At 41.2% G+C, this 51,892-nt stretch overlaps 2 protein-coding genes and 2 long non-coding RNA genes across 6 annotated transcripts in view; all 4 read left to right on the top strand.

Moving 5' to 3' along the window:
* LOC309481745 (vascular endothelial growth factor receptor 2-like) overlaps window positions 1–17,364 on the top strand; it is a 22,685-nt gene extending 5,321 nt beyond the window's left edge. For both annotated transcript variants that reach the window (XM_082146791.1, XM_082146790.1), the window contains 11 exons: window positions 1,307–1,499; window positions 1,708–1,825; window positions 6,676–6,848; window positions 6,972–7,128; window positions 8,886–9,000; window positions 9,585–9,693; window positions 9,801–10,145; window positions 10,349–10,495; window positions 11,327–11,458; window positions 13,197–13,303; window positions 16,176–17,364. In XM_082146791.1, coding sequence (XP_082002917.1) covers window positions 1,307–1,499; window positions 1,708–1,825; window positions 6,676–6,848; window positions 6,972–7,128; window positions 8,886–9,000; window positions 9,585–9,693; window positions 9,801–10,145; window positions 10,349–10,495; window positions 11,327–11,458; window positions 13,197–13,303; window positions 16,176–16,235 — 1,656 coding nt within the window. In that variant the 3' untranslated portion in view covers window positions 16,236–17,364. The remainder of the gene's footprint in view (window positions 1–1,306; window positions 1,500–1,707; window positions 1,826–6,675; window positions 6,849–6,971; window positions 7,129–8,885; window positions 9,001–9,584; window positions 9,694–9,800; window positions 10,146–10,348; window positions 10,496–11,326; window positions 11,459–13,196; window positions 13,304–16,175) is intronic.
* Window positions 17,365–22,498: 5,134 nt separating this feature from the next.
* On the top strand, window positions 22,499–24,037 carry LOC309481850. 2 transcript variants are annotated; one of them, XR_014200114.1, is made up of 3 exons: window positions 22,499–23,311; window positions 23,478–23,629; window positions 23,939–24,037. It is a non-coding gene; the product is annotated as an uncharacterized lncRNA (long non-coding RNA). The 2 variants fall into 2 exon arrangements; XR_014200115.1 differs by having other exon boundaries at window positions 22,499–23,107; window positions 23,223–23,311; window positions 23,478–24,031.
* A 1,231-nt stretch (window positions 24,038–25,268) lies between these two features.
* Window positions 25,269–26,428, top strand: LOC309481840. Its single transcript, XR_014200103.1, has 3 exons — window positions 25,269–25,610; window positions 25,696–25,755; window positions 25,935–26,428. It is a non-coding gene; the product is annotated as an uncharacterized lncRNA (long non-coding RNA).
* A 17,430-nt stretch (window positions 26,429–43,858) lies between these two features.
* Window positions 43,859–50,875, top strand: ppm1ab (protein phosphatase, Mg2+/Mn2+ dependent, 1Ab). Its single transcript, XM_082146896.1, has 3 exons — window positions 43,859–44,230; window positions 44,655–45,527; window positions 47,107–50,875. Exons 2-3 carry the CDS (start codon window positions 44,670–44,672, stop codon window positions 47,248–47,250), a joined length of 1,002 nt encoding a protein of 333 aa, XP_082003022.1. The 5' UTR covers window positions 43,859–44,230; window positions 44,655–44,669; the 3' UTR covers window positions 47,251–50,875.
* The last annotated feature ends 1,017 nt before the right edge of the window (window positions 50,876–51,892 follow it).

Raw genomic sequence — 51,892 nt, 5'->3', positions numbered from 1 at the left:
ACAGAGTTCTTTATTAAATTCATAAAAGACAAAAGAATTACAGGAATAATGGATTCTAAACCTCAAATAAATGCCAGAATCAAGACCTCGAAGCAGATATGAGGGAGAAACACTCAGAAACACCTCATACTGTATGTGCTGCTCACAAGTATAATAAGGGTCGTTCCTTACCATTAATGCTTTGAGAACACACATACATCTCCTTTGATTAATAATAATGGCTAGTGCAGTGGCTGGGAAACCTACCAACGTCCGTTGCAATGGTTTTTGGAATGATTTTACTTATCGCGAGAAGAAAAAATTAAGTTTTAGTTGCATTAACATCGGTTAATGGAAACGCTGTCATTTCGAAATAGTTTTTTGTCAAATCTGTAATGGAAACGCGCCTAATATCTGGCTACTTAGTAGGGGTTACACAGACTAGTCGACTTTAATGCTCTGCCATTACGCTTTAAGCTTGATGTCGTCTAGTTGCTGATCGTGGCCTATAGAGGGCGCATCAGGATAAGAAATATTTGAAGTCCACTTTAATGCTCCGTTTCCAACAGTTAAAATGATAAATAAATGCATACTCCGAGAGCGCTCCACAAGACATGTTTGATTATACACGTGGATGCTCAAAATTTATCAGGTGAATGCACGTTTTAAACAGCTTATTGTACACACAAGTTAATCACCATTCTAAACTAATGCACTGAAGCTTTGTAACACACATACAGACAGTAGCTTGCACGTCACTTTCAGAACGCGTGCACACGGAAACATTAAGTAGCGGAGAAATGTATTGTCAACACTGTGATTTATCAGTAAAATAGCATATACTGTATTTCTTAGTAACTAAAACCCACAGCTTCACTATAAGTAGAAACGCTGCCAGGTAGAATTAATTCAAATGCAATCGCTCTCTCACTAATGCTGTGATAAAAATAAGCTGTTATATAGGAGCAATAGTCTTGTGGGCGGCGCTGTGTCATATGCCATAGCTGTGCACAAGGCAACACGCGTTCGAGTCTCAGCTCGAGGTTCAGGCTTATTTGTTCATTAATGACGTCATCAGCGACTAGACGACGTTGACTCGATTTTCATCACATAAATGTTGACTTTAAAAAAATCTAAAGTCATTCAACCCTTACTACTTAGTTATGCTGACATTTATGTTTTACTGAAGACACTTGAAGCATAAACTCAATTCAATTCAAATCCATCCAGTCCAGACCAGTTCAGCTGATTTTGTTGAAATGCAGTTACATAAATAACATCATGCATTTCTCTGGTGGATTTAAGTCGTCTCTCTCACCTCCTGCAGAGAAGTGTCAACAGCTCAATGCCAAGGTCACGCTATGAGACCAGGTCCTACAAGAAGAAGCTGTGGAACTCCTTAGAACTGTCCAATACGCTCATTGTAGAGAATGTGACCATAAATGACACAGGAGAGTACATATGTACAGCCTCTAATGGTCAGATGCACAAGATTGCCCGAGCATCCCTCATCATCTATGGTATGTACTTTCAGGAATAATCACTTAGCAACAAAAAAAAGCATTATATAATTTCAAACATTAGTGTTGCTGGCACACCAGTTATAAGTTGCTGGCATATGGTAGCATAAAGACCATATTACAATGGTAATTACCGTTTTACAATACAAATAATACAAAATACAATGTTTTAATAGCATTTGCTCTAACATATCGATTGATATTTCAGAGAAACCATTTATAGCGCTCAATGATCAGTTGTTGCAGACTGTGGAGGCAAATGCTGGCCAGGAAGAGGCAAAAATCGTTGTAATGTATTATGCTTATCCAGAGCCTTCTGTCAAGTGGTAAGTGGAGTGTTACTTGTGTGTATGTATGTACAGTATGTGTGTGTGTGTGTGTGTGTGTGTGTGTGTGCGTATATACTATATCGTCCCCTTGGAATTATAAGGTTCTATCTGACATTTTTGTCAAAATTTAGTTATTCACATATTCTTATTCTGTGACCACTTCTTTACATTATGTGATGTTATTTTTTAAGTTGTGTACATTTTGGAACTTTTTATTTAGAAAATAAAAAGGTTCTTTCTACACAGTCGAATGGAATGCAAAAACGTACTCGGTTACTTACGTAACCTCGGTTCTCTCTAGAAGAGTATCTTACGCTCGGGGAAAATCCCTTTTCCGTGAGATATTGAAGCCAAAAAATTATCCTTAATTTTGTATTATTGTAAAACGCGTTGCGGCAGCATACAGACATAGGCAAGACGGCTCGTGTGCCTATTGGCTGTTCTGCGGCAACTGCAGCAGCCTATCGAGCGAGGCGTAGCGTGACGTCAGACCCAATGAGGGTGCTTCGCGCCCACTGCGTCACGTCCCGCCGAAACGGGCGTGGCTTAGGCCTATAAATCCAGCTCGCAGGCAGCTCTACTAGAGAGAACCGAGGTTACGTTAGTAACCGAGTACGTTCTCTTACGAGAGGTCTCTCGTACTGCGTAAGTATCTTACGCTAGGGGACCCAATGTAAAACGCCGTGCGTGCTGGGATCTGACACCAAAAACCCAAGGGCGAAAGCCCGGGGTTCATATAGTGCATAATCACCAGGGGAACTCACAGGGAGTCCGGGAAGAGGGAGGGGCGGAGCTGCGCTCTTCCACATATAGCAGCGTCCCTCAGACGCAAAATACATCATACAGACAGGGCGGAGTACGGCCTGAACTGATGGAAAATTGTGGGTCTTATTCAATTGCCCATAAGCATTTTGCGGTCGATCAGTGAGCAGTGCTCATCGAGCAGTGCTCAGCAGACACAGTATCCTGAACCGATAGCATCAGAACAGACAGTACTGGTATATTTAGACCGACAACAGCCTGGCCTGTAAGGCGGGAACCTCTAGGTTATAAAACCTTATAAATGTAGACGGGGAGGCCCAGCCTGCCGCCATACATATATCTTGCAAGGAAATCCCACTTGACCAGGCCCACGATGAAGCCATGCTTCTCGTGGAGTGCGCTCTGACACCCAACGGGCACTGCATACCCTTGGAAGTGTACGCCAGCACAATGGCGTCAACTATCCATCTGGATAGGCTCTGTTTCGACGCGGCTAGTCCCTTGGAACGTCCGCTGAATGAAACAAAGAGCTGCTCCGTCTGTCTGAAGACAGATGAGCGAGACACATAAGCTCTTAATGCCCTGACTGGACAAAGGAAGCTCGCGTCTCCTTCCTCGTCAGAGACCGGACGGTGTGTTGAGGGATTTTGGAACATAACCGTGCTTAGGTTGGAGTATAACTCTTGAGTCATTAGGCCCAAACTCCATGCACGTCGCGCTTACTGAGAGCGCGTGTAAGTCCCCTATGCGCTTCACTGAAGTGAGAGCCAGAAGAAACACTGTCTTGAAAGACAGGTGTTTAAGATCAATCGTCTGTAAAGACTCGAATGGGTCACCTTTCATGGCCTCCAGTACCGTAGAAAGGTTCCATACAGGGACTGAGGGAGGTCTGGGAGGATTCAGTCTCTTAGCTCCTCTAAGGAAGCGGATGACTAAATCGTTCCTTCCTATTGACCGACCAAGCGTTGTTTTTGAGAACGCTGCTATGGCCGCCACATAAACTTTGAGCGTGGAAGGGGACCTGCCCTTGTCCAACAGCTCTTGTAGGAAGGAGAGAACCTCCGTCACCCCACAGTCTGGGGGCGACACGCCACGAGCTGTGCACCAGCTGGAGAACACTGACCATTTCGAGGAATAGAGACGTCGCGTAGACGGAGGTCTAGCCTGCGTGATCGTGTTTAACACTCCGCTTGGGAGGTCAGCGGGTACCCGTTGATGGCCCAAACATGAAGGGACCACAGCTCTGGGCGCGGATGCCAATTCGAGCCCTTGGCCTGAGAGAGGAGGTCCCTCCTCACTGGCACGGGCCATGGGGCAGTGCTCGCTAGCTGCATCAGAACCGGGAACCAGGGTTGGTTTTTCCAGAACGGCGCTACGAGTAGCACTGAGCATCCTTCTTCCCTGATCCGTTCTATCACCTGAGGCAGGAGAGAGACGTGAGGAAAGGCATAGAGCGGGTGGCGGGGCCATACATGAGCCAGCGCGTCCCTGCTCTTGGAGAAAAATTCCAGACAGTGAGCGTTTTCTTGAGACGCGAACAGGTCTACTTCTGCTCTGCCGAATTTCTTCCACAGCAGCTGGACTGTCTGTGGGTGTAGAGACCACTCGCCTGTCGGAACATTGATCCTGGACAGTCCTTCCGGTCCTATGTTTAAGAGCCCTGGCACATGCGCTGCTCTCAGCGAGACCAGGACGTGGTGTCCTCGTATTTGGGGACAAAAACGCGTCAGCGCGTTGTCTACTGCCAGTATTTCGAGGCAGTTTATGTGTAGAAGCTTCTCCCGTTCTGACCATTGGCCGAAGAACGGTCTGCCCTCGAGCAGCGCTCCCCATCCCGAGGTGGATGCGTCCGTAGACACTACCTTCACACTCGAGGAAGTCCCTAGGCTTACACCTGATTGGTACCAGTCGTTTGCTTTCCAAGGTTTCAGAGCTGCGATGCATTTCTGATTGACCTTGAGACGAAGCAGACCGGAAGCCCACGCTCGGCGCGGCACTCGCGCTTTCAGCCAGAACTGTAGCGGGCGCATGCGAAGCAAGCCCAGCTGAAGTACTGATGATGCTGAGGCCATGAGACCTAGCATCCTCTGAAATTTCTTGAGCGGGACAGATGCGCCGCAGCGGAAAGAGCTAGGGCAAAGCAGACAGTCCATCGGGCGGCCAGGGCAAAGCAGACAGTCCATCGGCCGGCCACGGCGGTGAAGACCCCTTGGGCGGCCACGGCGGTGAAGACCAGGGCGAAGACGACCCCTCGGGCGGCCACGGCGGTGAAGACCAGGGCGGTGAAGACCCCTCGGGCGGCCACGGCGGTGAAGACCCCTCGGGCGGCCACGGCGGTGAAGACCCCTCGGGCGGCCACGGCGGTGAAGACCCCTCGGGCGGCCACGGCGGAGACGACCAGGGCGGAACGGGAACAGACCCCGACTCCAGAACCGGAACAGGCACCGACACCGACACCGATCCTGCTGGCTCAGGAACAGGAACAGACACCGGCTCAGGCACAGGAACAGGAACAGACACCGGCTCAGGCTCCGGCTCAGGCACAGACACCACCGGCTCAGACACCACCGGCTCAGGAACAGACACCACCGGTTCAGACACCACCGGTTCAGGAACAGATACCACCGGCCCAGGAACAGACACCACCGGCTCAGGAACAGATACCACCGGCTCAGACACCACCGGTTCAGGAACAGATACCACCGGCTCAGACACCACCGACTCAGGAACAGATACCACCGACTCAGGCACAGGAACTGGCACCACCGACTCAGGCACTGGAACTGGCACCACCGACTCAGGCACTGGAACTGGCGCCACCGACTCAGGCACTGGAACTGGCGCCACCGACTCAGGCACTGGAACTGGCGCCACCGGCTCAGGCTCAGGAACAGACGCCACCGGCTCAGGCTCAGGAACAGACGCCACCGGCTCAGGCTCAGAAACAGACGCCACCGGCTCAGGCTCAGGAACAGACACTGGAACAGACCCAGTCTCTGGATTGGCCGAAGCTACGTGAACAGTCTTTGGACCGGCAGACCTCCTAAACCTCCTCCAAGCATGTAACACCGTCAATGAGTAGAAAAGGAAGACTACCTTCTTGACCGTGGCAGGAGAGATGACGGGTAGTTCTGGGATGGTCTCTGGGATAACAGCGGACTGCACTGGGACGGCTTCTGAAACAATCGCATGCTGTACAGGGACGGCCTCCAAAACGACCGCACGCTGCACAGGGACGGCCTCTGAAATGACCGCATGCTGCACAGGGACGGCCTCCAAAATGACAGAATGACTCGCAATGATGGCAGCCGCCGTCAGCGAGCGCGAGAGCTGCATGATCCTCACCCAGGCAGGAAACGCAGATAACGTGGCGGTCCCCGTCGCTGAGTGTGGCTCTGCACGAGCCGCAGGAAGGCATCTTTAAAAAGACGCAAGCTCTTTTAGACAGTGTGTGTCGCGGCGGCGAACACACACACAGCAGGTGAAGGCGATTGAAGGCGGCGCGGCCAGCGACTTCAGTGACGACTCGTCCCGCTGCTTCCTCAGACGGCGCGGCTTCTCTCCGGATCCAGCGATGCGTGTGCTTCGCTGAAGAGATGAAAAATCAGATATCAGCTGCCTGCGAGCTGGATTTATAGGCCTAAGCCACGCCCGTTTCGGCGGGACGTGACGCAGTGGGCGCGAAGCACCCTCATTGGGTCTGACGTCACGCTAGGCCTCGCTCGATAGGCTGCTGCAGTTGCCGCAGAACAGCCAATGGGCACACGAGCCGTCTTGCCTATGTCTGTATGCTGCTGCAACGCGTTTTACAATAATACAAAATTAAGGATAATTTTTTGGCTTCAATATCTCGCGGAAAAGGGATTTTCCCCGAGCGTAAGATACTTACGCAGTACGAGAGACCTCTCGTAAGAGAACTTTAAAGCTCAATATCTCAAAACTGCTCAGAACCCAGATAGAACCTTATAATTCCAAGGGGACGATATACAGTATATATATATAGTGCCTATAAAGAATAGATAAGAACTGTCTGTGCTGGTCAGACTGAACTTGCATTAAGCTTTCTTTCGCTCTTGACCATCCAGGTATAAGAATGATCAGCTGATAGTGTGGAAGGATGAGTACAGGATGAAGCCTAACAGAGGATCTCTCACTATATATGGTGTTATAGAGAAGGATGCTGGGAATTATACTGTTGTCTTAACAAATAAGATTACCAAGGAGGAGCAGAAAAGAACATTTCAACTATTGGTTCATGGTAATGAATCTCTTCTCTTCTCTTCTCTTCTCTTCTCTTCTCTTCTCTTCTCTTCTCTTCTCTTCTCTTCTCTTCTGACTTGACTTGACTTGACTGTATTAACTTGTGGATTTATATGTTCAGTTCCCCCTAAGATCTTTGAGAAGGAAGTGCCGTTGGATCGTGATGTCCATATGTACGGCAGTAGTCCTACACTCAGATGCACTGTTAGCGGAGGATCCAGCCCTGTCACAATAAAATGGCAGTGGATGCCCAGAGAGGACTGCCCAATCAGATTTCTGTAAGTAATATGCCACATGATTTGATGCTGTTTTCTTGTTTTGATTCAAATGTAACCTTTATAATACAGCTAAGAATTTAGACTGTCAAAATAAGTTTTGTCAGATAATGTTAGATAAATCTGCTTCATGTGGTAACATCTAAATTAACTGGTCAAAATATTACTGAATATAACTCAATTAACATGACTAAATTAGGTTAGACAAATGAAAGTCATTTTAAGGTTATGAAGTACGTAAAAAATTATTCCTAAGATATCAGTTGCACATCATATCACATTTTACAGTGGATGTAATTTTTTAAAATAAGTTTTACCAACATTTTATTTTTTGCTTCAATGCAAAGTGCTTATTTAATCTTTAATCACATTGTATTATATTATAATATCTAATATAAAAAATATCTAACACACACAAAAAAAATACAGAGTGGCATCGTGTATTTACATAAGGCATAACATACCTAAACATATGTAGAGTATGTTTCTTGTTCTCTCGTTTCTTTACATTTCTGCATTTTCATATCTACTCTGCGTCTATAGTACTGTAAATATTGTGTTTCTTAAACGACAAATTGTTCGGGATATTCCTCATTTGTACTTTCCTTGATGAAATGCAATCCAAATGCTGAAACACATAGATCACAACAAAAACTGAATTTCCATGGCCCCAAAAACATTTACCTGTAGCAAAACCTGTCATTCAGAAAGAAAGCTAGAAAGAAAGCTATAAATTAAAAGTTTCTTCCTGTATTTGTATGGGAAAGTCATTTACCTTGTTTATGTTGATGACAATATCGTTAGTCATTGTTTTTGCTGACAAAATATGCATTGAATAAAAATGTTTGCATCTTTCATTGCAGCTTTTATGTGACCTATTTTTGTGTTTGTCTTTTTGGCAACACTTTCTTTTAAGGTGACATTGTTACATGTTACTACAACCCTAACCGTAATGCTGTAGTAAGTACATGAAGTTAATTCATATTTCTCAGTACTTATTTACTGTAAGTACTTATTTAGATCTGAGAACAGTAATGGGATGGTCTAAATTTAGACCGTTAATAATAGATGCATTGTTGTTTAGGATCCAGTTTAATGTTTTTCCGTTTTTCCTGTTCCTGCTGGAAATGTGTAGATAAATATATGTTTATTTTTCGTTTTCTCTTTTGAGATATGGATCCTCAATTGTAAAATGTTAATATAAAATGCTTGTTTTTCCATAATTTTAAGTTTTTTAATTGTAACATTTATTTATTTTATTACATATTTTTTGTGGAAGTGGTCATACATTTTTTTTCAGGATCCTTTAATGAATAAAAAGTTAACAGAAAGAACAGCTTTAATTTTTTTATATATATATTTTTTTTTATATTATACACGCCTTTATTGTCACTTTTGATACATTTAATGCATCCTTGCTGAATAAAAGTTAATTTCTTTAAAAAAAAATCTTAGTGACCCCAAAACTTTTGAACGGTAATATTTACATTTGTGCATTTAAGAGATCATTTTATCCAAAGTGACTTACATTAGAAGACCATTAAGCAATTCTTCACAGAGCCAACAATATTGATACTACACTATTCAATAGTGTGCAATATTTTAAATGTGTTTTGCAGACCTGGAAAACATGAACATTTACAAAGTATTTCAAAGTAATTTATACATTTTTAAATAATAATAATTGTATATTATTATTGTTGTGACAAAAAAAAATCTAAATAATAAATAACTTTGAATGTTTTATCTTTTACTCTCAGACCAAAGTCAGACCAGAGTGTGGTGAACTGTGACAAGTGGAGGGAGATATCAAACAACAACACAGGGAAGAATCCCATCATCAGCCCCACATCTGTCATTGAACGCTCTCTGAAGGTAAACCAGAACTGTGCTGTGTTTAGCTCAGCCTTCGAACGTGCAAAGAAAATAAATAAAATAAATAAATTGTAAGCATAATATATACAGTTGGTTCGTAATGTCTGAGACTGGGATTCAAAATCTAATTTAAACCTGGTAATAAACCTGAAAAAAAGATGTAAAGGAAACAAAAAATATTTAAGATCCATGCACTATTTCTAGGTCACTAATTAAATAAGCAAATGTTTTCTGCTTTGTACATACAGTCAGTTGTATTTGCTTCTATTGAACCTCAATATGCTCTTTGGAAATACTCAAATCATGCTGGAGAACATGATCATCAGGTTTTATTCAAACTTGTTGAGTTCACGCAGCGCGAGTACAGCTGTCATTAAAGCAAAAAGACAAACCAAATACGAAGACATTTCAAAATGATGTATGAAATTATTGTTTTAAATAATTTTTCTGATTTTTAATGAAAATGCAAAAGGGGTCCGAGACTTTTGGACCCCACTGGTGGTTAATCTTGGTGAATCTGGTTATAATTATATTTTTTTAAATCATCCACTGCCTGTTTTGGTGTACTGTGTGTTCTCACATAGACCATCAGCTCATTGAAGATCCAGAAAGCAGTTGATCATGCCCTCTACAGGTGCCTTGCCACCAATAAGATGGGAGAAGAAGAGCGAGTCATTGTATTTCAAGTAACTCGTGAGTGCTTCCAAACCAGAGACATTCTCCACTGTACATCCCAAATGAACCTATTGCAATTGAAGTGATCAAATCTGAACTTTTCGTTATTTTTGTCATCTTCACAGGTTTCCTCAATCTAAGCGTGCTTCCCTCCAGCAGCCCTATTGAGGGAGAGGACGTGGTAATGCGCTGTGTAGCCGACCGACTGCTGTACTCTAACTTACGTTGGTATCGGGTAACAAACGTAGCCAACCCTGATGCCCTTCCAGCGGCCATGCCTTGTGAGATCCTCACCCTGTCACCTTTCCACCAGCCCAATGTCACCATATCAGGCCTGCAGGGCACCAATGCAACACTGGACCTGCCCATACCCAATGCCACTTTGATGGACCAAGGCCTGTACGCTTGCCAAGTGGAAAACGTGGGCACCAGTGAGAGAAACTGCTTGCTTCACAACCTCAAGCTCAGAGGTTAGTCGATAGCTTTACATAGTGTTCAGGAAACGTGTTTAAAAACAGTCATTATTTGTGTCGTTTAATTAGTTTGGTGATAAAATTACACACTTAATCGACTAAATTTAATTCCTGCTTGCTTCAGTTTGGTTGTTCAGATGGGATATATTGCAGAAATCATGTGCAAGCTTGAATGTACATCAGTTTATATCTTTCCGCAGCTCTTGAGATGTCAAGAATTGTGACCAATCTGACTAACCAGAGAGTGAATGTGAGTGACTCTACCACTCTAGAGTGTGAGGTGACCGGCACACCAACCCCTACTGTAGTTTGGACTAAAGACAACCAGACCGTCATGGAGGGATCAGGTGCGCAAAATAAAACGTCTGTAAATGTACAAAAAAATTATAGGTGTAAGAATAAACTACCCTCTCTATATCCACAGTATTGTCCTGAAGAGTAGGACAATTCTCTTAAGGCTGGAATACACTACACAGAATTTTGGCCCCGATTTGCTGTGCTATTATAATGCTATATAAATAAAACTAAAATAACACTGTGGATGAGTCGACACTAGTTGCCAAAGGCCAGAGCCAGTCTGCAGATTTTGAACAGGCGGAGTTGACTGATTTCACAGAAAATCACGTATTTTATGATGGGTAGACACTATTTTTAATCTCCAGTCTATGAATCCATACAGTTGGAGGATATAAGACATGTTTGATCTTTTGTTAGGATTTTAAACACAGTTTTCATTTGTCATGCATCTCCTTACACTCAGGCGTATGTTTCTGCGTGAGTTCGCTGTGTTAGGGACGACTTTAAAGTCTGATAGTGTGTGATCTTCTGCCTTTTTTTAGTGTATGATGCCCAGTTTTTCTCTGTAACCATTTACAAAATCGATAAGTGTACGATCCTTAGAGTTTTAAAATCAGTTCATACATGTAGTGTATTCCATCCTTTAGTTTGCTTCTCAGATCTGTTTCACATGTTGAAGGCAAATCTGATTTAAAATACAATTTTAGTTTGACCGCTATTCTAAGGCTTGAGTCATTTATTCGTTTATTGTTAAGTTACACTGAATCTCATCATAAAATCAGTTTGGTGTTAATGTGTGCTTTACAGAAAATAAATTATCGTCTGAAACTGTCTCTGAGGGGTGACTAGTTTAGTGACTTTTCATGCTTTTCTGTTGTCAGGTGTGATTCTGAAGAGGTCAAATCGTGTCTTGACCATCCAACGGGTGAAAAAAGAGGACAGTGGTCTTTACATATGTACAGCCTGTAACCAGCTGGGCTGTGACTATGACGAGGCTCATATCACTGTGGATGGTGAGTCTGTAGACAATGCTCACTGCTTGATTTATTTAATTTTTTATTGTTGAAGATAGGGCAGTTAGGACATATACATTTTTTCTGTAAAGTTGTGCAGAATTTTATTATAATTTATTTTTGGAATATTACAATTTCCCCCTTATGTCTAACACTAATAGATCTTGATATTATGATTTAGTCTTTATCTTTACGAATATATAAATGGTAGTAATTTTTGCCACATATACACTACTGTTCAAAAGTTGGGGGTCATAACATTTTTTAAATGTTTTTGCAGGAAGTCTCTCATGCTCACTAAACATCCATTCACACAGAACGTTTTGCATTCCACTGCGCTGCTTTTCCATTGTTTTTCTATGTAAACATGTAGACACGTTTGACCATTGCGCCCGTGTCTTGCATCTCACGCATGAAACGCCATTCTAAAAAACGGTGTTAAAAGAACGTTTTTTTAAATGTCTCAAGAGTGCATTTTTTTTCCCATTCCACTGACCTGCGACTCGCGTTTTTACCCACAAAAACGTGTTCTATGTAAATGGTCCATGGCTGCATTTATTTGCTAAAAAAAACAACAACAGTAAAACAGTTATATTAAATAGTATGTTAAAATAACGTTTTTCTATTTTAACATATTTTAAAATGTAATTTATTTCTGAGATGGCAAAGCAGAATTTTCAGCATCATTAGTCCAGTCTTCAATGTCACATGATCCTTCAGAAATCATTGTAATATGCTGATTTGCTGCTCAATAAACATTCATTATTATCATCATTGTTGAAAACAGTTGTGCTGCTTAATATTTTTATGGAAACAGTGCTACATTTTCCCCCCTCTGGATTCTTTGATGAATTGAAAGGTAAAAAAAAAAACATTTATTTGAAATTGAAATCTTTTGTAACGTTATAAGTGTTACTTTTGATCAATTTTAATTAAAAAAGTATTAATTTCTTAAAAATATATATATATTATTGACCCCCAAACATTTAAATGGTAGTGCAAATGTTTCTTATACCAAAACATGGCAGGTAGAAATTCATAGTTTGTCAGTTTTGAAGGGAGGTGTGTTAACTATTATCCCATTTTAAGAGCAGACGTTCAGAGACGTGTCATGGGTGTGAGGCAAGCTCAGTCTCCCACTGACTTTTATCCTCATTGAGATTTTGTTTTAATCAAGACCCTGTGGCAAAAATAGCTCTCTTTTTAGTCATCATTTAATCATCAACGAACACCACTAACCACTCGGTGAGTTGCACAGTTTTGAAAACGAACGTTAAGGGTTGTTTTAAGGACATGTTCGTGCATGTCCATAGACAGCCGTCAAAATTTCTGTGTCCACCACTCTAGTTCATCCATAACAAACTACAAAATAGACTCAAGGTGTTAAATACCGTAATTATCCTTTAATATAAAACTAAGAAGCATTTTTCCAGTTTCTCTCCAAAATAAAAAATTTATCTGGTTAAATCATCTGGTTAAATAAAAATGTTCTAATATTTTTTTTGCCCAAGTATCAAACCGGCACACAAATATGCAAATTCATGTCATATATTCACTATTAATATTTATTAAAATATCTGTCTGTCTGTCGATGGGTCAGTCTAGTCCGTGCGTCTAAAGTTCTATCTATCGGTGTCGTTCGTTCTATTTATCATTCTATTTAGGTTGTTTTGGTTAAATCTTTTTTTAAATGTCTTTGTGTGTCATCTTTGTTTGTGATTTCTTATTGATCCCACAGGTGCAGAAGATAATATGAACTTGGCATTGATCATGCCTATTGGTGCCGTTGTCATCGCCATGTTCCTCTGGCTCCTCATCGTCTTTGTCATCTGCAACAGGAAGCGGGTAACATTCCATCAATTTCCCTTTTCCTTGTTTTCTCCCACTCTCTCATTTACACGCACAGGCGCTCTCTCCGCTCTCCTCTGACTGATCAGATCTGACTACCCTGACTTGGCTTAAGCCATCTCTATTGTATGCTCTGCCCACATTCTGCAAAGAGCATTTCTTTATTGTGGAAATAAAAGTGACGGACAAATAAATCTGCAAAAACAACCCCTTTCTGCTATTATCATTATTATGGCTATTATGACAAAACAGCTCTGTCAACGTCTGTAACAGAGCCATAATAATATTTTAATGTAAGAATAAGTTATTGTGTAATGTAGGAATAATAATGTAGCTGTAGCATACCCTTATCCAAGTGCTCATAGTAATTATCCATTGTTGGCTCAGAGGCTATTTTCACACAGGGGGCGGAGCTTCAACAGCTTTTGTCCTTTTACCTCACACAGACTTAAAATTTCAAACACTTTTAGCCTTTTATGTCCAAACCAGAGTCAGACAATGATGGAGAGACTTGACAACATGTAGAATGCAACAGGACTTTTCTGAATGGTTAGTTGGTGAATTTATGTAGCTTATGTGTAGTTATCTTCTAGTCATTGATTAGCATATTCTGTCATGATAATCTATAAATCGCGTTCCCGGGGGCGGGGTTTATGTAAATTTTAGGGTTGGTGATGTCACTAACCCAGGAGGAATGTCGTGTAGTGCCTACCAGCCGTTTGTTGTAGTCCTTAAAAAGCAATTTCTTTAAAAGAAAATATCCCCCTTTGCGTTGAACTTTGAGCATTGTAACTTTGCAGGTGTTGTTTATGCTCAAACAGCAACATTACACACTAAAGTTAGAAAAGTGAAATCATAATCAACCACCCCTTTAAAGTCCCCGTGAACCGGAAGTTGCAAACGACTTTTTCTCCAGTGTTGTGATGTATTTCTAAGTGAAATGGAATATTGAACAGAGGGCAGGGTTTTACTTTAGCGCTCCTCTTCTCCATCCATTCACAGTGGTACTCGGGGAGATGCAGAACAAGAATCTGGTGAAGTTTTTAGAAAACAATTTTATTTTATTTATTTTATTATAATTTTTTTAAAATATGTCTACCGACACCAAGCGCACACCTTTAGCCTACCACGCAACCTCGTGTAGACGTGCAATATATTTTTAAGCGTAGATGATGTGACCGGGAGGGGACATGTTCGGTTCTCTTAGTTTTGTCGTGGCCACAACATATAAACTCATGGGAACGTGATAATATGTTGTTGCAACGATATATTTATTCATGGGAACGTCATATTAAATCGTGGGAACGTGATAATAAATCATGGCCACGAGATCATATTGTTGAGGTAACGACATCATTATGTAGTGGCCACGCAATGTAAAGTCGTGTCCTCGAGATCATATGTTGAGGGAACGATATATTTTTCTCATGGCCATGACTTCATATTTTGAGAGAACGACATCTATTTCTCGTAGCCACAAGTTATGTTGAAGGTACCACACCGGTCAATACTGTAACCATAAACAGCAGTCGGAGATGGAGATGACTGATGAAATAACATTTTACTTTGAAATAGGAATGTCATATAAAGATATAGTGCAGTCTCTGGCATTAAGTACGTAAGTAAAGACACCTGTAGCGCATTCTTAAGTTGAATGGGCTTTTTCGTCTGAGATTTGCTGGCTTGGATGAAATACTCGGGTCACGAATAAAGTCCCGTTTAAGGCAGTAAACCAAAACAAATTATGAGAAACTTAAATTAACAAATAACAAAGTAGTTAAGTCCAGAGTCAACACAGCCGTCTACCAGGACATTTTAGAGCACTTCATGCTTCCTTCAGCAGACAAGCTTTATGGAGATGCTGACTTCATTTTCCACCAGGACTTGGTATCTGCCCACACTGCCAAAAGAACCAAAACCTGGTTCAATGACCATGGGATTACTGTGCTTGATTGGCCAGCAAACTCGGACCTTAACCCCATAGAGAATCTATGGGGCATTGCCAAGAGAAAAATGAGAGACATGAGACAGAACAATGCAGAAGAGCTGAAGGGCGCTATTGAAGCATCCTGGTCTTCCATAACACCTCAGCAGTGCCACAGGGCGATAGCATCCATGCCACTCCGCATTGAGGCAGTAATTCATGCAAAGGGCCCAAACCAAGTACTGAGTACATATGCATGATTATATTTTTCAGAGGGCTGACATTTCTGTATTTAAAATCCTTTTTTTTAAATTGATTTTATGTAATATTCAAATTTTCTGAGATTTTGAATTTGGAGTTTTCATAAGCTGTAAGCCATAATCATCAAACTTATAACAAATAAAGGCTTGAAATTTCTCACTTTGCATGAAATGAGTCTATATAATATATTAGTTTCACATTTTAACCTTTTCACACGTAAGTTTAAAATATTCTTGCTGACCCCTGTTGTGACGAATTCCGACTCCCTGCCAGAATCTGACTGCCCTCGCGTGCACATGACGTCAATTCGTGCCGCCAGCTGCGAAAACAGACAGGCATCAGATAGCATAAGAAATTACATGATAGCAATTTGTGTGTTGATCTTTGATCATGTATTTATTAGTTATTTGTCTTTGATCATGTATTTGACCAAACTTTTTTGATCTTTTGATGAATATAAGATTTTTTGCTTATATTGTATTTTTAATACAGTATTATAAAACATTGTTTTTTGAAACACTACAGTGTTTTTTGTAGTAAAACAATGGTTTAGTTTCGTAAGGGTTGCCTACATCTAAACATGAACATCACTACTAAAGGGATGCAGACAAATTTGTCATTTGACTTATACTCCCTTATGTAAAATACTTATTATTGAATATGAACACTTGTGCTTTTTTGCAGGTACTCTACAGGATGAGATGTGTCTCCAGAATGAGTTTTATGGGTCTCCGACCCAGCTAAAGTGATATCACTGTGGGGGGTGTGAATTCAGCTGTGCTGCCAAAATCATACCTCCCTTATGTAAAATACTTATTATTGAATATGAACACTTGTGCTTTTTTGCAGGTACTCTACAGGATAAGATGCGTCTCCAGAATGAGTTTTATGGGTCTCTGACCCAGCTAAAGTGATATCAGTGTGGGGGGTGTGAATTCAGCAGTGCTGCCAAAATCATACTCCCTTATGTAAAATACTTATTATTGAATATGAACACTTGTGCTTTTTTCTAGGTAGTCTTTAGGATGAGATGTGTCTCCAGAATGAATTTTATGGGTCTCTGACCAGCTAAAGTGATATCAGTGTGGGGGGTGTGAATTCAGCAGTGCTGCCAAAATCATACTCCCTTATGTAAAATACTTATTATTGAATTTAAATTAATCCATTTTTCTTTTTCTTTTTTTGCTAACCTAAAATAAATAAATAAATAAATACTAGGACAAATGCTAGACAACTTAAGGCCCATTACACTTTTCACACTTATCCAACTCCAACTAACTCCAAATAAAACTCCATTTGTTGGATCAGTGTAAAGTAGATTTTACAGGGCAGGAAGTGAGACCTCAGTATCAGACTGGGTACCACCGAACCCCATCTACTCTCATTCTGAGGTTCAGGCCAGAGCAACTATAAAACTCACAAGGACATACAGTTGTGGCATGTGATTGACTGGTCATGCATGAGCATTGACACGTCTGACTCCTCCACTGCAGCACACCTTACCAGTCATGATGTTGCCATCACCAGACTACTCATGTGACTGCATGGAACTTGACTATTGACTAACCAAAACTCTTTTTAGTGTATAGTGTGTATGTTCATGTTAACTGTCTATGATTTAACATATCAGTTTTTCAGATTTCTTTTTACAAATTGTTACTCAGTTGTTGTTTAAATTAGACATCAGATATTTTACACCTTATTACATATCAGATAACATTCTACCATACATAGTTCACTTGTATTTTCAGTACTTTCAATACTCCATATTTACCATCCTTGTGCATTGAAGTACTCTTTAGCAGTTTCATTGTATTGTATTGTATTGTATTTGTATTTGTATTAGTATTGAAGTATCTTTTGTTAATAAAATTTTTTTACAACTGTCTTTTGTGTTGGTTATACAGAAAGTTACCCAGAACCAAGGGATTTCCTCCCACTAATTGAAATGATTTTTCTTATTGTATAATTATTTTGAATAATTTTATATTTGTTAAAGTTATTTCCTGCTGTCTCGACGTAAACCCACTCACTCCACCCACCAGCTTGCAGATGTTTCTTGACTGGGTTATCTTGTTGAATTTGGTGATTAACATGGATCCTGACATATACCAAAAAATATTAAATTATAAAACAAATGGTTCATACCCTGATGGGTATTCCAAAACGGAGAAATCAAATTTTAGAAAAAAGGCCAACACTGTTGACCTCCAAGGTAAGAGCCATACAATTTTTAATATTTAAAAAAAATGTATTATGTTATCAGTTCTCTTTGTAAAAATGGTCTAAAGTTTGATCTTAAATTTGTATCTCATATGCTAAAGGTGAGGCCAGGTGCACGTGCAACATAGCTAGCCCTGTTTTTTGCGTTCGTACTTTTAGGTTAAAAAAGTACAGAATATACTACTTTATAGTTGCCTGCAACGTATGTTATTCAACGTGAGGACATGCATGATTAAACAATCCACACGTTAAATTATGAACGCTGCAAAGTTGAATTGCCATAAATAAAAATCCAACAAATTTTTTGTTGTATCTAAAAATATATATATATATAATTAGCATTAATAGTAAAATATGGGCTAGAAATTTTTAGGTAATCACCCACTCTTTTGTAATTTAACATTTATGCCATTTATATTCGCTAGCAGTATAAATTAGTCGAGTTTTTAGATACATAACTTTATGCCACTAGGTGTCACTATACAGTACTGCATGCATTTTAAAGCTGACACATTCATAATCACAAAAATTAAACATGGTTTTACTACAGTAAAAAACAAAAAAAACATTTACTATATTGAAACTATGGTTATAATGAAATAAATGTTTTTCTCTAAAACACGTTGGGAAAAATTATTTTCCCCCTTTTATTAAATACTTTTTTCAACCTCCTTTCCTAAGATAACAGCTCTGAGTCTTCTCCTATAATACCTGATGAGTTTGGAGAACAACTGCTTTGTTTTCCTTTCCATCACACATTTATTTATTATAATTTTTTTGAATTAAATTAGAAATAACAATTAAGTTATATAACAAATTATTTTGTTTCTATTTAATGAACTCTAGGTTAAACAGCCTTTCGAACTTGTGGGGATGGATCTAATTGGCAAATTAGCACCAACAGAAAATGGTAACCAATATATTTGTGTCATCATTGACTACATGACCAAGTGGCCCCAGGCTTATCCCCTCAAGTCAAAGGCTACCAGGGAGGTTGCTGATTGCCTTTTAAAATGTATGCATCAGTTTGAGGCACCTAAGAGAGTCCTCACAGACCAGGGGAAAGAGTTCGTAAACACAGTGAGTCATACATGTTCACTGATAAAACATTGATAAAAAATTATTAAATGTCAACTTTTTTCAATATACACACCTTTCATCTTTTCCCTGAGAACTTTAAGAGTCTGTTTTCTTTTATAAATTGCAGCTGAACAGTAATATCTGCAAAGTGTTAAACATTAAAAGGTCCTTGTGCGCACCCTACCACCCACAGACGAACGGACTTGTGGAACGGATGAATGCGACAATACAGAGGTAACAATAATTCTAATTCTCTTCACATTGACAACAATTTTGCAAAGAACTTGCCATTTATGTATTTAAGTAGAGCATGATGATAGAAATGCAAAATTCATTTGTTCAGTTCCTAGCGAATGCACATAATGAATATGTACACACTGAATACAATATTATTTAAACAGGATAAAAATGTGTATCGGATGCATGATTGTAAATGCTCCTTCCTGACTGCTTTGAACCTGAAAATAATGTTATTATATTACCAGATCCCTTTGCAAGCTTGTCAAAGACAAGCCCAATGAATGGGATAAACACCTAGATGCCATAATGTTTGGGCTTCGGACAAAGCGGCAGGTGACAACTAAGTACTCACCGTACTTTTTAATGTTTGGAAGAGAGGCCCGTTACCCTTCCGAAATACCTGAGCACTATCAGGTAACTGCAGATTGATACGATTTTCAAATAAATATCATTAATGATAAATAGGTAGCACTTTTTTAACAGTATTGTCCAGCACTTTTTGTCAGATTGACAAGAGTGTGGAGGGCACAATGTCAGTGGAACAATTGACAGAATCGGCTATTTATATGAGTGAGATTTTAACTGAGGCTCATACTAATACCAGAGCTTCACAAGCATTGGTAGGGCTCCTGAGGCGCCGGACGGTTTGCCAGAATCTCTTCGAGGCCAACCGGTAGTCCTTCTCCATGGCCTCACCGAACTCCTCCCAGGCCTGATTTTTTGCCTCCACAACCACCCGGGCTGCAGTCCGCTTGGCCTGTCGGTACCCGTCAGCTGCCTCAGGAGTCCCACAAGCCAGCCAGGCCCGATAGGACTCCTTCTTCAGCTTTACGGCATCCCTTACTTCCGGTGTCCACCACCGGGTTCGGGGATTGCCGCCTCGAAAGGCACAGGCTGCCTTATAGGCCGCGTCGACAATGGAGGTGGAGAACATGGTCCACTCAGACTCAATATCTACAGACTCCCTCGGGATCCGGTCGAAGCTCTGCCAGAGGTGGAAGTTAAAGATCTCTCTGACAGGGGATTCGGCCAAACGTCCCCAACAGACCCTCACAGTACGTTTGGGTCTGCCGAGTCTGTCCAGCTTCATCCCCCGCCATCGGATCCAACTCACCACCAGGTGGTGATCAGTTGACAGCTCCGCCCCTCTCTTCACCCGAGTGTACAAGACATACGGCCGGAGGTCAGATGAAACGACCACAAAGTCGATCATTGATCTCCGGCCTAGGGTGTCCTGGTGCCATGTGCACTGATGGACACCCTTATGCTTGAACATGGTGTTCGTTATGGACAAGCTGTAACTAGCACAGAAGTCCAATAACAGAACACCACTCGGGTTCAGATCAGGGGGGCCATTCCTCCCAATCACGCCCCTCCAGGTGTCACTGTCGCTGCCCACGTGGGCGTTGAAGTCCCCCAGTAGAACAACGGAGTCCCCAGTCGGAGCACTTTCCAGCACCCCTCCCAGAGACCCCAAGAAGGCCAGGTACTCTACACTGCCGTTTGGCCCATAGGCGCACAGTACAGTGAGAGACCTATCCCCGACCCGAAGGCGCAGAGAAGCGACCCTCTCGTTCACCGGGGTGAACTCCAACACATGGCGGCTGAGCTGGGGGGCTATAAGCAAACCCACACCAGCCCGCCGCCTCTCACCATGGGCAACTCCGGAGTGGTAAGGAGTCCATCCTCTCTCAAGGAGTGTGGTTCCAGAGCCCAAGCCGTGCGTGGAGGTGATCCCGACTATCTCTTGCCGGAACCTCCGAACCTCACGCAGAATCTCAGACTCCTTCCCTGACCCCGCCAGAAAGGTGACGTTCCACGTCCCTAGAGCTAGTTTCCGTGTCCAGGTATCGGGTTGTCGAGGCCCCCGCCTTCGACTGCCGCCTGATCCACTACGCACCGGCCCCTTACGGCCCCTCCTGTAGGTGGTGAGCCCACGGGAGGGCGGCCCCACGTCGCTCCTTCGGGCTGAGCCCGGCCGGACCCCATGGGGTGAGGCCCGGCCACCAGGCGCTCGCATACGAGCCTGGGCTCCAGGGTGGGACCCCGGCTGCACCATGCCGGGCGACGTCACGGTCCTTGAATTTATTGTCGTCATAAGGGTTTCTGAACCGCTCTTAGTCTGACCCGTCACCTAGGACCCTCCTTGAACTGCCACCTTACCGTGGTGGAGGGGTTTGAGTACCTGAAGGACCCTAGGAGCTATGTTGTCTGGGGCTATATGCCCCTGGTAGGGTCTCCCAAGGCAAACAGGTCCTAGGTCAGACTAAGAGCGGTTCTAATTTCTAATATATGAAATATTTTCCATGAAACTAATTTTGTGTGATTTATATGCCTATCCAGTTATATATTTCATAACTAAATACATAAGTAATATATATGTCACAGCTTGGCAGATGAAGGTATATTTCCAAAAGAGATAAGTTTTAATGTTCGTATGTCATTGCGGACATGCTGTTACAGTCTGTTAACCTGCTTGTTACATTAACCGACAAGGGACCAAACTGAGGTGGAGGAAGATAAACTAATTATAGGGACTAACAAGAACAGGTGCCGACTAGACAGAACATAATTGTGACAATATACACAATTATTATTTAAAAGCAAAATAATAATAATTATTTTATTTTATTTTATTTTTTTAAAGTCAAACGTTCAAAAGTTAATATTGAGAATTAACAGTGGTTTAGCTTTGTTTATGTTTATTTAAGTTCAGATTGAATTCACCATTATGTTGTTTAGTATTTATTTTAAATTGGCCTCTTGTCTCTTGAGGTTGTTATTTTTTTTTATCTAGCCATTATAATAATGTGTTTGTACAACATGTTATGTTGGCAAAATAAGTAAATGTTTTTTGTTTTTCTGAAATGGTTTGTGTTTTCTAATTGGTTTCCACAGTGTACAGATTTTTATACCTAAGAAGACATCTTATATATAAGTGTGTTAATGAAATCCAACGGTTTGTGAATGAAGCCACTTCATATCAAACTGTTTCAACATTTCATTATTTTGCTAAAATAATGTTTTACAAACACATAATGTCCAAAGAAAAACTATCCAAAGTTCAAAATGAAAGTGTCCATCTAAAGGAAACATTAAACATCATTAAACAGATCACCTCTGTGAATATTTTTTTCTTATTGGAAACTAATATGTCTTCATTTATTCCTGTCAGGTCATGAATTGGTACAAAATTTGGTACAAAAATACAACAAGGATTCAACAAAAAAGGCTGTGTGCATTGATTCGTATGAAATGAGCGACATATGGAAACATAAAAAAGCAAAGGTCAAGGTTAGTACACAACTTTTTGCAAACTGCAATATAAATGTGATTAACATAGATGTAACTTATGTAGTGATCTTCACACAGACATCAGTTGTGTATTATATCATACAACAGAAAATAGAGGTAATATGAGTTTTGGTCCCACGTAATCTAATATGTGTGTGTGTGTGGGTCAAGTAGTATCTCGCAGCTTTTACCTTGGGCCACCAGTCATGGAGTCACCTTGTCAATATAAATGGTTCAATTTGTAGAGCCTCTTACTGCATTGTCAACTCAAGGAAGACACAGTTGTGACAAAATATAATTTATTTAAAAAATATATACAAGAAAACTAACAACACTATTAAAAGATAGTAAAATGCTCAAGGTCAGTATGATTTAAAGTAAATTGCAGATAATAGAAGTCTAATTGTCTGATGGATGGTAGAATGTTAGCTGTTTACTTACAGTATAAGGCAAAAAACGTATTTCTGATTAATATATTAATGAATTATTATTATTTCAATATTAATTATATATTAATTTCAGATTCTAAATAAACAGTCCGGTGTGGCAATGTCTTCCAATGGTCAGGCTGGGCCATGTCACAGTGGAGAAGGTGTCAGATTTCTTTTAACAGCAATCAAACTTGGGTCATGGAATGCTTTTTTGTTTGTTGCACACTACACCTCAAAATACTTGTGCATTAAATGTTGATTTTATTTTAACTGAAATTTCAGATGGAGCCAAACAAATTCAAATACATCTTTGGGGTCATTAACGAGAATCAGCACTGGACTCTGACGGTACTGTTTATATGTTTTATAAGCAGTCTTAATTATCTTTTAAGTGGTTGGATACAATATTTTTTTTAGGGTTTAAGGTTTTGTTGTAATCATTTGCAATATCTTTATTATTAAGATTATGATTCCACAAGAGAAGAGGGCTCTGTTCTTTGATCCTCTTGGAGAGACCAGAACAAACATCCAAAGGTTTCAGAATGTGACAAGGTAAATCAACATTTTAAACAAGATCTTCTGAAACTCTAAAGGTGTTTCACAATATTCTATTTAATTTAATTTAATAAATTCCAAATGCAAGATTTTTATTGTCATATGTACCTATGTACAATGCAATTCTTATTTTGTTTTTACCCCATACTCATAAATATTACAGGTCCTTCATGATACAGAAGGGCTACAAAGTGCCCAAATGGGCATGTGACACGTTACCACATTCATGCCAACAGGATGGCAGTTCCTGTGGGCCTTTTGTCTTGAAAATAAGTTAAATGGATCATTATGCCATATATGACTTTCTTTCCAGAGGTAAATATTAATGGAGATGGTCATCCTGGATGGTAAATGGATATCAATGATAAATATTGAAATTAATGGTGACTTCCATTGAAAAACAACACAAGGAGATTTTAGGAAGAGTGTTACTGTTGACAATATAAGTTAAGGGGGACTTTCTTGTAGTTATCATTCTAGTAGTGAGTAGTGACATCATTCTTTAGAATTCCCTCACTTCTATTTTATTAAAGAAAGACAGTCTTGCAGCCTTAAAACATCATCAAGAAAAATTTTAATAGATAACATATCATTCTTAATTACATAATCACTTTTCTTTTTTAGTTTGCAGAATGTTTCTTAAACAATCAGTCGCTTCACTTTTCCACATCTGGGGAAAGTGTGGCTGCCCTGCCCCTGAGAATGAATATTGCTGCTTGTGTCATTAGCGTGAGTTTTTCAAGGCGACCATTATTTAGAACTTGTCACTTTATGGTTTCCATGGTGACGCGTCACTGCTTGTCACGTGACACACCGCAGCAGCAACAGCGCTGAATGAATGATGATCTGCTTTTATGTCATTTTTCTTTTTTTATTCAAAATATTCACAAATTTGTTAGCTATGGCATGAAATATCTGATATTCCGATTGTCAAATATATGCAAGTGGAAGTGTTTTGTTGTTTAAACACCTTGATAACGATCGCGTTAGTTGAGCTGTATGCGCGATGGGCGCCGCCATGTTAGTTTGTGGCGCAGACGCAGATCAGAGAATCGGATCTGTTGGATAAGGATTTACAACACATGAATTCATCCACTTCTCCCGAAATACATAAAAGTAAGTGGCTGGTGAACTGGGAGAAGAATAGAGTCAACTTTAAAGTTATTTACACAATGTGTATCTCATATGAATAAAACGTGTCTAATTATAATGGAAATGATTATTATTGCCTCATCCATAGACATCAATGTGTATTTTACAAACTCTAAATGTATTGTTTGTGAATTTATATGTCTGAAACCTAAAATAAACATTATGTGATTGAAAACACTGAAAAGTTGTGATATATGACAGCTCTGAGCACGCCTGTCTCTGGCTCAGCGCCAGCCAACGCGCGAAAGCACATTTGAATTTAGCAGTTGATCACGTGCTGACCGTTCTAATCACACCGGTGTGATCGTAAGCTCAAGGGACCAGCCTAGCCTAGACTGATCACCGACACCGGTGTGATACGTGCGAAAGGGTTACGTTGAATTACTGAAATAAATGAACTTTAGCACGATATTCAAATTTTTCGAGTTTCACCTGTATGTGGCCACGACCACGACAAAACTAAGTGAACCGAACATGTCCCCTCCCGGTCACCGTACTGGAGCACAGATGGCGTGGCCGCAGTAGTTTACTAATACGACCCGCTGAAAAAAAAGAAAGAAACATATTCACCGCTATCACCTCCTCCTTTCGTGGCATTTTGTGCCATACGTGATCTGTCTGTGGATGAGTCTCTGATGAAGTGGAAAGGCAGGCTGGCGTTTCGTCAGTTCATTCCATCTTAACAGCACAGATTTGGGGTCAAGTTTTTTGTTTTGTGTGATGTGCTCACTGGTTATGTGCAGGACATGATCATTTACTCCGGATCTACCACTGACATCCAACATTACCGAGTGTAACCGGCAGAGTATTCGCTGTCTGGTTGAAGTTTGTCCCTCTGCAGCTACGGTAGCCCCCTGACGTCACCCAGCTAGCCGTGAGTGGCTAAACAACTCGTTTGCGTCTAGGCCAGTTTCTATAAAACAGTCTGCACTGTTGGGCTTAGAGAGATTCTCTGTGTCCAGATACATTTTCAGTCTTGTTACTGCTTGGGTATGTGGTTCTCCTGTGCAACGAAGGTATGGTAAATGTTTATATGATGTAGCAAGCTAAGCATTTATATTGTATCTAATACTGGGCTATTGAAAAATAGGTGTTTGACTGATTGCCAGACGCTTCCGGGTAATCGTGCTGTGTATTACTGAAGGTATTATTTGTGCATTTTACTGTTAATCATAATGTGGGTGTCATTGTTGGGACATATGCATTTTAATGAGCACATTTGCGCACAGGTCTTGGGCAAAGCACCCGCCGGGTAGCTGTACCGTAATTTAAGCAGCAACATCAAGAAGGTAAATGTTTATTGTTTATTGTGTTGCGAGTAGATCCAGTCAGTGTTAGGACTAAAAGCTTTGAACGCATGCAAAATGAGTCTGGTTGTGTTGCCCTGACGTAATGCATGGCTGTGTTTTATTGTCAACTCTTAATATAAATGTATTTGAATATGCTGTGTGTAACAACTGTTATGTAGGATTGTGAAGACTGGCGCAAAGGGCTGTTTCTCTACTGTGTCAGTTCGTATGTCAACATTGAGGTAAAAGAAAATAATGTTTTTATGAAATGTTTGTGATGCTGCGTGACTATTTGTGCATGTGTATATCAAGCACTAATTTTAATGATTTTGTGTCTGCAGGCAGATTGCTCCTGCTGCTTTGCCTTGCCTAAATTAAGTTTTATATATATCTTTTCTTTTCTTTATTGTGGTTATTTTGCCGTAGCCTCCGTCTAATGCTCTGTTTGACTGATGTGGTATTGGCTGTTCTAGTAGCGTATAGTTTTACATTCTCTATCCATTCTGCTAGTGATAACTTTCTTGTCCTTTTCTTCCTTTTTCTAGAGTACTAGAGTAGCTGCTCACTAGAGAGGTTCCTGGTTCCGTCCTCGCGCACTGCACCATGTATTGTAGTGGTAAACTGCACTTCACAATATTGATTGAATCATTGGCTTGTAGTGTGTGTGTGTGTGTGTGTGTGTGAATGCATGTGATCGTGGGCACCAGATGCCAGAGCACGGGCGGTGAACGTCACGGGTATCCCGGACAGGTAACCTGCCTTGACAGTGAATCAGTATTTTCCAGTTAAATTGTTAATCGTATTGTCCCTTGTAACAGCCAATACCAGGTCTGGCCTCTCGCTTTAGTACTGGGCCTCTAGTATGACGGTGTGGCTCTTTTAAATTATACCATTGTACAATAAAGTTTTGTTATTATTTTTCTACTGAAGGCACGTCTCTGTCTAGTTCATCTTTAGTGTATTTCTACGAACCTGCTTGCCTTAAGATTAGGTATTTAGCAGTTAAGGTGCAAAGTATATCCTGGTGTGAGAGGCACCAGGTGGCGTAGTCAAGAACCTTTAAACCCAGATCTGGTCAAAATTCCATAAGGTCACAAAGTGGCGTAGTCGGCAGGATCCTTGCACACAGAGACGTGTCTTTTTTTTTTTCTCTCTTTTTTTTGGTTTTGTCTGTTTATGTATACTTTAATTTAAGGCATAGTAATAGGTTAAGGGCAAAGCAGCAGTGGGCACGGCGTGGGACCTAAAGGAGCAGTGGGAAGGCCACTGACTACCCCACCACCTTTCCTGTAACGTGGGCATTACTCTGCTGCAGCAATGGATGAAGTTGAACAGCTGAGAGAACAGATCCGTCAACTGCAGGCAGAAAATGGCCGCCTGCAGCAGCAGCAACCGCCTCAACCGGACAATTCTGCCAACCCTGCTAACCCTGTGTCCCATGAACGGTTGATTTATCTCCCTAGGGAACGGAAGTGTCCTGTATTTCGGGGTAGGGTGGGTATTGACATTGTTGAGTGGGTAGAAGAGGTGGAGGTTTGTGCGCGTACTAGACATTTGGGTGCACTTGACAAAGCTTACTTTATGTTTGATCATCTGGATGGGGAGGCTAAAGATGAGATTCGCTATAGGCCAAGGGCAGATCGGGAAAACCCGGAGAGGATTGCAAATATTCTCAAAGAACTTTATGGGTGTTCCCAGTCTTATGTTGCCTTACAAGAAAGTTTCTTTTCTAGAAAACAATTAGACAGTGAATCTTTACAAGAATATTCACATGCTCTCTTTTCTCTGATGGATAAAGTTAAACAGGTCTCCCCTGACTCAGTGCCCCAGTTTGACATGCTGCTCCGTGACCAGTTTGCAGAGCACGTTATTGACTCTGACCTCCGCAGGGAATTGAAGAGACTTATCCGTCAGACCCCAGGGATGTCCATGCTGGAAGTGCGTGCTGCTGCCATCCGGTGGGAGTGTGAGGGCAGGCCCAGCGACTTCAATAGGGGTAGGAGTCATTCAGTTCCCTCTCTTTGTGCTATGCAGTACTCCAAAACTCAACCAGGCAGAGCCTCATCGCCCGTTAGTATGGCAAGTTCAGAAATGGCAGAGCTGCGGTCCATGTTGCTGAAGCAACAAGAACAGATCAACCACTTAACTAGTGCCTTAACTACTTTACAGGGAGTAGCTCGCCCTGCCTACTCCAGTCACCCCTCTCTAGTTAGTCGGCCGTCAACTGTCATTTGTAGGCGCTGCTTAAAGCCTGGTCACTATGCTCGAGAGTGTAACAATGAGAGAGTAGTAGCTCCTAATCACATCCCCCAGGCCCAAGCTCAGGCTAATGTTGTCTCAGTTTCTCAGTCGGAAAACTAGCTCCCTTCAGCGTGCAGAGCCACACGTTGAGAGGGGATGGTAGCGGCTCTCAGAATCAGGACACTCTTAGTCACCCTGTAACCTCCCTTGTCGCTCAGTGCCCGAAGGTAGCTGTGAGAGTAGGGGGAGTAGTTGTCAGTTGTCTTTTAGACACAGGGTCTATGGTATCTACCTTGGTGGAGAGTTTTTTTGTGCAACATTTCAAGGATAAACTTCAACAGTGTAATTGGTTGCAGCTTCGGGCTGCAAATGGTCTAGACATACCCTATATTGGGTACGCTGAGCTAACGGTTGGAGTATTAGGGAAGGTAATCCCCCAAAGAGGTTGGCTAGTGGTTAAAGATCCCCCAGGTCAGCTCGCCCCTCCGCTTGTGCCGGGTGTGCTGGGGATGAATGTTATTCGAGAATGTTATGCTGAACTGTTTGGCCAACATGGTTCTTCTTTGTTTGATCTCCCACCGGTAGTTCATGCTTCACTCCCATGGCGGCACGCCTTGCAGCATTGTCATCGGGTCCAGCTCAGCTCTCTTCCACCCAAAACGGGTGTAGCTAAAGTTAGAGGTAGAAGGCCCATTCATATACCAGGAGGCACTGTAAAAATTGGTGGCAGCCACCTGCTCTCCTCACTTTTGTGATGCTCCTGTTGTCCTGTTGGAACCGGCTAGCGGCTCTTTACCTAGTGGTCTCTTAGTGTCGCCTGCGCTAGTGCGCGTAGAACAAGGTACAGCTTTTATCCCTGTAGTCAACGTGGGGTTTACACGTGCTACATTATACCCCCGCCAGTCGCTAGGGTTGCTTGTTCACGCTACTGTTGAGGGCCTTCCTGTGGGCATTTCTGAAGACCAACCAGAAATAGAGGCTGTTGTGGCTAGCATGCAGGTTCCTAATGGGGAAGTCAGGCCTAAGTCAGTGAGGGAGCAGATACAGGCCCTTGATTTGTCAGTGCTAGTGGAGGCTGAGCAAGAACAGATAAGGGCATTCTTGTTAAAACATGAGTCTGTGTTCTCGGCTTTTGAGGGTGACCTTGGCTGTACTAATCTTATCTCTCATGATATACCTCTGCTAGACGACCAACCAGTTAGGCAACGTTACAGGCGTCTCCCCCCTTCTGATTATGATGCTGTTAAGGCCCACCTGCGACAGTTACTAGACAGCCAGGTCATACGAGAAAGTAGTAGCCCCTATGCCTCTCCCATTGTGATTGTGCGGAAGAAATGTGGCGGGCTACGTATGTGTGTTGATTACAGACAGCTCAACAGCAGGACCAGAAAGGATGCTTTCCCTCTCCCCCGCATTGAGGAGTCTTTGGATGCACTATCGGGGGCTCAGTGGTTCTCCACGCTGGACCTGGCTAGTGGGTATAACCAGGTATCTGTGACCGAACAAGACCGTCCAAAGACTGCCTTTTGCACGCCTTTTGGGTTATTTGAATTTAACCGCATGGCCTTTGGACTGTGTAACGCTCCAAGCACTTTTCAACGACTGATGGAGAGAATGTTTGGAGCGCAGCATTGCCAGTCCCTTTTACTATATCTGGACGATATAATTGTTTTTTCTTCTAGTGTCGAAGATCATATACACCGTCTGGATCTAGTGTTGAGCCGTCTACAGAAAGAAGGTCTGAAAGCAAAGCTGGAGAAATGCTGTTTTTTCCAGAAGGAAGTCCAGTATCTGGGCCACCTTGTCTCCCGCGAAGGTGTATCCACTGACCCAGCCAAGGTGTCCGCAGTGGCTAAGTGGCCCCGTCCCACCACCGTGTCCGAATTGAGGTCTTTCCTTGGTTTTGCGGGTTATTACAGGCGATTTGTGGAGGGCTTTTCCAAGCTGGCAGCTCCTTTAAATCGCTTGGGGGCAGAGCTTGGCGGTACTAAGACCCGGAAGGGCCAAGGGCCACGGCTTGATGGAGTGTGGACAGATGTCTGTGAGGTCAGCTTCCAGGCCTTGAAGCAGAGGTTGGTGAGTGCCCCCACTTTGGCGTTCGCTGATTTTAATTTACCATTTATTCTGGAGGTGGATGCCAGCCACATTGGTCTCGGAGCAGTGCTCTCGCAGGAGCAGCAAGGAAAGATCCGGCCAATTGCCTATGCTAGTCGTAGTCTCAGTCCAGCAGAAAAGAACTACAGTTCGATGAAGCTGGAGTTCCTTGGAATGAAGTGGGCCATGACCGACAAGTTTCGGGAATATCTGTGGGGCCAACAATGCACTGTTTGGACGGACAATAATCCCCTGAGCCATCTGGGGACTGCCAAGCTGGGAGCGACTGAACAGCGGTGGGAGGCCGAGCTTGCTGCTTTCAATTATACCATCCGTTATAGGCCTGGTCGTACCAACAGGAATGCAGATGCCCTCTCCCGACAACCTGCAGGACCACTGGGACAGACCACAGAGTCCTCCACACTAGGGACAGCCATACCAGTTCTTGTACAACAAACGACCAGATGTCAAGACCCACCACTGGCAATCCAGATGGCTGTCTCGGCCTTTCCCTCCCGCACCCTCGAGGAGTTAAGAAGGCTACAAGCAGCGGACCCCACTATCGGGGCCTTCCTACCGTTCTGGCTGGCACAGGGACCGCCCGACCCGACAGTGCGTAGGAAATTGCCGGGCCCTACCCGTGTGCTGCTGCAACAATGGGACCGTGTTGTGGGAGCCGATGGACTGCTCTACCGCCGAACATTCCGTCCAGATGGGGGTGAAGAGGTGCGTCAGCTCTTGTTGCCCGCATGCCTAAAGGAGGAAGTCCTACAGCAGCTCCACAATGACCATGGCCACCAGGGGGTTGAACGTACCACAGAGCTGATAAGACTGCGGTGCTATTGGCCAGGAATGGGGGAAGATATAAAGCAGTGGTGTCAGAACTGCGAGCGGTGTACCCTTGCAAAGTCTTCGCAACTCCGACCCCATGCACCCATGGGGCACCTCCTGGCATCTCGCCCAAACCAGATATTGGCTGTGGATTTCACCTTCCTGGAACCTGCAATGGATGGTAGAGAGCAAGTGTTGATCATGACTGATGTTTTTACTAAATTCACACAGGCCGTGCCCACCAGGGACCAGAAGGCAACAACTGTGGCCAACGTGCTCATCCGGGAGTGGTTCTTTCGTTTTGGGGTCCCAGCTCGTCTGCACTCTGATCAGGGACGCAGCTTCGAGAATGCCATCATCTACCAGTTGTGTGCCCTGTACGGGATCCAGAAGACCCGGACCACCCCTTACCACCCTCAGGGCAACGGCCAGTGTGAGCGTTTCAACCGCACGATGCACGATCTGCTCCGTACTCTGCCCGTGGATTTGAAGCGCCGCTGGCCAGAGCACCTACCCCAATTAGTGTTTAGTTACAACACTGCTGTTCATCAGACAACTGGCGACTCACCGTATTACCTGATGTTCGGGCAAGACCCCCAGTTACCGGTGGACTTCCTGCTTGGCAGGGTACAAGATCCTGGACATGGGCATGTGTGTGAATGGGTCCGAGAGCACCAGTGGCGCCTTGATGTGGCCTTCCAGAATGCCAAGGAGCGTATGCAAGCTGCTGCTTCCAAGAGAAAAGAACGGCATGACCAGAACATCCGGAGTGAGCCACTGGCAGAAGGACAGCATGTCTACATCAGAGACCATACAACGAGGGGCCGTTCGAAGATCCAAGATGCCTGGGGCGCCACAATACATCAGGTCATCCGTGCACCCCCACTTGGTGGGGTGGTATACTCTGTGGCTCCAGCACGGGACCTAAGCAAAGTACGACAAGTACATCGAACCATGCTAAAGCCTGCCCACTTGGACCAGGACCCACAAACAACCAACAGGCCTGTGGAACTGCAGGGAGAAACAAGCCAGTCAGCAGAGGGTGATACCCCTGGCCAATGGGTTCTTGTCCGCTCTCGGGAAGAGGTTCCACCTATCCAGCTTGCCACAACTCTTCCAGTGGATGCCCCCATGCTGGCTTTGCCCGATTCCCTGCATGTCGCCCCCATCATGGACGAGACACCAGCTGGCTTAGTGGCACCCCGGAGAACAGCTCGGACTACTGCAGGAAGACATGCCAACCTACACCACCTCCCAGTGCCAGTGGTGAGTAGGGCAGATGGGGCTACTAACTCTCAAGTACTTGGGTCTAGCAGTAAAGTGACAACAGTTTTCCGTCCTTGGTATTAGGTTACCCCCCTTGCATTTTGGTTACCTTTTATTTTTTTATGAAAGGAAGGTAGAGTTATGATCTATTGAGCTTATCGGCGAGACGCCGATAACAAATCGGGGGGGTAGAGTGTAACCGGCAGAGTATTCGCTGTCTGGTTGAAGTTTGTCCCTCTGCAGCTACGGTAGCCCCCTGACGTCACCCAGCTAGCCGTGAGTGGCTAAACAACTCGTTTGCGTCTAGGCCAGTTTCTATAAAACAGTCTGCACTGTTGGGCTTAGAGAGATTCTCTGTGTCCAGATACATTTTCAGTCTTGTTACTGCTTGGGTATGTGGTTCTCCTGTGCAACGAAGGTATGGTAAATGTTTATATGATGTAGCAAGCTAAGCATTTATATTGTATCTAATACTGGGCTATTGAAAAATAGGTGTTTGACTGATTGCCAGACGCTTCCGGGTAATCGTGCTGTGTATTACTGAAGGTATTATTTGTGCATTTTACTGTTAATCATAATGTGGGTGTCATTGTTGGGACATATGCATTTTAATGAGCACATTTGCGCACAGGTCTTGGGCAAAGCACCCGCCGGGTAGCTGTACCGTAATTTAAGCAGCAACATCAAGAAGGTAAATGTTTATTGTTTATTGTGTTGCGAGTAGATCCAGTCAGTGTTAGGACTAAAAGCTTTGAACGCATGCAAAATGAGTCTGGTTGTGTTGCCCTGACGTAATGCATGGCTGTGTTTTATTGTCAACTCTTAATATAAATGTATTTGAATATGCTGTGTGTAACAACTGTTATGTAGGATTGTGAAGACTGGCGCAAAGGGCTGTTTCTCTACTGTGTCAGTTCGTATGTCAACATTGAGGTAAAAGAAAATAATGTTTTTATGAAATGTTTGTGATGCTGCGTGACTATTTGTGCATGTGTATATCAAGCACTAATTTTAATGATTTTGTGTCTGCAGGCAGATTGCTCCTGCTGCTTTGCCTTGCCTAAATTAAGTTTTATATATATCTTTTCTTTTCTTTATTGTGGTTATTTTGCCGTAGCCTCCGTCTAATGCTCTGTTTGACTGATGTGGTATTGGCTGTTCTAGTAGCGTATAGTTTTACATTCTCTATCCATTCTGCTAGTGATAACTTTCTTGTCCTTTTCTTCCTTTTTCTAGAGTACTAGAGTAGCTGCTCACTAGAGAGGTTCCTGGTTCCGTCCTCGCGCACTGCACCACGTATTGTAGTGGTAAACTGCACTTCACAATATTGATTGAATCATTGGCTTGTAGTGTGTGTGTGTGTGTGTGTGTGTGAATGCATGTGATCGTGGGCACCAGATGCCAGAGCACGGGCGGTGAACGTCACGCGTATCCCGGACAGGTAACCTGCCTTGACAGTGAATCAGTATTTTCCAGTTAAATTGTTAATCGTATTGTCCCTTGTAACAGCCAATACCAGGTCTGGCCTCTCGCTTTAGTACTGGGCCTCTAGTATGACGGTGTGGCTCTTTTAAATTATACCATTGTACAATAAAGTTTTGTTATTATTTTTCTACTGAAGGCACGTCTCTGTCTAGTTCATCTTTAGTGTATTTCTACGAACCTGCTTGCCTTAAGATTAGGTATTTAGCAGTTAAGGTGCAAAGTATATCCTGGTGTGAGAGGCACCAGGTGGCGTAGTCAAGAACCTTTAAACCCAGATCTGGTCAAAATTCCATAAGGTCACACAAGGACTTGGTAATTTCTGGGTCTGTTGTCATGACAGTATAGTCTCAAACTTTTCCAGCACCTCTTGTCACTTGTCACTGGAGCTTGTGGGACTGTCCGCGCAAACAGGAAAGGGAAGGGATGCCAAAGTTCACCTGTAAGATGACAAAAGGTTTGGTGGAATTCAAAGAAAATGGATCACAGTTGGCAGTAAAATGGCATGACAAGAGGGATGTTCATGTCCTTACCACAGCCCACCCAACTGGTATGGCAGCCACAGGGAAGCTTGATCACATCACTGTATAATAAAAAGATGGGGGCAGTTGACAAAGCTGACATGATGACTGGTTTTCTTGAATGCACCAGAAAGTCTACCAAGTGGTACAAGAAGATCTTCTTTCACCTACTTTGCACTGTTTTACTCAACAGCCACATAGTCTACCAGCAAATTACTGGTAAGTAATGGATACAGATCATCTAATAATAAATAAATATAAACAAGATAAAAAGTGATAACATTTTCAATTAATGTAATTTAAAGTGTTAACAAATGTACAATAATAATAAACCACAGTCACATACTATTCTATTCTCCTCACTCCCTATTGATGTGCTATACTATGGGAAATCACCTACCTGCAATTCAGGACGAACCTGATGAGAGGGCTGATGGAGTACAACACATTGCGGTGTCCAACCAAAGGAGGGCGTCCAGCCTTGGACACTCCTCTGTGCCTTACAGCCAGGCATTTCCCATATGAAGTCCCTCAGATCACATCTCAAGGCAGCAAGACCAGGCATCACTGCAAGGTCTGCCTCTCCAGCACACAAGCTGAGGCGCCTAACCAAGCACATGTGTGTGCCATGCAACACTCCCTTGTGTGCTGTCCCATGTTTTCAGGAGTACCACACACTGAAGCATTATCAAGCCTGTAAAAAGTCCGAGTTTCATTAATTTATGATGATACTATTTTGATTATTATTCATTGTAATTATATTAGTAAGTATAAAGGTATGTATTATATAGTTTGTTTAAACAAAAACATTGACCAAAAGTCAGAGTATAATACATTTTATTGAATTTTTTTGTTTATGATGATACTGTTTTGATTGTTATTTATTGTAAATATATTTGTAATCTGTTTTGTAATTATAAACGTATAATAGTTTGGCATTGCAAAAGGCATTGCATTTAACTGCCATCGCATTGTCACTAGGTGGCATCAGCTACCCTTTGAAATAAAAACATGACCAGGTGGACTATTAAATACATTGAGGCTGTAGGTGTAGTAAAAATAATAACTGAACAAGATGCATTTTTGCAATTGTTGTACAATTCAGCTAATGAAATGTTATGTATAGTTAATCATGCACAAATGCATTGACATAACAACTGCATCTGTCAAATTTAATAAACACAAATAGCACTTATATGAGCAGGTCAGCCATATGCATCAATAATAATTACACTTTCATTTTCAGTAATACGTGCACTTTAATTTTTCTGCATTACTGGGCTACCTATGGAAACTGCAGTGTGAGGAGTCAAGCCCTCTGATTTGCTCTCCATTCTGATTATGCAGCCTCACATCAATCGAGCAGATGGACAATCAAGTGAGAGAGTACTAAATTAATTCACATATGCATGCCTGCACATATCCAGTCCCAAGCTGACTATATGAACATGTCACCGAGCTACTGCTTTCCACTAATTTAAATTCAATTAGCATAAAGAGCATGAATAGTTCATCAGTTGCAGCAGTGCTCCATTTCTTTTGCACTGCACACATACTTATTCCTCTCCTTCAGTGTTTTCTTTTATATGCCTGGTGTGCATGGATCATATGCTATTCAATGGGTCAGATTCTGATGTGTGACTGTTTAAGTTACCAGAGAGGAAGAATGAGCAGACACTGTATACACAGTGCATAAATTCTCTGCAATTTACAATTAACATTACAAAGTCAACATTCCAATGGAATACATTATGCAGGCAAAGTATTAAGTAGACCAGATCATATGCAGAATTTTTTTTAATCTGTTTGTCTTCAACTAGCTTTGCATTAAAATATCAATAAGTGTTTCAGTAATTCTCATCAAAAGTGAAAAGATGTTTATTTGATAAAACTCTGATAGATTTCATTGTACAGACTTCTCTCAAAGTGGATAAAACACGCACTTCTCTTGATGTTAGTGGGAATTTGTGCGGTGTCATATTTATGATTCTAAGGTGGTATTCATAATTTCAACATAGCAACCATACATTTTTAGTCTTACAATTTAAATCAATAGTATGTTATAATAAAAGAGGATCATTCTCAAGATTATAATTTATCATGTAATAGCTGCACTTACATTTATTTATACATATTTAATACACTTTATTTTTGTGTATTTGTAGTTTTCTAAACTACAGACTATTAAAATATAAAAATATATATATAATTTTAAATCCAATTTTACATAACAATAAAATGTATCCTTCGAAAAGCATTTTAGTGAAATTGAATTGGTTCATGAAAGACAGATTGTCTTTAGCACTGTGAAAAAAGCACTGTACATTTTTTTAGTACAATCAACTTGGAAGTCATTTCAACTTAAATGACATTAAACTGACTCAAAATGATTTGAATATTGTATAACTTAAAGTTTAAAATTGCTTAACTTATTTTGATGAGTTAAAGCAATGTAAAAACATATTTTGTCATAACTTATCGATCATATAATTTTTTTTACAGCTATCAGAGAAAGATAAGAAATAGTTGAGGTAAAGAAAGACAAAGAACAAAGGGAGTTAATCCACACAATTTATTGTCTTGTTGTTATCATCTTTACAAAGAAATAAACTGACTGCTGCTGTCAAAAGCAAGGTCAGCCTCCACTGCTCAAAGCACAAACCATCAGAACTCTTTGTGTCAGATTAGAATTGCAGCAAATAAGCAAGTGTAAAAATTAGGCCATGGATTTGTGTGTACCATTTCACTTGGACCCTATTACAGAGGAGCTCAGTCGGTATTGATAATCCAGTGTCGTTAGATTCATTGTAATCTGTTGTTGGAATTAAGGACACTGGAAAGGACTCTTACACAGAAATAAGACCAAAAATGAACTTATGTCATTAAGTCTACTAGATTTAATATTGTAGTTGTTCATTTGGGTGATGTCCATTTGGTCGGTCTCGCCAGGGTGCGACAACAAAAAGAGCTTAGATGTCTCCTTTTGTTGTTTAAACCAAATGCATTGTAGAGAAAGAGAGGGGTCATGTGAAGATTGAATATGGAACATTAATCTCTAATCTTAATGTTAGTTTTGCAATATTAGCAAAACACTTTAAGATAATTGTTTTGGTTTTTTTTTAACCACTGATCATCTGGATTTTAGTGATAAAAAATGTATTTTTTAATAAAAGAAATCATCTCTGTTGATCCTAAATACCGACTGAGCTATTGTTTGTTATGAATTTGGGAGAGGAGCGGAAGGACAGACAATACGATAACAATATACATAATATACAAATACATAATATGAAAACATTAAAAATGTATCTACAATGCAAAAACATAGCCATGAGACACATAAAGTGTCGTGTTTTTTTTTTTTTTTTTAACCAAAATAACAGTATCTTTAATGAGAACTTATCAATGTGCAAACCAATGTGACTCCTTTGTCCTTGAGAAAAGGTGGAGAGGAGAAAAGATGAAAGGGGGAGATTGACAATAACATTTCAATTACTGCTTGGCAAAGAACATGGCAACAGCCCATCACAGGTGCAGTTTTCATGATCTAAATGAAAAGCAGAGCTTGGAAGCACAAGACAGAGATCAAGTTTGTAAAATTGTGTATCATGTTATTGATTGTACATGAAATGACCTCAAAGTATTAACATTACTGTAATACAGCAGTGTTTGTCTTGTTGCTACCCAGCTAACAGTTCTAACAGCTAACAGCTAACATTCTAGTAACGTTAATAGAATGTTTGTTCAAAGTTATCTGGTTAACAACATAGGCTACTCAAAACATCTAACATTTTTTAAATGTATTTGTTCAAAGAACATTTAAAAGTATCCCATAATGTTTGCAAAATCATCAAATGGACCAAGAAAATAGGTTTTTAAAGCATTTTAATTACTAGATGTTTTCAGAAAACATTTAAAATTTGCATTTTCATAACTTAATATAACATTTAACAGTATAGTTAATAACATTTAACATTAGCAAAACGTTCTTACAACATATTTTTTGTTATCATGATGTTTTGTTCATTGTAATGGACTATTTTTCTTAGTGGAATCTGTAAGTGGAATCTTAGTGGAATCTGCAATCAAATGAAGTCTTTAATACAAGGCAAACACATAAACGTTTAATTCACGTCCCACTGACAAGACTGAACAAACTCAAATAAAACAGGGAGACTTAAATACAGGGGATTAACAAAGGGAACTAATGAGGGAACAGTTGAAAAGAATGAGAAATCAAATCAGTAAACATATACAAATGACAAACTCAAGCAGTGGAAAAAAGGCAGTGACTGAAAACAAACTCTAAACCAGGGATGGGCAACTTTGATAGTGACGAGGGCCAGCTTTTTTTCTCCTTCATACCTAAGGGCCAGATTACTAATCCACACTCTCACCTTTAACAACATCTTACTCAATTTACTTTTTATTAAGGGAAATCAATGTATAATTAATGAAATAGGTTTTTAAAGAATTTATTAACTAAATAATGTGTGCAATTATGCTAAAATAAATGGTAAACTGTTGTCAGTTGACAAGCAATATTACCCCAACAAGCAAATGTAAACATCTCAATTGCATTGTCTGTAAATATGCAACAAACAAATGTACAGATTATTTTTGATTATAAGCCTAGAGTACATTCTCAGCTCAACCTCAGAGAACAGTTAAAAAGTGTTTATTCATAAAATAGCTGTTCCAAATGGTATTACCATAATCCACATCCACATATCACCATGATTAAAAATACTATTTAAAAAATGTACAAGAACATAATTAAGTACATACATTTCTGTCATGCATTTGCAGGGGCACGGGAAGTAAGAGTGCTGGGGGTGCTGCAGCATTACAGATTTCGTTTCCAAACAAAACCAAACATATGGTTGACCCCTTGAACTTGGTAGAAAGATAATCCGTTTAACATCTTGACTGGAAAACACAATCATTGTAAATATTTCATTTATTTTTGGCAATTTTAATAAACTTTCACATTAGGGTGCACATCCTAAGCTGTAATTAATACGGGATCGGATGGAAATTGCAATCTCTCCTGGTTTGATTTAGTATTAACATCATAATCTGAACGCAATCGTTCCATTACTTACTTTTAAAATGTTTTCAAATTGATCATCCGAGTGGTCCAGCGGGTCGTATTTAAAGACATACGGGCCGCCATTTGCCCATCCCTGCTCTAAACTGAACATAACTGTGACATTACACCCCCTCCCGGAAAGGCACAACCTCGCACTGACAGTCCAACAGTGGGAGGAGGCTCAGGCGGAGGACGTGCAACTGGTGGAGGACAGGAATCCGGGGGAGGTGACGACAGGAAGAACTAGGGCTGTGCAGATGGTGGGAGGAGCCAAGGAGAGGCCTGGAGCAGGGGATGTTAGGTGGAATCCCAGAGTCCAGCCAGGATGGAGATCCACAGCTGCGTCGAAGGAGGTAGGAGCCATGACAGGGATTTCCTTGACGCGGCCATGGTGAAGATTGATGGTGGTGGAGCCCCAGGCGCAGACGGAAAGCCGAACCCGAGTGACCCCGAAGGCTTCGGTGGCTGCAACTGAGTTGCAGCAACAACCCCCCGAGGTGGAATTGGGGTACAGGAGAGCTGAGGCAGAACTGGAGGGAGGGTGGGGCCTGCCAGAGCCGTACAGGGGTGGAGAGCAGGAGCACAGCAGACTGCTCCCAGGTCCGTGGTGCAGGATGGACGACATCCGACAGAGGTGGAGCTGGTGGTCTGAGGGAGCCTGATGTAATCGTAAGCCAGATGGTCCCTGCCTAGTTAAGACGAGGGAAGGAGGAGCCAAGGAGGATGAGCCGACGGGCCAAGGTGATGCGACGAGATCAGTGGTTGGAGGCAAAGCTAAGGAATCCCCTTGCGCAGGAGGAGCTGTATGACAGAAGGCCCGCGATGGATCCACATCACAGACGGTAAACAGAGGAGGAACCGAGGGGCTGATGGAGGACAGCGATGACTTATGAACTGGTTGAATGTTGAAGAGGTGGTGGGAGAGGGAGGCTGGGTGGGAACACTGGAGAAACAGGAGATTCAGGGCTGAGAGGAATCAGTGGGGGTAGAGGTTCATCAAACAGTTGACAGAGTCCAACATTGATTCACACTCTGTGGCAGGAGGATGGGCAGGGCTCCTTTCCATCCCCTCATACTCCACAATGACTCCCTTGGTTGCGCATGATGTTGCCGGCTCATACACCTGGTGAGACTTCTCGTGAGATCCAGGCTCCTCATATGCTTTTTTTTTGCAACTGCTCTTCCATTGGGGCAGGCATTGGCTCTCCGGCTGCGGTGGGCTCAGGCGTCATGCCTGTGCTGAGGGGAGGTGTAGGGCTGGACTCTGGGTCAGGAGTGGGGCTGGTGATGTCCTCCTCGGGGCCGATGGTGAACTTCAATCCATTGTTAACTAGCACCCACTCCACATGGGTGGCAAAATCCTTACAAGGACCGTTCGCTGGTAGGCGTGCCTTTGCTCGCTGAGGCCAGCATGGTAAAAAACACAGAGCGAGTTGTCCGAGTCCTGATCTAAAGTATATTCCTCCAGCGAACTATCCAGCTGCTCTAGTCCATAGTGAGGAAAAACCCCCACAAAAATCGTAATCCTTTTAGGTCTGGTCTTCTGTCACAATCATGGTATACAAGCACACGAAGATGAAGATGAAGATCAAACTAAAGTCTTTAATATATTCCACAAGGCAAACACATAAACGTCCCGTTGTCGACACTGGACAAACTCAAATGAAACAGGGAGACTTATATACTGGGGATTAGCAAAGGTAACTATTGAGGGAACAGCTGAACAGAATGAAAAATCAAATCAGTAACCATAAAAACAAATGACGAACTTGGGCAGGTGGAAAAAAGGCAATGACTATACTCTAAACTGAAAATAACTGACACCCATACATTTCAACTTTTACTTTACTTACCAATCCATTAAAAAAAATGTAAAACTGACATTTGGAAAAATTACCTTGCTTTATGTGGTAATGTTTCATTGAGATCATTTGTATAGCATGTTTAAAAAACAAGGCACTGGCCTCTACAACATAAAGTAAAAACGATTGGAATACTACGATGAACCCAGAGAAAAAAACTTTTTTACTTTACATGGCTGCTGAATGGGATGAAGACATAGAATGATGGTCCATGTGAAACTGGAATGATTGCATTTCTTTATTGTTCATATATATTTAAGTGAATCACAAATCACCGGGTTTCTCCTGTTTGCTTCAACCAGTTTCTGTTTGTATGATCTCCTGAGACAGAATGGTGTTTTTTAAAGAGTGATGACAGTAAACTGTGACTCACTTGGTTTGCCTCACACATCGCCACTTTCATGGCAGCTGTTGTTGTTATTGTTTAAGACAACACAGTCCAAATACACTGTCTGGAATTTGGAAATAGGGCAACATTGTTGTGGCACTTAATTTACTGTGGATACCTCGTCTGGGGATGGCGATTTGGCAGGCAGTCTGACAATTCAGTAGTTGGTGTTCATCCATCCCTTCCTCTGTCATTCATGACTCTATTCAAATCAACAACACACTGCCATTCTGTACATAACCTTCATACTTGTTTCATATCTGGCATGTTTCAAATGGTCAGAGAATCAAGAAGAGTGGCATTTTTATAGCTTATTCCAGTGGATCTTACCTGGCAGGTTGCAACCCAAAAATGTGTTGCAGCAGGTCTGTTCTGATAAAATGCAGCTAATTAAGATATTTTTGCAGTGAATTATTGGCTGCCAAGAGCATGAAACATAAAAAAAATTCAGTGCTGTTCAGAAACCAATTTGTCATTTTTCCTGTTCAGCCCACATAATGTTAATAATTTTGCATACAGGGGCTGTTTGATTTTATGTGTAGTTTGTGACATTTTTGTATGGTAAACAATACAAAATGTAAAATTGATATTCAATGTAAAATATGGGTCCTGAGGCAAAACCAGCACCACTTCATTATACTATACATTCTAAAAATGTCAGAATAACAGTTTCCACAGTGCAGTGGAAAAGGGCCATATTTGTTTTGATATGTATTAAAAACAGCACAATTCAGCATCACTATGCCAATCTAGTTGAAGGTTCCCTCATTCAGGTCTAATGCATTTGGATGTTTAGAGCAAGAAGCTACTTACCCTAAGTGCACATCGCATTATGAGCAACACACTTAAGTCACCCTGCAGACAGCAATGTAAGAAGCTTTTAATTTGGATTTTGAGGCCTGTATGAATTATTTACCCTCGGTCATTAGCATTACAGTGGCTCCAGTCTTGGATATACCATGATACAAAAGCATGACGACACTTACAGGCAATATGACTATACATTCTGTTCATAGGGTGGCCATAATAACATTAACATTCCCCAAAACATTCCCTTTTCTATTGCTCTTGGGCATGCCATTAACAGCTTGATTGCAGATAACTACATGTGGATATTCTATTGTAGCTCTATGTAGCTCACTCAATGCAACTTAAATCACCTGTCCTGAATAGCCGAAGTGCAATATCATTTTTGTTCAAAACATTGTACATAGCCTACAGACTGTACACAGCACCAAGAATACATCTAGTGAATAAAACCACAATGTTTAACAGCTAAAAAAGAGGCCATTCATATACTTGTGCTTTTTGTGTTGCAGCTAAAACATGCACAATCCAGGGGCTATTAGAAGGCTAATAGAAGGCTATTTCCTGTGGATATGTAAGACTTCTGATTTATTAGCCGCTATAGGTCATTTTAAATAACTAGAAGAATAACAAAGTGCAGTAAACAGTAAAATTATTTGAGAGAGTTTATGAATACGATAATAAATTAAAATAATATAACAGATACCAGTTTGCAGTATCAAGCAGCATAATGAGAGCCCTTTTGTACACTGTAAAAAAAAAAAATATATATATATATATATATTTGCATGATTTATCACATTTTTTCTTTTGGCAAATTAACTTAGATAATGGTTCAAATAATGTAATATTTTGAGCTTCTGTTGATTAAACCAATTCTCCTTCATTGTATTAACCTAAAATTTTAAGGCAACCAGGTTACTTTTTTTAAGTTAAACCAACACTATTTTTTAAGAGTATAGTAACAGCTAAGCCTGCTATATATATATGAATATACATTCAAGATAAAATGTTCTTATGTTAAAAAGGGGGATAATAACCATTGATAATTTATCACATAGATTGTGTCAAACTTTGACAGATTTATAGTCTATTTTTCTTAATTGTGTAAGCATGTTAGCTTGACTGGCTGATCAGTTAATGAACTAATTTGAGTTTACATTCCCACAATTCCAGAAAACCTATTTTTTTCATCATACAGTTAGGTTTTCAAAGTTCAGATGTTGAAATTTATTTATAAATGTCATCATTTCTATTGGTTAACGGCCGTATATATTTATACGACAAATGTATTATTTTGTAAACATATAAAGACTATAAGCCTCTGCAGGAAAACTACAAAGCAAATTAACGGCAAGAGTGTCGCTTATAACGGTCCCTCAATCTCGTCAATGGATCTATTTCCAGCCCTCGATTGCGTGGCAGTGATGATGTAATAGAGAAAGGGGAACGCGCACCGTCCGCTGCAGCATCCGGGTTCCAGACCTACCCATCCGCGCGGAGAGAGAGAGAGAGAGAGAGAGAGAGAGAGAGAGAGAGATGTTCTGAGCGAGAGGCTCCTGTAGCCCCCCCCCCCTCGGGAAAACAAAAACACCGGAGCCAGAAATGCCCAACCGCCCAGCTGCGGACTGCCTTAACAGGCTCATGTGATGATTTTCTTATGGTTATTATTTTTTTAAATGATTATTTTCGGAATCGATCTTTGGCCGTTTTGACGTTAGTTTACTGGCTAATTGGCTAGCCGTCGATTGATGTGTGTTGTGGCTGTGAGCGCAGCGCTGGTTTTATAGTGTTTGCTATCCGGCCCATCATACTGCTGATAATAAGGCTCTTATCCGCGGCTTTTGTGCCTCGGAGTTTCTTCAGCCAGCAAAGACTACGAAGAAACTGGGTAAGTGATATTATGTCACTCTGACGTACATAGAAATGCTGGAGTTAGCCTCTTAATGCTATCTGGGCGTGCAGCATTTTGCATATGCTGATAAGGGTAACGTTAGTGGTTTCATCAGTAAGTTCACAGTTGTTTTACATTATACAGGTTCGTATATTTTGCTGCGTTGGCGTCTGAAAAGATTTTAAATATAAACAACCGCAGGTCTGGAGACAAATAAGTTTACTGCCTTGATGTGATGATAAACATTTACCTAAACAGTTTACTTGCTTCTGGAAGCTTACTGCACCTGTGGCTTATCGTATAAATGGTCATGCCATACCCATTGCATGTTTGAATATGTTGTATGAATGAGAGTCACTTATGTCATGATGAAGCACCTTCTAACGTTACTCACTTTGTTTTCTGGTTCTGTTTGTGTTAGAGCAAAATAAGAAGAATGGGTGCATTCTTAGACAAGCCAAAGATGGAGAAGCACAATGCTCACGGGGAGGGGAACAGCCTCCGCTATGGACTCAGCAGTATGCAGGGATGGCGTGTGGAGATGGAGGACGCACACACGGCTGTGATGGGGCTGCCTTACGGCCTCGGCCTGTGGTCCTTTTTTGCCGTTTACGATGGGCACGCAGGCTCTCAGGTTGCCCGTTACTGCTGTGAGCATCTGCTGGAACATATTACCAGCAACCCAGACTTCAGGGGAGGGTGCTCAGGAGGTGCAGAGTTAGTTGGTGCCGGGCCCTCTGTGGAGAGTGTGAAATGTGGAATCCGCACAGGCTTCCTGCAAATCGACGAACACATGCGGGCCATGTCCGAACGCAAGCACGGGGCGGACCGCAGTGGCTCCACGGCGGTGGGCGTGATGATTTCCCCTCATCATTTGTATTTCATCAACTGCGGTGACTCCAGAGCCTTGCTGAGCCGCAAGGGTCGCGTTCACTTCTTCACCCAGGACCACAAGCCAAGTAACCCACTGGAAAAGGAGAGAATCCAGAACGCAGGTGGTTCTGTTATGATCCAGAGGGTCAATGGCTCCCTCGCCGTCTCCCGCGCTCTCGGCGACTTCGACTATAAGTGCGTGCATGGAAAAGGCCCCACTGAGCAGCTGGTGTCCCCGGAGCCAGAAGTGTATGAGATCGAACGCTCTGAGGCTGACGATGAATTTGTGGTGCTGGCCTGCGATGGTATATGGGACGTCATGGCCAACGAAGAACTGTGTGATTTTGTGCGCTCACGCTTGGAAGTGACCGACGACCTGGAGAGAGTGTGTAATGAGATTGTGGACACCTGTTTGTACAAGGTAAGGTCAGTTATAAACATTGTGAGTTGGATGCTAATGGGTCCTTTTTATATGAATTATTATTTATTAATAATTCATGATATTTTTGTACAAATACTGTTAACCGTAAAAACAAAACAAAAAAACGATATGGCTTGACATTAACACCCGCCAACCCACCAAAATGCGGGTGGATTTCAGCAGTGGTGTATAAAACAGTCACTCCTACTAGCCTCTTTGGCGGGTTGAATTTGATATATAATATAGGCTATACATTTTTCAATTGTAGTCTTTTAAAAAGGCATCGGAATTAATAAACTAAGTGCAATGCAGTGTTGTCAAAAGCATCGATATATCTATACATATTATCGATGCTGAAATATCTGTAACTCTCATTATCTCTCCGACAGCGAGTTGACACACAAACCCGCCTCCCTTCACTCACTGCACTGCACATAAATCAAATTGAGTTCTTTTTCGCAGCTTATAATGCACTTAAACAGTCAGATACACACAACATAATGTCAAAATGTCGGTCTTGGTCATGTAAACACAGTCAGTTAGGCTATGTTTTAAGTGAACGTAAACAGTTGAGAAAGAAAACGCGTGTGTAACAGTACAGTGGATCCGTGCGTCAGGTCTTAAAGTGGTGGTGGTGGTAAAGGTCTTAATATACCCGCTGCCAAATAATGAGATAATTAGCGCTGGGTGTCGAGTTCGATACTTTTTAAGGCACCGACCGAATTGCCTCAACCATTGAGTATCAAAAAATGTTTTGTCGTTTGGTACCAAATTTTGATACTTAAGGGGTTAATTTCATCAACGTCAGTGAGCCAATAAGCATGCAGCATGATTGGCTGTGGCGAGACATCAAGGAAAAACTCTAGTTTACGCCAGTTACGCCCAGTGACATGGCTCACATGTGAAGCTGTAATGTGTAAGCGTCCCAACCCCAGTAGATGGAAAAGATCAAAAGTGTGGCTACATTTCACCAGGCTCGATGCCAACTATTGCAATGCAATATTTGCGACAAGACAATTGCTGCTAAGACCGGCAACACAACAAATCTGATAAAGCTCTTGACAGTGCACGCAATAAACTTTAGAGCAGAAAGTTGTTCCGTCTTCGACTGCAAGAAGAACTGGAGCGCATCACGTAAATAAAGCCGAAACTCAGCGTATAGGCTAATTGCCTCACAGACATGAGAAATAGGCATATGGAAAGCTTGAAATGTCTACTTTTAAACAAACCAATTAGAATCGAAAACAAATACTCTCTGATTATGTAATCTAAATGAAAGTTGCATGCGTTTCTCTCTGTAGGAGCGTGCACGCGCGTTCACTATACTGTCGAGATGACGAGTCAGCAACTTCAACTTCATCTTTGCAGCCAACACTGACTCAGAAAACACTAGTTTATTAATAAACAATTAAAATATCTCCTTGCTAGTTAATGTCAAGCCCTATTTATATATATATAAAATGTGTATACTTGCGTGTTTTCAAATTGTAAGGAAAATATGTTATTACTTGGTTATGCCATTTTTAGAGTCATTGATCTAACTTAATCGTTCCTTCTGTGATTATTTGTTTATCAACAGGGTAGTCGAGACAACATGAGTGTGGTGCTGGTGTGTTTTCCTGGTGCTCCAAAAGTCAACCCAGAAGCAGTGAAGCGAGAGGCGGAGCTAGATAAGTACCTGCAGAACAGAGAGGGTGGAGCTTGTAAAAAGGCGAATAAATAAAATGTATTACAAAGACGAAGAGAGAGAGTTTTAGAAAGTGAACATTCTTACTTAATTAGGTGAGTTTGTTAGATGGCAGTTTACGCTTGCCAATTAAGTAAACGTTACAGTTAACGTAAAGTTTCCAATTAATGAATCCCCATATTGGAGAGGAAAGACTCACTGGTACTGTATTAGCACAGTTAGGACTATTCAGGATCAATTTAACCAGAGAGAAACACAACAGTGAATTTATTTGAGCTTGTATTGATAATTAGAGGCCTTTGATTATTTATTGCCAATATTGAAAAGCACTTAACCAATTAAGAGGTAGCCTGTAGCTTTACCAGAGGTTTTATTGTAGTGTATCCAAAAATCCTCCGCTCCAGTGCGTATTAAACGTCTGTATTGGCGTATTATTAGCTACTAAGTGATGGTAAGTGCAATTGTAGATTAGGAAAAAGGAATGACAAAACCCAACATTTGGTTCTGCACTTTGTCATTAAACGCTGCTATATTTAAAGGCATCTTCTATTAATAAGAGAGAGACCAAATTCGAGACCTCAGTTAGAATACAATATGCTTATGTGTTCGAACAGAATTAATACAAAGTGTAGTTTTGCGTTCTAATCGTGACAGTTTGTTATTTGGATAGTTGTATTCATCAACTCGTATGAGCATGTGTTTAAGTCTAGCACTCGTTTCATTTGCATCTTTCTGAAAAGTCTTTCTAGGTGAGAGTGTATGTCAGGCCTCCATTGCTGATTACCTGAAATTGTAGCTGACACTACTGTACATGGCCTGATGGTACAGTTTTGTGTCTACAGCAGTGGCCATGAGCATTTTAATCTGCATGATTCCTGTTCTGTAATATGGAACATTGTTGCCTTAGTCCTAATTTACAGTGACTACCTTGATTAGAATCAATAGGTAAGTTAGCATTTGGTACCCAACTCCAACTGCTTGGAAGAGTAATATTAAATCCAATGAACACATGGTACTGAAAGCATGCACAGTACGGATAGCACGATAAGTTGTGTACACCTCCTGCATGGATGCTACATTAAGAAAAAACAAGGAAAGATCTTATTTAGGGTTAAGTTGGTCTGACAGAAGTTTTGTACTTTGTACAGTATACATTCGTAACCCCTGAGGAACAGCTTCCGTGTGATCTGAGCATAGTATTTGAAAGATTGTGTCAATGTTTTACAATCCTCTCCGAGTTGTTTACTACTTGTTGCCTCAAACTGACACTTTGTCAATCCTCTGGTTTGTCTATATAACTATTAAGAAAAAATTATGTAGTTAGGAAATTCTAGGTACATAGAGTGGGATTCAGCCTGTCAGCACTTTCTGAGATGTAGATCCTTATCGGTACAATGATTTAATATTTATAATACATAATCCTCGTTAAAACCTACAAGATTTAGCTTTGAATTCTCTTTCTGTACCTAAGATCCTGCTAGCGTTTCATTTAATTTTCATATTTTTGAACCCCTTGGACTTGTCCTAACATGGTGCGACACATTAAGATTTCAACGCCAACTTCGCCAAGCAATTTGTCTATCGTTTAAGGGATAGTTCACCTAAAATTGAAAATTCTTTCATCATTTACTCCCATTGAGTTTCATAATATAGACAAAAATTGTAAAACATTTCATTTGAAAAAATAGCGCAGAAGAAAGAAAACCAACCTACTGCTGTATGGAGTAAATGATGACAGAATTCTTATTTTTGGCAGAACTGAAAATGGGGTGTGATGCAACACAATCAATCACAAAACTCAGCCAATCAGAACAGTTCCCACTGTTTTCTTGCTCTTTTACTCTCTCGCTTTGTCATAACTTCCACAACCAGTTTCTCCTCATCCATGGTTGATGTTTAATATACATGACTATACTTGAGCAGTACTTCAGTCTAGTGAATTTTGAGTGTGGACGAGGCGACTGGCACAGAAAAAGATGTAGTGTTTTATCGCTTTGCACCTGGTTAGGACACGGAATAAGAACAGAAACTGATTTTCTTGGCTGCATTGGTAAAGGATGGGGTGTTCTTTTTATTTATCTAAATTTCCCTTAAAGCCAAAAGATCCCAAATGTTTTTAGCATGTCTTGGTGTTTTACCAGAATATATATTTTAGCTTTAAGATGTGTTTAACTGAATGAAAAACAGTGTGCCTGCTCTGAGAGAACTCTTGAGATTAAAATGATTGTAGGTCATTCCTGTACCATATAAATTTCACTCTGCTTGTTTTGCTGTTGTTTCTCCTCCCTGTTTGACATGGCTTGACACACCTTCCGATAATCCACTGTTTATCAAATTAGCCTTAATTATTTTCTTCCATAATAGCACACCTGAGATCTGTATGCTTTGAGACACGTCACGTGTTTATATACCTACAAAGAGTGACTAGGTCCTTCTAGAAGAGCCTTTAATTGTGCCTACGAGTGAGTCTATGGCCAGTTGTAGCATTTAAATGAACTTTTGAGAGTGAAAGTCTTTTGTGGTGGTTTTATTTGTTTGTTTTGTAACATTATAGTCCACTCATGCATGATTTAAGCATAATTGCATTGGTGAGCAGTGAGCACACTTGGCCCCTTACTAAAAGTGCCATGCGAGTGATTTACACCATTCACCTGAAATTATTGCAAAGCACAACCCAAACCCTTTGAGTCAAACATTGGGTGGGACTCGTAGTGGAAATATTGCCTTACTGAAAAACAAAGCAGGCGTTAAATGGGCCATAAAGTATTGTATAAGACATTGCCTTTATTTCTAACACTGTAGCACCATGAAATTGAGATGTAGTTGACATTCTCTTTCCCTATACACGACCATCTCCAAAGTTCATTGGATTTTCAGTGAAGCAACCAACTGCAAATAAAATAGTCCTTTGTAATACAGGATCATTTCAAAATGTATCTTCTGGAGTGTTAATCTAGGGCAAACAGAGCCCGCTTATTGTCATGTATTTGCGCTGTGTTGTGCTGTTGGGTCCCTGTGTCACTTATGTCTTTACCTCTCAGGTCCAAACTTGACAAGCAACAGAGGACACTATTTATTTGAATTATTTATTGTCTTTATATTATTTTACCTCTTTTGAATGAAACTGTCCATGCATTCCATTTTATTTAGCCAAATAAGCACTACTAATGCAATGAAAAGCTTCTATTCTTTTTTCCTTGTATTTATTGTTATACATCCGTGTCATGAGTATAGTCCACGTGAACTGAAAGTTATGGGAGTTAAAAATGCATCATGTCTTGGGTTAATCTACATAAAGTAGTTTCTTCTCATGAATTTCATGCTTTTCACTAAATCTGTCAGAGTAGATCGGTCCAAGGTTGACGATGTGTAAGGGTTACAATCTATGATCGGTCCTTTCTTAACCCAGCAGACTGTTTGTGTCTGTGTTTGTTCAATTTTACCTCTCAGAAGGTAACAGTTTTATAAAGCTCATTTTGAAAGATTTTTCAAATACAATTTCATAGAAAAGTATTTCAATATTAGAGGGTGAGCACCCAGTATTTTCTTTCTTTAGTTTTTATTTTTGTACATTAGCACTCGGGTTTTAGCAATGTAGACAAACTGTGATCTTGTCATTCTTGGCTGTCAAAGATGAATCAAATAAAACTATTTACGGAAACCCTGAATTTGTGATTTTTATTTATTTATTTTTAATTCAGAGAGATCTGTTATTCAGTAAAATTGTATGAAAATGAAAGTACACCAGTTTTGCCTTAAAATACCGTTTTTAAAGGAGCCGTATGTAAGATTGTGGCCAAAACTGGTACTGCAATCACTTTCAAATGACTGTAGAGCGGTGTATCCCCTCCCCCTCCCCCTGACTCGAGGTTGCCAGATAGGCTGCAGGATCCAGCAGGAACGTCGGCTGCTACGTAGCTGTGGTAACTAGAGCAGAGCTGGCAACCCTGATGCTGAAACACTACTGACTTTGTGATTGGTAGATAGGTGGAGGGTGGAGCTTCAGGCCAAAACACAAGATGACAACATCAACATCAGTTGAGGGCTGCAACTTCACTTTTTTAAATGACAATATCCTGGCCGGACTACTGTTGTCAGTGATAAAAGTATTTGAAATGAACATGATTTCTTAATGTCTAGTGACATATCAGGGCCATTTTATGATTAATTGAAATACATTTCTTACATACAGCTCCTTTAATGAAAAATGGTGTCCAGTCTCAGGGGTAATGGACGTGTGCAATGGTCTGTCACTCCCAGTCCAAATATGTACAGTAATCTTACATTCTAAGATTTTTTTTTTAGGAAAATTGACAGTAAAAAAAATTGGTTGCTGTGATTGCCAGAACTTAACTGTAGAAAATGTAGTAGCAACATTTTAAGTTTTACAGACTTAAATTCATAGTATTTTTTTTTAAATATTTGATAAACTGAAAGTGTTAATTATCCAAATTATTAAAATCTGTTTTTTATAATACTGACAGCCATTTTTAAAACACAGATGGTAAAGAGAAAGCCACATGATTAGGTTAATCAAAGTTAATCACAAGCAGCTTTTACACAAGCTGAAGTAAATACAAAGTTCTGTCATGAAACTCTTGATGGCGCAGGCTGATAGGTCCTTAATGCAATCACATCATTCTCTTTCCTGCTGTATCAGTAGCCAATGAGCTCCCTG

Source organism: Leuciscus leuciscus, assembly GCF_965113295.1.
Source record: "Leuciscus leuciscus genome assembly, chromosome: 19".
Lineage (NCBI taxonomy): Eukaryota > Metazoa > Chordata > Actinopteri > Cypriniformes > Leuciscidae > Leuciscus > Leuciscus leuciscus.
Note: the sequence above shows the minus strand (reverse complement) of the source record. Positions and strands in the feature narration are given on the sequence as shown.

Coding starts and splice junctions, on each gene's coding strand:
- ppm1ab (XM_082146896.1), top strand. CDS start 44,670: ATGGGTGCATTCTTAGACAAGCCAAAGATGGAGAAGCACAATGCTCAC. Junction 45,528..47,106: donor TGGACACCTGTTTGTACAAG/GTAAGGTCAGTT, acceptor GTTTATCAACAG/GGTAGTCGAGACAACATGAG.